Genomic DNA, 72089 nt, shown 5'->3' with positions numbered 1-72089 from the left:
GTTGTACTCAAATTGAGGACGACGCAACGAGCTATGGAAAGAAGAATGATAGGTGTAACGTTAAGGGATAAGAAAAGAGCAGATAGGGTGAGGGAACAAACGCGAGTTAATGACATCTTAGTTGAAATCAAGAAAAAGAAATGGGCATGGGCAGGACATGTAATGAGGAGGGAAGATAACCGATGGTCATTAAGGGTTACGGACTGGATTCCAAGGGAAGGGAAGCGTAGCATGGGACGGCAGAAAGTTAGGTGGGCGGATGAGATTAAGAAATTCGCAGGGACGGCATGGCCACAATTAGTAAATGACCGGGGTTTTTGGAGAAATATGGGTGAGGCCTTTGCCCTGCAGTGGGCGTAACCAGGCTGATGATGATGATGAAGGAAACGAGAGTGACCAACTTGACTTGTCAGAATCTGAATTCATTATTCAAAGTTGTGATGTTACAGGTATTTAGTATACAGGAGGAGGTCCCATAGTGAACAATGTAGCGGGACCTTCTGTGCAAAAACAATTGTGATACATTATCTCTTAATTCGAGTTTGCGGATAATACTAACTGCTTTGTTGGTCCCAGCAAGGTCCTGTGTGATTGAATGGAGAAAAAACCCCTGCGTTTGGTCTCCTAAAACAGCACAATGGTTGTTCCGAAAAAGATTTCTCGCTCTCGTGGACTGATTTTCGGATAAGCATGAGGCAAAGGAGAAGGTCCAATGCGTCGATGCCCCTCCCCCCCCCCTGTTTTTTAGAGCACGCTTGATCACATTACCAGTCATCTCAAACGCTGGGCATATGGGATGACTGCGCACATCAAGCTACCGTCCTTCTCAACTCACCTTTGTGCGTTTCCCTCTCGCCTACAGCAGATGACGAAGGAGGCGCGATCTTAACACATTCAAACTTTATATAGAACCTAGGCTTCTTCCAGCTCCTGCTGTGACGTGCTGATGGAAGAAATGTATTTTTTTCAGTGTTAGTCCAGGATGATTTTGGTTTGGCACCCTGTACCACACAATTGGTCGGGTGCTATACTTAAAGGGGCTCTCCGTAGTTTGAACTCCGTTTTGTTCGAACGAACTTCCGGTCCTCTTGGAGTTCAAATGAACGTTCTACTATAGTACGTAGTACGCAAATCACAGCGTAACAGAAAAAAATTAGATATGAAAGGTGTCTTCTTACATAGAAAGTTAGTCTGAAAGCTCTTAACATTTAGCTTGAGCAAAAGTGAGTGTTAGGTTCAGCATTCCATCTGCACGTTGTGTCACTGCACCTTACGTTAATGTAATTATGAGGTCACTTCTGGTCAGGTCACTGACAAGTGTTCAAACTGCAAATTGGAGCTTTCGAACTACGGATCTTTGCAGGTTCTGAGAAATCAGTGTGTTTGACAGGAGTCTGCCTGTAACTGGCAGAGCTAACAGCAGATACTTATTTAAATTGAAGAAATAGTCGCAACAGCATGTTGCAAAATGTGCCGAAAATATGATCCACCATGTGTTCAGGGCATGCTCTGCCTTAGGCTGGGCGTAATGTGTTGTCATATTCATCTTTTACAGCCTCTCCCGTCTCAACGCGTGCAAGGCGAAGACTGTTGGTTGTGAAATGAAGTTAAATTTACGGTTTCTTAGTGATGTTTTATAGCGTTGTAAATAAACACTCACATTCACTGTTTCAGACTCGAGACAGATTGCAGTTCTGTCTCTTCATTATTGGAACTGCATGACCGGTTTTTACTTGCGATATTATGTACGAGTGACAAACTTGTGGAGTGTAGCTTCTAAGTCTCCCCATGTCCAGGCAAACTGTTCCCCATAGAGAACAAGTTATCTAATATTCTTGCAAGCAATTATAATGCTTTTGGGTAGGCATGGGCAAATATTGAAAATTTTGAATATCGTATCTCGCATTTGAAAACCATGTCATTGTAGAGGGCATTCCTGAGGATCAGCCTTTGCCGTTTTTCATAGCAGCAGCTCCAGCAGGTACAGTTTTTGCGTTTCTCTCTGACAGCGGCCTGTCACTAGTATGAAAAGGCGTGAGAAAAGTAAGTTTCGCTGTGGGAAAGACGCGAAAACATGTGAGGAAACAAACACACAGGAAGTAAGGTCACTCGTTCAAGCATCTTTTCCCACCACAAGACGTACTAATTCTAACCGCATGCCCTGTTTTGTTCCGCTTCATGCACTGTTGTCATGACGGGTGACAGTGGTTACAATAGTGTAATTAGGGTGAGCTGTCGGCAAGCACGTTCACAGGACAAGTATAGTCGTGAGTGAAAAAAGGGTCACTTGACAGCGAGCGTGCATTCACACGGCAGGGTGCAATCGCAGACGCCAGAACAGACGAACCAGGCTGCTCCCGGCATCACCGCACTTGACAGCCACATCAAAGACCACACGCGCCAAACCCAGCCTAGTCCTTCAAAGCCCCCCGATAGAAGAGGGCACGAGGGCGGACAATGTTAAATCGGAGACTGAGAATTCTCTTGCTCTTTCCGAAACTGCCGTGGGAGTGGATAATGTTAAATTGGAGACTGAAAAGCCTGAAACTACTGAAAGAACAAGCGCAAGACGTCTCCAGAATGACGGGTGAGGACCAGCCAAAGTCCACAGTACGACGAAGACGGCAGCACAGCAAGCGCGTTCACGACCGAAGAAGGTCACGCTCACACCCGAGCGCCTCTTCCGATAACCCGGTCAACAACGAGCCAGCCCGACACATCACAGTGAATGAAGGTGAAGGAAGGGCTAACCCTTCCATAGGGGTCCAGCATGCACCTGACGGAAAGCGCAATAAAGTTAAAAGAAAAACCGCTAAGCGTTCCTGCTGCGCCCGCGATGCCTTTTCAGGTGATGGTGACGGCGATGCGCCTTCCACCGCCTGGTTTTGGTCGCTCAGTTACTGTCATCTTTACAGTAGTGTCTGCAGTTCACGGCCTGTCAATGACAAGCGGGTCACATGACAATTGAGTGCACTGACTAATGCCTCCTATGCAAGAACATTTGCTGCAGTAGAACAGTCAGTGTGTTACTAGGCCCAAACAGGGTGTGTGAACTTGTTCAGTGTTGTTAAACACTTTCCTGCCCTTGGGGAAAAACAGCAGTATTTGACTAGTCTAGTAAACACTTTTTTTGCATTGCAGAGTATGCTTGATACTTAACCCTTCGAGGGTCGATTTTTTTCGCCACGTGCGACAGCCCAGGGTAAATTTTTTTTTTATTGTAGATTCCAATTCTTCTCAGGGACTTATTTCGAAAAAACTTTACCGTAATTTTTCTAAGGTGAACGTAAAGTGAGAAAAAAATGTTTTGCATTGGTATATATGTACTCTTCATTCATGAATAACAATAAAAAAGGAAATAAACTTATAAGAATTACAAATTTGATGCATTGTTATACACATAGTTCAAGGCTTTGAAAATGCACACACGAGAATTCGCAAGACTCAAAAGTTCCTGCTCTTACACTAATATGTACGTCCATAGCATAATCGAACTGAATAGGTGCACGCACTCAAGAAAACTGTGTGGTTGTGTGCCCGTCAAAAAAGCAAAGCATGTGACAAACTGCCCCTAATCTTCATCTCATCACCAACCAGAGGCAATTAGTTTTTGTGAGTCCTAAAAAAAAGAAAAAAGAAGAGTAACGGAAAGCATGCGTGGCGGTATCCTTCCCATGCGCACCCTGTGAGTACTAAACAAGCGAGAAACAAGTGGTCGCCCTCTGAGCGACTAGTAACGAGATAGCCATCAGTTTTGCAAGCGCAAGAAGCCGAAACCACCCCTGAAACAAAACCCACACCGCAGCCCGGCCGCGTGCACGCCGATACGTGAGCTGGAGCAAACTACTAGCTCTAAAACAGACCATGCAATGAAAACCGAGAGAGGGAGGCACGCGACAAAATATTCCCTGTATTCCCGCATAGTGTTGGCAGATGACAGAAAAGAAAAAGTTAGGAAATTGGCGCGCTTGTTAAACGTACAGACGGCGCCGTAAATACACGGCATCGACCATTTTAAACTTGTTCGCGGCATCGTATATTTAAGTCATTGACCCTGAAAGGGTTAATGTGTATATAAAGAGGAAATTTTCTTTCCCACGGTAATATGTTTAAACATGTCGAAAAGAATTTGAAGAAAAAAAAGATATCTTAACAAAAATATAGTTATACTGTATAAAAATGTCATTGTTGTGTCGCACGGAAGAACCTTTAAAAGATTTTGAGAATATCAATTTCCTAATATAAAAGGCATATGCAACATTCCAGCTAATGAGATCTTTTTTTGTAAAACTTTTCTTGAGATAAAAAGAAAATGTTAACACTAGTAACTAGGCCTAGCATGATGCCAAGGTCGACTCCTGGCTCTCTTTTTGCGCGATACTTGACTCGCTGCTGACAAACTATCCTGACCGAAGATTGTTAACACCGTAAGAACTGGGACCTGTATAACGCACAGGGCACCTTTATATCGGCACACGACAGCTTTGAAATGGTTTGGTGGAAAAAGTGAAACTGCGTTCGAAAATGTGACGAATCAAAGTTGTCTTGCATATCAGTGCAGCTTCCAAGGTCCAAGAACTTGTGCCCAGATGCATTAAATTGGTACAAATGCGACATTACCATGCATAAGCAGCACGCGGCGTCTATGGCATCTTGGTAACTACAAGCGTTCATCGTGCTGGCCACGCCCCTTCTCTGGAAGCACTTTAAAAATCCGGGTGCAACGGAAGAAAAACGAAAACCAAAACCGACTGAACAGCTGCTAAGTAACTTAAGAAAGAAGAAAGTAACTTGTCCTGCAGTGAACATAAAAATAGGCTGATAATCATGACTTAAATCTCTTGGGCAAATTTAAAGAAGGATGAAAATGAGTTGTCGCACATAGGGCAGACATTATCAAGTTGTGAAGGGGAAAACAAAACTATGCAGCCATTGTATCGTCATTCTATCAGTACCAGCATATGGAGCAGAACCTTGCATGTTAACAAAGAAGCTTCCGAAGAAGTTAGTTACCATGCAATAAATGATGGAACGAAAAATGATAGACTGATGTTCAGAGGCATGGATTAGACAGCAAACAGGGATAGTTGATATTGTAGTTATTAATTATAAAGAAGATATGGAGCTGGCTGGGCAGGTCCTGAATGCATAAGGCGGATAACCTGGTGGTCTTATCAGTGACAGATTGGGTGCCATGAGAAGGGAAGGGTGGTGAAGGACAGCAGAGAATTAAGTGGTGTGATGAAATTGGGGAAACTTGCAGGCATATGATGGGGTAAGCTGGCACTAGATGGGGAGGGAGGGATGGATGTGGGGGGGGGGAAGGGGGGCTTGTTGGAGATGACTGAGACAGGCCTTCGTCCTGCAGTGAACACAAATATGATGGTTGCAATAATGATGATAAATGCCTGGCAAGCATCTGTTGTCATGGTTGAATGACACAAGTGCCACGGAGAACTTGGAAAGGCCATGAAGAAGTCTAAATTGGTGGTTAGTTTAATATTCATGCCTCCCCTAATTATGCATTCAATAAATTCACTTTCAACAAACTTTGTATTTACACGCTATTAACCCTTTCAGGCGCTGTGTATGCAGTTATGTGCATGAAGAGAAGGCATAAACGGCAAAAGCAATGATAATAGTAGTGGCATTTAAAAGGTGTCCCCTACATCTTGAAACACTTCTGATTACAATGGTGCTACAACTTCGAATAAAATGTACAAAATGTTTTAGCAAATTCACTGGGAAAGAACACAGTTGGGTGTTTTTACTCGGTGTCAGTGTGGGTATGTAGTGGGTTCACTTCTTTTTTTGTTTTTCATAATGTCAAGCGCCAGGCATAATTTTCAAGTGGCTGAAAAAGTGCTTTTCAAGCTGCTTTTCAGTAAGTGTTTTTTAAGAAATGTGGTGAAAGCAAGTTTTCAATCAACAGGATGAAGTAGCGTCTGAGAGGGTTAATTGTAACTGCTGGGCATGCACCTGTCATTGTGGTTAAGTGCTTGGAGACATAGGTTGTACATGTAACTTATAAGTACTGTGTAGAAGTCCAAATCGGTGGCTTAGTAGCTGAGAATAAGGAAAATGGAAGAATGCTCATGTAGTCAGTGTTGTGCGCATATTACAAGCGCCCTTGGGTTGTTAAAAGCAGTTTGGAGCCCTATCTTAATGGCATCCCTCAAGGCCTACTGTGCCGCTTTAGGAAAGCTCCAATTGGTTACAATAGTGGGATGCATGCTGAATACTTATTTGTGCAACTCTCAATGTTGCTGGTATGTGAGCACAAGCATACTACAACTTTCAGATGCCAAGACATCTTTTTGACTTCTCTGTTTGCGTTGTAAACATTAGCAACTCTTTTTTTAAGCCTTGTGTATGTGAGTTGTGCATGCCTTTCTTACGTTTGTTGTACCAAACAGAAAGGTGATGCAGTAGTGCAGAGAAGCCTAAACAGCAGGCATCAACTTCACAAAATTGTAGTCCGCATTGGCCAAGCTTTGATGACTTGCTGCTGTCGAAATGTTCCGAAAGGTTGCATGGCGTAATTGGCAGTAGCACATTTTTCTTGCACTGTTATGTTTAGTTTTTTCGTAGGGTTAACTTTACTCCGGAGGGTGTGTCCAACAATAGCCAGGAGGGCGCAGTGAGTTGTATGAAGTACAGGTGCAGCTTGACCGATGTTCTCAAATGATCACTCTCTGGCGATGCTCTCACATTAGCTTGGCACCACATTTAGCGCAATGTCTCAGTCTGTCGATACTTGACCGCTATGCAACCTCGAGGTGGCACTTTGTGTAAACAAAAACACTCTGTAAGCAAAAAAGTTTACACTTAAAGGGTGTAAACTTTTTTTATATATAGTAAGGCTATATTGATGTTGAGTCAAATGGCCCTTAAGGCCTGCCCATGCAAAGTAATGAAAAGTGAATCGCATGCAGGCCCGTGGCCCCTGCATGTGGTAACAGATGCTCGGAATTAGCAACATAACCACTCACTAATGAATAGACAGTGCGTCGAAAGGCATCGTTACACGCTTGAGTTCGGAGCGTTTTGCAATATGCGCTGTGCGTGCTACTCCACAATTTAGACAGAGCACCTCATCACCCTGCACTGACTTTCATACATCGTTGCTTCTGAATGGAGTGTTGCTTTGTGGGCACACGATGACCAAATTTCAGGGGAAGGTGTTGAAATCCTTCATGCACTGAAATTTTCGGAACAGGTTCAAGAATCCTGACTGATAAAGAATGAATGGGCACTTCAGTCCAATGCAAGCAAGCATTCAATTATGTGGTTGCGCCATGACATATTCTTCCGTTTCTTTTTTTTTTTTTGTAAACCATGTCCCTCCCTCCTTTCTTTCTTTTTTCATGCACAGGTCCCCCAGTGAACAAGGACAAGTTAATAGAACACATTCAGCTCCATGAGATGGCGACGGTGACTCCCACAATAACCAGGCCCAAGAGTGACAAATATACTCCAAAGAATGTGAGCGCATAAGGAAGCTCTAGCTACATATTTAAAATGTAAGTGCCCTGTGCTGCTTCTTCTATTTCACTTTCTTTTTCTTGCTTTTTTTTACTTTTGCTTGAATAAAACAGTTTTTGCCCTAGGCACCATGTTGCTGTTCATCCCTTTGTGGAACCTCGAGTGCCAGATATTTGGCAATTGTGCATGCTAATAACGCACATTTTGTGCTCTAAGGCAGTAAGTACCATGCTTTATATGAAATGGTGATTGGCATAGGACATCCTTCTTGTGGCATGATTTACTTACTTGCCTTGCTTGCTTGGGAGGTGATCGTCCTAAGTGTTGTTTTCAGAGACCTGGAGTTGTACGTTTGGTCAATTGAATCACTTTTGAGGACACAATCACTTTAGTGAGATTTTGCATGCTGCCAAATCGGCACTGTACACATCAGCGTCTAAAAGCGACAGTGTTCCATGCGCAGGGAGTGCAAAGTTCAGTCTTGACACAGTGCCAGGAACGGCACTGTGTCAAGCACCGTGAACTTTGCACTCCCTGCGCATGGAACACTGTGTCGGCCAATGCTTCAAGATTGTGTCGTGATGCTTCCTCCAAATTTTTCCGTCCTCCACGTTTCCTACACACTCAAGTGTCGAGTGCAGCAGGATGATCATCAGTCCTTATGTCAAGGCGACTGTTGCTACAGCAATGCAGTTTTAACAGTTGCTTCTTGTACAATGCCCATTGTCATAGATAAATGAAAGGATATGTGCTAGTGACGAAGCCCACCTCGGCCATTTTTGCTTATTTGAGGGCCTGAATATGCTCACATGTGCCAGGAGTTTGTTACGTTGAAACTTCAATGGAAAATTACTTGACTAAAGTGTAGTAAGAAATACCTGATCTTCAGGGCAGCCGAGATCTAGAAAAAAAAAAAAGGTAAAATTGTATGCTTCATTACACAAGGTCTGCTCTATAAGAGGTTCAACTGTGTGATTATGCATCAGGTTTGAGTTTTCATGTCATCAGATAATGCTGGACATCTTGACACTTAGTTACGTTTTGCGTTGCCTTTCACTCTTCTCTTTTGTCTGATGTATGTATTTACTGCCCCACTGCCATATTAATTTTTATGCATTGCTCACTGCCTGCATGTCACTATTTACTTTTCTTGTTCTAAAACAAGCCACTGATCATGTGTGTAGGACTAACATGTGAAACTAGACTAATGCCTAGAAATATATTGCTCAGAACTATTATTTAGAACTGTGCAATGGGAGCCTGAACAAGTTCCACGTCAAGGACAATTAAAACTTGGTCACTTTTTTTCTGACCATAAAGGGTATGTTTCTACCAAAAAACATCAGTGAAATACTATTTGAGGTGAAACTTAATTAGTATAGTAAATAACTGGAAATTGCTTTTGCTGAACTGTCCACGATTCGAAACTCCCTCCAGCATTTAAAAATTGCTGCTATAGGATATGTGTTAAGTCTCCCGGGCCGGATCAGAATTTCAACTTATACAACTTGGCATAGCATATGATGATGTGATGTGAATGTATACAGGGTTAGAGGTAAGCATTAGGGGCTCAGCATCATTTATTGCCTGTTGCAGCAAACATTAACTGTTTCAGGGACCAATCGTCATATTGAAAGGATTTCCTTTGAAGGAATGTCATAGGTCAGTCCTTCAATGAACAACATAAAGCGTTCATTCAAAGGACATCCCTTCAATAAAATAGTCAGACCATGAAGTGGCTAAAGTTTTCTGCAGTGTATAATGAATGATGCTGACCTCCTGTACGCTTGCCTTTAACTTTCTGATGCCTCAAAGGGTCTCTTGAATGACATCATTGTCTTCAAGAAGCAGTGGCTTGTTCTCATGGGGAGTATTTTGCATTGCAGTGTGCAGACCTACATCGCAAAGAGAAATGGGGAAGGAGACGACTGCCAGCAGCAGCCCTGACCAACCACTGGTTAACCACTCTTGGCTGCGAAGTGCGTCGTCCTTCCAAGTTTACTTCTCACGTTTCCTCATGGCACGACCGCAGCACTTCCAAATATGGCTGTTACATGGCTAGCATGTGGCTCCTTTTCTCTCTCTTTTTTTTTATACCCCACCCATCTTCTTTTTGTTACTTTTTTTTTCCCCTGTAACATGTACATGTGATACAGTCCCCCTGTGGGGACGGCCTCATCGCTACCGTCTCTCGTGCTCCCTCTACAAGATTAGGTGCGCAGTTGCCTCTGGTGATGCAAAACTTGCATAAACGTCTGCTTGTCTCTCCGTGTGTGTCTGTTTGCGTGTGTGTTTTTGTGTGTGAGAACTGTGTAGTGATGGTGAAAATGCAGGAAAGCATCAAAGATGCACTCTTAAGTATGGCGAGAGCACTGCTCTAGGGCGTTTCTTTTTCCGTGGGTATGCCTGTTTAAAGGTTGTGCTGCTATAGCTACCCTGTACATTGCAGCCAAGCTTGCAGTGCTGATGACTGCATCATTGTCGGGGGATGGCCAGCCTTCGGTGTGATTGTTCGACAAGCATCGCTACTTTCGTCGCGCGTGCAAGCTCTTTGTGTTCTTGCTTTGCTCGTCCTAACAGTTTTGCATCACTGGCAGAGTGCACTCTGCAGTGGGGATTTTGCAGTGTGGTGCGAATCAACAGCAGTCTTGCAGCGAGTATCTCCGAGCGAAGCACATTGTGCATGTGTATACATTTACTGAATCAATCTTGACATTACTTTAATGAGAGGTGGCTGTCTATTACTTTTATTTTTTTTTTCCTTTGTATTCATTGACATCTTTAAGCGTGGCAACATTTTGGAGCAGCCACCCTTGTTCGTAGTTTGTTTCTTGTACAGACTTTTTAAATGAATGTTTCAAATCAAGATTGCAAGTAAAGAGTGTACTTTCACTAGAGCAAGAAAGTGCTGATATGATAGTGCACAGGGAACAGGGTTTGTAGCATCATCTACTCACGTCCAACCACGCTGAAGCCTTGCTTAGTTAATTGTTGCAAGGGGAGACTTGCTCCGTGGTGTGCGGCGTGTTTCAAGCCAGCCTGTCCTGGCAGCACTGCGATCTTTGTTCTCATGCAGGATCAGTAAATTGGTTTTAAGTGAACACCATTGTTATTTTGTGTAGCTGTATTTAAAGAAGCATTGGAGGTTCACAATTGTGCATTGACTGTCAATACCTTGTTCTTTTTCTGAGTCGGCACAACCTCCATGCGCCTTTCTCTTTTTTTTTTTTCCCCTTTTATACATTCCACATTGGCTTTGCATGTTTTCCTCGCATGTGTGAAATGCGAGGCTCGATGACTTAAGTGCGCACTTATGTGTCATGAGATGGGCTGCGCATCCGAAACTATTGATGTTGTTAAGGCTCAGCCATTTCTCTTTTTTTTTTTTTTTACTTGAGTATGTGTGCTATGTTTGGTGGAAGAGAGTTCAGCCCCCCAAATTCAGGAACCTGCTCAATTCTCTGCTCTTGTTTTTCTCTGCTAAGTGTGATAACAAGCCCCTTTTTGACTAGGCTTGCTCACTGGTCTTGAATAACACTCCTAGGTGGACCTCAGCATTCTTTGAAAACCTCGGTGTGCTCTCTGAAATCTAGCGAAGAGTTGCTTGGGTGACGTATTTTCCACTCCGGCACTCCCGAGTAGATACTGGAACTGGTTGGTTGCGAAATTTCAGTGGCAGAGTTTCCGAGGTGTGTTACCAAAGTGCGGTGACCACGTAAACCAACAGGTGGCATTGGCCTCCATTTGGTATCCATTCGGTGGAGTCTAGCGGAGAGCTTGGAGTTGAGGTGCGCTCGTGAGTGTTCGGGGGTCGAGTGTCTGGAGTGAATTTGCAACACAATGGTGCCCTGTCCTAGCCCATTCTTTTTCCTTGGATTTGCACTATTTCTCGTTTTCTTTCCCATGAGCAAAAAGGCAGTGCCTCATCGGCCCCTTTCTCACTTTTCTTGTATGAACAAAAAACAGAACGTTCCATGGTGACCAGACCCACAGATGTGTGTATTGTCTGAGCATTGTCGTCAGCCAAGTGGTGTTGTCTGCAGTGTGTGAAGCAATTCTAGTCTTTCTTCCTCTTCCTTTTTTTTTTAATTACTAAGGGGTGTGAAAAATGAAGCAGTTGCATCTTATTTATTTTTAAATTGTAGTAGGGAATTTAGCAGAAATTGGCACATACTTCCCGTAAGCGTGCAGATTTATGCGTCAAGCGTGTCTGGCTTTCCCATCAGTATATGGTGCTTGAAATGTGGTGTTTCACCTACATTTTATGTGGAGAGATGCTGACTCTTCTTCTTTCCCGTGCCTTTTGGTGGTTGCAGAAGGGAAGTTGTTTCACTCATATTTATAAAACCAAGTTTCCAAACCCTTTGTTTTATTAACAATGCTCACCAGCTGAAGTAGTGAAGGTTCACATGGCCCCTGTTCTTACTGTCTTAATGCTTCACAATTATTTTTTTTCGAAGTTCTTGTTAATATTGTGGGCATTAAGGCTTTGTCTTCTCTTTTAACGTGGCTGCCTTCCACGAAACTCAGTCTGTGGCAAACATGCATTTCTGTAGAAATGAGAGAGAACATTGAAAAAAAATAAAGAGGAAACAGTTAGATCTTGTGATCCTATTGAACATTCATGTGAATGTGTGATAGTGTGTTGTTACCACTAGGAAGGATTAGTACACATGTTGTGTGTGGAGACATGGAACATTCACACCCACATAACTGCTCTGGAACAACAAGTTGTACAGTAAGACCAATAAAAATGAAATGTGTTGTCTTGTGGTACATCCGATTGTCGCGTGTGTTATTTCGTGCTAGGAAAAGAAGATAGTGGTCTACCTTGTTTCTGCTGCAAATTCAGAAGAGAAAAAGAGCTTGTGCGTGAAATGACCTTTTAGTGATGCAGGACTTCTAGTGTAAGTACACGACATCACGTTGTGCCGCTGCCTTCACATAGCTTGTCTTAGTATATCCAGCACTTGCTTTTAGAGATTGGAGCATTGTTTACTACAACACCTACTAGAGGAAGCTATAGCAGTAGTATCTGAGGGAGCTGCGAGAGGGGCCAGTGTGGGATTATTTTTAGTTCAAGGATTTGTCTATATGTAGTCCAGTCTTCAAACTACTTTGAAAGTTGGAAAAAAATTAATTTTCGACTAGTCTTCCTTCATCAGCGCATAAAGTCCCGTCGATTATGAATCTGCAGACTAATTTCTTTTCTGCTGTGTCTCGGAAACTGGAAGTGCTTTGAAATTTAGAAAGGTAAGGTAACTAAGAACTTGACAAAAATGTTCGAAGCCAGAAGCATGCAGATTAGGCCAATTCATGCGCTAGCCATCATTCCTATAGTATCTGAATTATTTCTGTACCACAGTTCCCTCTGGTAATTTTTGTATGAAACTATAGAGGGGAATGCTGTACAAAATTTATTTGATCCTTGCCACCGCCACATTCCCTGGCGAACATGCATGGTGGTGCTGGTAGTGGTACGTATCTGCGCAGGGACGAGAACCACACAAGACTAAGACTTTAAAAGGTTCCAGTCAATGTATACTGATCAGGGGTGCTGTAGCGTAAAGCTATTTCAAATGCTTCTATTCCATTTCTGCATTCGGCCATCCACAATTTGTCTAAAAAATTTTCGGGGCACCCCAACTTAGCCTGCTTGTCACGCGACGTTTCGAAATCCACGAGAACTCCCCATCTACTATGATGTGTACACACCGATTATGCATGATTAGATCGAACAAAAGAAAAAAAATTACCGACGATTACGTTACTTCCTAATGCGAAATTTGAGCGCAGCAAATAAGCTGTTTCACTTTTTCGATAGATTGAGGCAAAGAAATCGAGCAACACATGTATGGAATTAAGTTCGAGCCGGCGCTTTGACAACCGGAGACTCGCAGGAAGAGGGGGGAGGGGGGGCGGCGTGTACACCCAGCGGCAAACGATGGGGGCAGAAGCGCGCGCAGCAAGCGGACAACACGATAAAGGGAGGAGGGAAGAGATTGCAGCGACTGACTGATGCCGCTGACGCCGATAGTGAGTCAACCCCAGCTGCGGAGTTGGTTTCAGGGACAACGCCGCCGATGCCGACACAAACAATATGATACCCTCGCTTCCGCAGCGCTAAGAACCAGGTCTAGCCGTGGGAAGGTGGTCACGTATTCGTCGACGTGCCGGGGCCTACGTGAAATAACCGGCGCGTCGGCAACTGAAGAGCACCCTATCCGCCACACAAGAACAGGGGGGGGGGGGACCCTTTCCTCCTCTTTCTGCATGGCGGCGACGGTGTTCTATGCAGTCACGTTATCTTGACTCTCTAGCGGCGTCAGCGGCATCCAGCGGTATCAGTCGGTCGCTGCTAGCGCTGGGGGGATGAAAGGGGGGCGGAGCTGGTTACGAGGCCGACGGCGACGCGAAACCCAGGAACGGACGCCAAAGAGCTGCGCTCTAAAAAATCTTGTTCTGAGCCTTTAACGGGAGCACCAAAGCTATTAGAACCCGGACTGGTCCGTAGGTTGGGGCTCGCTGAGGGCTGCGCATGCTAGGGGTGTAGAAGACCGGCTGTCGGCTATCGCGGACGGCCAAGTTCTTATGCGAACACCCCCTGGCACGCTTCGGCCTCCGCGGCCCCAACCCACGAGCCGCCCTGCTTCAAGCTTTGATCACCTCCCCCCCCCCCCCCCCCTCCTCGCTGCCTCTTGGGTGCCCTGGAGATCCTGCGCCGCCTGCTTTATATAACCTCAGGTGCTCTCCTGAGGCCTCTGTTTGCCGGCTACATGTGTCGCCCTGGAGCAGTGCTTATAAAAAATCAAATGTATCGTCGCGAGGAAAAAATGGCCAGGCTTAGCTTGGTTAAGCCAAAAATGCGTGGCATATTGCGCGAGTTGGGGCCCAGCTTTTCCTCCGGCTGTCGTGACGTCACGTGGTTGCGCTAAAGTACAATGGTGGCTGCCCGGCCGCGCCCAAGGGCTGAACTGAGTGATTGCAATATGCAAAGCATAAAAAGCGACCCGCGACTTATGCAACACCAGTCAGAACCTAGCTCCTTCAGACACAGCGATCACCAAATGGGACGTCCGTGCCCACTGCCTCACCACGCGGGTAGCCAGCGGCGGAGCGTAAACAAACTCGACCGCACTCGTCTAGGGGACAAACGCATACAACACGCGCTAAGAAACCTCCTCCGTAGTGCCTAGGCAGAGTCATATATTCAAGGAGGAAAAGCATCCTCCCCCCCATTTTCTCTCTCGCGCCTGCTCTTACTCGCGCCTGTCCACAAACGGCTGGCGATCCCTCAAATGAACGTCTCTTTTGCGTCTTGAGGGTCTATGTTAGGCTACGTTAGGCGTCATTTTTATGCGAAGCAAACTAGCCGCACAACCACGCTCTTCCTTGCTGCGCCGCGCGCGGCCGCGTAGCTACCATATGACGTCATAGCAGCTGCAAAGCGGACGCCTTCAAGAGTGGAACGCGACCGCGTTCCCGTCGACCCGCCAAGGGGTGTAAGACAATGGGCTACGGCGCAGCGACTACGCGCCCCGCATCGGACGCGGTGAGCGTCGAGCAACGCAGCGTTCGGCGCGACAACGAAATGTGCGCCTGAGCAAGCGACGCACACCTGAACCGACGACACCGGCTTTTCTGCGACACGAGCTCCTTAACGCTGTCGCGTTAAAATAAAGGCTAGTATGCTTCGCATCCTGGGCTTAACCTTAGCTAAGCCACAGCCATTTTTTTATCCTTCGGTTGCACGCTGCCGCAATTTTCAACAAGCCGCCGCATGTATGGGGAAGCGGGCCAATCGCAGACACTGGCACCACTCTCCGCATCCGGTTATCTACTGAGCTAGCTCGGCCCCACCGGAACCCTCTTCATTTATGCATGTGCCTCGCCTATTTGTCAGCCAGTTAGATAAGAAGAACCTGTACAGGTAGGCAATGCTATTCGCTTTGAAATTACAAACAAAAGTGACCTCTTATGGACGAAGATAGCGTTTTATTTGTCTGTTCAAACTGCGCTGCGGGTCACCGCACTATGCTTGCGTCGGCGGTTACGTAAATGTGGTGTGAGGAGATTAAAATGAAAACACATTGGAATAATTTTAGACTACACACGTGTTGGCTTGTGCATGAGAAAGCTAAAGGGAGGAGAAGGGGGCACCGCAGCGGCAGTGAAACGGTAGAGTCCTCCCCGCATGCGAGAGGTACCGAGCTCCAATGGGGCTGCCGCCGGAACTCCACCGGCTTTTCGCTACTGGGTAGAGATGCACCACGTCTTGGTAGTCGGTTTACGTAGGTTGTCATCACGAAAAGGTGCCCGAGAAATTTGAGAGTGTCTCTGGGTGCACCCTTGTCCACACCGCAGCTTTGGTAAAAGATACGAGCATCCGCCGCTGCTGTACGTGCACGGGAGGCAGGCGAGCGCTGCCAGGTACTTACCGGTAAAACAAGTACAAGCGTGCGCCCGGCCTGTTGCTCGGCAACTATGGGAATTAAAGACGCTTGAAAGGATACCCGCTTATTGGGAACTAAGTCGGCAGGCTTGGGACCGCTACAGCTCTTGTTCTCCTTAATGCATTATCATTCTTTCGGGTACTTAAAGCACTTTTCGGTTGCTACCTATGTACATGTTTCGAAATCAACCATGGGACCAACTTGGGTCACTGAGTAGGTGGCAATGCGAATTTCTCGAACGCTGACGAGTGTCCTTCCAAGCATATCTGGAACTGCCGTATAGTTGCCGCTCACCAGGCCGAGAACGCGCTTGTACATATTTTGTCGGTAGGCGCCCGGCGACAGAGCTCGCGTATGCCTCCTACAGCAGCATCACCTATTTCACCAAAGTTGTGGAGGGGACAAGGGGCATCCAGAAACTCTCGCAAATATCTATAAGGTCATTTTTCTTGAAGAGAACCTATACAAACAACCGAGCCCCAAGACGAGATATATACATATATATATATATATATATATATGTGTGTGTGTGTGTGTGTGTGTGTGTGTGTGTGTGTGTGTGTGTGTGTGTGTGTGTGTGTAAACTGGTGGGTGTTCGGCGACACCGAGATTCGAACTCAGTACTTCCCGCATACGAGGCGGACGCTCTGCCATTTCAACGCCGCTGCGGTGTGCAAAACAAAAAGGGTTTATTGAAGAGCACTTTGTAAAAAAGCATGTTCGTATAAATAGTAAATACCTGACCTGCATTGTGTTTCACTTAACTTGGGCCAAACTTTAAATATACGCAAATGCTACGTTGCTGCAGACAGAACCAAGGTAATGCTGTCTTCCGCCGCTTGGAGATAGATTATCTTGTCATTCCGCGTAATTAGATAATTAGTCTTAATTAATTAATTACCTTTTCAAATAACATTATTTGAGAAGTCTCAATGAGAAAATAGTAGAGCAACATGACAAACTCCCGCAGCAGATTCCTTTTGCTCTACACGTGCTACATAAAAGTGTTTTTTTTTTTTTTTTCAGATCGTGAAAGATGTCAGCAAATACACCCAAGAATGTCGCACGACTGGCAGCTCGAGGCACTTCGGGTGTATTCGCGGGCTTCAGGCACGCTCGAAAAAAAAAAAACCGCTTTTATGATGCACGTGTAGAGCGAGACGAAGCTGTACCGGGAGTTTTTCACGTTGCTCTACCACACTGTGACCACCACTCTGTGGCGGTCACATCGCGGAGAAAGTACTTGCGCTTTACAGTTGAGCGGACGCGTTGGCTGCAACAAAATTTCGCTGTGATGGGGATCCCGCGTGCTCCGAAAACTTATGCGGCGAAAATGCACTCCTTCCGTGTCACATGTTCAATCGCGAGCGAAAGTTTGGAGACCAATGGGGCCGTGGGAAAATGTTCTGCACCGCCTGGGCATGCCGGATGAAATATATCGGCACAACCTATACGTGCGGCGCGCTTACCACAAAAAAATCCTCATTTCAATGCTGCGCAATGAAACTCTCTCTCTCTCTCTCTCTCTCTCTCTCTCTCTATATATATATATATATATATATATATATATATATATATATTGGAGCCCGTGGTCTCCAAAATTTTGCTCGCGGCAGTACTTGTGAATTATAGCTATTACTCTGTGCGCGAGACGAGTACGCAATAAATCACTGACACTAACTAGCCTTTCGTGTCACCGCGTGCTGCACGGACTGTGCTCGGCCGGGAGTCAAATGGATCAACAAGAAGGTTTGGAGTATAGCTGCTCACCGCTCCGATAGTCATATTTTTTTTTACCTTGGTTGTCTGGGTGTTGTTGTTTCGCACTCCCCCCTAAAAAAAATAAATAAAGGCAGATACAGTGCGTGAAGGATAATTGCTGTTTTAATATGTTTAGGGTGTACGATTACAATTAAATTATGGGGTTTTATATACGTGGCAAAACCACAATGCGATTACGAGGCACGCCGTCAGATTAATTATGACCACCTGACAGGCACGTACCCAGGATTTTTTTTCGGGGGGGGGGGGGCAACCCAAGGTAACGTTTCTATGCAAAACAGGGGGGGGGGGCGGGGTAGCTTTGCTAGTAGAAATATGAATAACACCCACCATTCGCCATAAAGACGCGTAAACCCGCAAAAGAGAAACGAAATAAGGTGCATCTCGCAGGTAGGCCTGTGAGATACGTCTCTCCTTTACCTGGAAAACAAGGAACTACGTCAAATGGACTCGCGCAGGAAAGAAGCGCAGGAAGAACCCTGCCAGGAACAAGTAAACAAGCGAAAGTGTAAAATAAAGATTTCAGTAGTAAAATACAACTTAAAAAAAATCAGCAGTTAGCAACCAAGGCACACGGACCGCGCGGGGTTGTGTTACTCCGCCAGCCAATCACAGAAGCAAAAAAATCACCGTCATGCGGCCTTTTTAAAATGACGTCGAACTTGATAACTCCGGAGAGTCCGCTGTTCTTCAAGAGCCTTTTCATTGGCAGAGGCAGTGAGGTGCGCACCGGACATGGACAAAGTGCATGGAGTTTCACTCTACACTCTTCAAAGTCAGCGGTACAGTTCATTTCACATCTGAGCCCATTTTACTCATGAAACTTCAGTGCCAACTGAAGTGAAAATTGACAATAAATAGTTGCAGCGAAGCAAGCATTTTATTTCAGTTCAATAAAGAATTAGGCTTTCACCATTCCACTACAATAGGCGAGAAGAAACGTATAAAAAAGCACTAATAACTATTTTTAGGGTTTGCGCCTCACTTGGGTAACAGGAAAAGTTCGAAGTACGAATTATTTGCAGCCTCGCGAAGGAACAGTAACTGGTGGTTATGAGGGCGTGGGCGGGGCTTCACTGGAGACTTAAGTTGTATCCGACTGTAGTAGCGTTTTTTTTTATATTAGCTCTGAAAGAATTATAGATAAATATATATTTCCGGAACAGTCACAGCTCTTTTGGATCCCTCGTTTACTGCTCTATCAAGCGCCAAAATCGACTCGTATTCGGGAAGTTTCGCAACGATGGGTCGCCGCCAGTCTCGTACAGCGGCTGCAGAGCGCAGGACTCTGCGGCTCTATAGAGGTACTGCGCCCACCGCGGAAGGTTAGTAAAACACCCACATAAGCACAGGCAGAGAAGTGGCTTTGTCAGGCGGTTTGAGTGGTAACTGTAGAAGCGTCATTCAAACCACACGGAATTGTGTGTGGCAGGCACGTACCCCTGGGTACGTGCCTGCCAACCCGGGGATTTAATCCGTATTTGCACCAGCAAAATGCGGGCGCGCCGCCGTCTGGATCGAACTCGGATCGAAAGCTACGCAGCGCAACGCCATGTAGTGTTAGATATGGAGCTGGTTCCTGAGGCTACTTCGAGTTCCCCAAACCGCTTCGAGTGGCAGCACAGCTAATTGAGGAATGCAAAAGCAGGAAAGCGCATTCCAGAGAAGCGGCCGAGGCAACAAGTTTACGTGCCAACAAGTTCCTGCGCCGCCGGGATTAGCAGGTGGGCATCCGACAATGAAGCAGGTGCACGAGCGCCCTCCCCGCTCCTTCTCCAGCCTACAAGTGGATTACCAGTCTGCGTGGCAAGACCGCAGAGAGCCCCGACAGGTGTGCAACGCGACACGGGCGCCTACCATTGGCTGCAAGTGGCGTCATCGGAGTGGACTCTCCCATTGGTCAAACATGACGTGACTTGCAGTGCTCGAAGGGCTTATAAGAAGCCTTCCAGAGAGACCTGAGGATTCTGGGACATGCCCTGATTCCCTGATTCACCTCTCTCGAACTTCTTGCCGCGGGCCGCAGCGTCCGAGTTGCTGCCGGCCCGTAATGACAGTACGACTGGTACTTGACGCTCACGTCCCCTGTACAGAATGTAGAATAAATCCCTCCCAAGTTTGTGGGTTTCCATCCTCGAAGTCCCGTCCTCCAACCCCTACATCTGGTTGGCAGCGGTAGGATCGCCTCCGAACGCATCAGCTGGTGGCAGCGCTACGAATCAACCTTCGTCGAGAGAGATCGTAAGGAACCGGGAAGAGCGAAGAAGAGTGAGCCTTCGTCGAAAGAGGTCCGAAGAGACTGGGAGTATCGAAGAAGGAGCGAGCCTTCGACCCAGGGAGTCCGGAAGGAACCGGGAACAGCGGACAAATGAACCGGATGGCAGAGTGCTGCAACCGTAAGTGAGCGCGTGGTTTTTTTCCTTATGATTCGCCAGACTCAAAGGTTGTGTGTTCAATTTTGATAGTTCTGGGAATCGGGAGTTTGTTGCATTGTGTGTTTGCACAAATTAATTAAGGAAAACAGTTTTAACCACCTGTCGGGGCAGCTGCCATGGATCTTAGAAGGTTGACGAGGTTGGACTTGTTGTTGGTGTGCGACGATTTGGGAGTTGAGGCGGACGAACGGATGGAAACGCCAGCTATCATAAAGGCGATTAACGATAGTGGCAATGACGACAAAAGCATTGAGCTTGCTTGGGAGGTGATACAGGAGCCACGGGAGCGAGAGCGTCGTGTACGTTTGCGAGAGCGTCGTGAGCTTAGGAGTGAGCGTCAGCGTGAAGAACGCGAGAATGAACGGAAGCAGGAGCTTCAAGAACTTACTCTGAGGTGTCAGCGTCACGTACGTGAGAATGAACGCGAACGGGAGTATCAGCAACGTAAGCTTGAGCGAGAGGAAAAGTATGAAAGAGAGAAGGCAGCACTGATCAAAGAGATACAGTATTGTGATCAGGTATTGGCACAGAGACAACGGCTGTCTGAGAATTCTGTAGGTAGTACAGAGCGAAAGAATGAGGCAGCATCTAGCAGATTTTCGCCAGAAGCCGACGAAAAGAGTAGTGCCTGTGAGATTGGCTGCCGATTCATAAGTAAAGGGAGAAGGCTAGCTGCTAACGATGCCTTAGTGGCAATAGAGGCCGTTAAAGGCCAGAGTGAGAGCGACGAGGTGCTGTGCCAACAGATGACTGTGGAGACAGCTAGGCCAGCTGCGAACAAATTGGCACAGTTACCGCGTGTGTGCGTCGCTGGTAAGGTTAGCGAGGTTGCTAGCGAGGAAAAGGGTACTGTTGACGCGACAGACGCGAGCACCCATGTAGAGCCAGATGTGCGTGCAGAAGTGAAGTGCGAGCTGAGCGATGCAGTTGAGAGTAGTTCTCGGGGTGGCGAGCTCCGTAGCTCACGAGAGAACAACTGCATTGTTCAGGGATCGGTGCGGCTCTCCGCCAGTCTAGATAGCCTAGATAGGGATGATTCCGTTATTAATCATTCGGACTGTGCGCGTGAGACAGCGATCGATACCGACGGGCTGTGTGCCGATTCACAGCGTGAGCTGGGCAATGTAGTAGAGGGCGGTTCGCAAGAGTGCGAGTTGTCTTACTCGAGTAAAGCCTGCTGCATTGTGCCAGAGTCGGTTGAGCTGTCCGCCAGTCGAGGCAGAGAGAGAGTAGATTTAAATGTAAATCACTCAGACTGTGCGGGTAAGAGACCGATCCGGGCCGACGAAATGTGTACCGGCCAGCACGAGGCACGAGGCGACATGAAAACGAGTGCAAAGAGAAAGCGCCGTAAAAAGAAGCGCGGTAAAGACCGAGAGACGGTAATTAATGTAGCGCCGCCAAAGATGGCGAGAAACCCAAATGGGCAGGGCGCGAGGAAAAAGATGCGGTCGTCTCGGACGATGTTGACGCATCGAAAACGTTCAAGCCACCGGTCAAAGGGGGACCGCGAAGAATGTTCTGCACGGACGCGGACAAAGGGCACGAGGCTGCTAAGCTCCTCGTCGTTCCGTAGTTCTTTTCACAGCTCAGCGTGCAGTTCGAAGAAACGCAAGGTGGCAGGACGAGACCAGGTGGGGAGTAGCGACGCGGTCAATCGAGTTCGTGTTGAAAGCGGGGCGCGGGGACGCAAATTGGCAGTAGACCGTAACGTCTTGGGGGAGCTGATAGTGAATCAGCCCTTTTGTTGTCTCTCGGCAGCCAGAGTAGCTTTCAGACCACGTCCACCCCGGGTTAGACTCAAAGTATGAGTCAGACGTAAGCGTTTGGAATGAGAGGCCAAGAGAGCTTCCGTAGTAGGAAAACGTGTTGTTTTGTATTTTATTTTGAGCATCGGTAAGTTTTCGCGATTTGAGACTAGGCTTTCTTTCAAGGTGTAAGGTATGAGCTTTGCTTATGATTTGTTTGAGAAGCTCCGAGATTTGAAAGATGCGTTTTAAGTAAACATGTAGTCTCGCGAGATGCTCATTAATAAGTAGATAGGCTATTTTTTTGTGTGTATGTGTGTGAGTAACCTGAGGGTCAAGGTTATTGTTAAGAGGCCTATCGTAACGCGCGTGTGTGTTATTTAACCTTCTTTCTTTTTTAAGTGTTCTTGAATTTTGTAAGGTTAAGCGCGTAGTTTTCAGTGAGTGCATAAGTTGCACGGAGAAGCGTTCGTAGTTCCATTAGCGCGTGTCCTGTGTGGACGGAAGGAAGCAGACTTTATGACTGGGTTGCTAGTGTGTGCGTGAGGGCAGCCGTGTATTCTGACTTCTTTAGTGAACGTGCGTGGAAAGAGTTAGTAGAAGACGCATCATTTTAAGAGTTCCGCGGAGTGTGTAAGTCCCGCAAGTTTAATTGTTCGTTTATGTCACGTGTCCTGTAGGACTTTCAGGGAAAAAACGTGAGTAAGCGTAAGTGAAAAGTTTGCCTACAATGCAAGTACGCGTTTTGTTTAGTGACCACAAGGCTAGTGCGCTTGTGATTACGTACTTGTGAGGTTGACCAGATTGTTCAGTGGCACCAATACGTGTGATAAGTACGCCACTGCGATAGATTGGAAACATGCTGTTCGTGTAGTTAGGCCACTTATGTTATGTTCGGCTGTTTTCATTTGTTGTTTGCATCATCAACGACCCTTTTGTTTTGCAACAACAATAGTGCTCTGGTCTTGTCGGCAATCGAGGAGAAATGGATAGCTGTTTGGAAGGGTGGTTGGAACTGTTGTCAAAATTGGGGAACTAAAAGATCAGGGTTGATTTTGACTCAGTAATAGTCTGGCGAGTCAGGGGTGAAGAGCCTGCGCTTACGCGTGGTGCAGCGCTGTGCTGTTTTGTTTGTTTGACGTTTGTTCTCCAGGGCCTAGGATCCCGAAGTTCGTCAAACGAGGCTCGACCCCAGTACCCTGCAGCTTCTTTCAGCGTTCCTCCTGGCCAGCGAATTGAGTTCACCGGCCATTCAGAACAACCGGGGCGAGGACGAGCTGTTAGATATGGAGCTGGTTCCTGAGGCTACTTCGAGTTCCCCAAACCGCTTCGAGTGGCAGCACAGCTAATTGAGGAATGCAAAAGCAGGAAAGCGCATTCCAGAGAAGCGGCCGAGGCAACAAGTTTACGTGCCAACAAGTTCCTGCGCCGCCGGGATTAGCAGGTGGGCATCCGACAATGAAGCAGGTGCACGAGCGCCCTCCCCGCTCCTTCTCCAGCCTACAAGTGGATTACCAGTCTGCGTGGCAAGACCGCAGAGAGCCCCGACAGGTGTGCAACGCGACACGGGCGCCTACCATTGGCTGCAAGTGGCGTCATCGGAGTGGACTCTCCCATTGGTCAAACATGACGTGACTTGCAGTGCTCGAAGGGCTTATAAGAAGCCTTCCAGAGAGACCTGAGGATTCTGGGACATGCCCTGATTCCCTGATTCACCTCTCTCGAACTTCTTGCCGCGGGCCGCAGCGTCCGAGTTGCTGCCGGCCCGTAATGACAGTACGACTGGTACTTGACGCTCACCTCTCTTGTAAATAATGTAGAATAAACCATCTCAAGTTTTGTGGTTTTCATCCCGAAGTCCCGGCCTCCAAACCCTACAGTAGCCACTAAGCTACGTCGCGGCGGGTTGGGTACAATGTTTTCTTCTGAGAATGTGGCTACATAGTAACTAAGGTTTAATCGAGCAGGCATATGAACGTATGCGCATACGTTCTCTCTGTAGTTAGTGCAAATATTGCGTGGATATCAAAGTGGTTACTTCCTGCGTCAGTTTGGCTAAGCAATTTATTAATGAACATTGATTTCCACTGGTCGGTCCGGGCATTTCTCCCTTTTTCTGCTCTGCACGGCGTATTGGCGGTTATTCGCTTCCCGCTCGTCATTTAGAGTCAACTTATTTCGTTGCACCCACGTATAGTATACGGAGATTAACTGCCGGATGGAAATTCCACGCTACTACATATCTGCGTGAGCTGAATTAAGCTAACTAAATAAAGGAACGAAATAAATGACGTCAAGAAAGGAATTAAGGCTGCTAGCTTGCGATGAGATATACGCTTAACAATGCGAGGTAATTGAACTGACTTGTGGGGTTTTACGTGCCAAAAGTACGATCTATTGGTAGGGCATGCCGTAGTGGCTCACTGCGGATTAATTTTGACCTTCTGTGTTTTTTTTTCACGCGCACCCAATGCAAGGTAGACGAGCGTATTGTATTGGTTGAAGGCCTTATGTCCTGGATGACATCTGTACCGTTTACTAACGACGGTCCCTACACTAACCTACTCATCTGCTTAAATATTTCAAGAAAACTATTATAGTACTTAAACTAATTTTTTTTTCATTCGTTAGGCTTATTCCTGAACATAGGCAGGTAATTTTGGTGCAGTGACCAGCGCTACCTGTCTGCTCTGTAATGTTTCAGGGCTAATTCAAAAGCTCCGTTTTTCGGATTTTTCTTCAGCCACAAATAATTAGGTTCCCCAGCTGGCTTGAAAAATAATTTTCCCATCTCCCGAGTGGAGCCGACTATCGAGTCGGCTCCACTTGCTCTTAAAGGCCATCTGCAACAAAATTTAGACATTTCGCAACGGCAGCAATATACTAACGTTGATACCGAAACTGGCAAAAACGCCGCCATTACCGCTCGCCAGAAATGGCGCAAAAGCCAGAACAATTCTGAACCATAGAGCTTGGTGCTCCGGCATGACCTCCGAGAACGCGCAGTGCCCGGGCGTGCTGAATATTCTCGGAGGTCATATGGTCTATAGAATGGCGCCACATCCGCTAATCACCAAATGCTTGCGTCGCCTGCTTTGATGCTATATTTAAAGGTTGCTGCTGAGAAAACTAGACAGTTACTAGCCCTACAGCTTTGTCAAGATTGCTTCACTAGTGTGTGCTATTCACTTATAAGTAATTTAGCCAAATTGAAATTTCAGTTGTTTGAACAGGAAGGCGGTTGCTTAATGTCGAGCGTGTATTGAATGCTTCCTCAATTTCAGATGTCCTTCGGCCAGCTTTTCCAACATAACGGATTGGGGCAAATTTCAATTTCAAAGACAGAAAGCTTAGCTAGTTGGTAAGGATTCATTATGCAGAAAGGTAAGTCGTGCAGACAGGACACAAGAGAAGGCGTTCGTGTTCACGGCGTTCGTGTTGTCCACTTCTCTTGTGTCCTGTCTGCACGCGTCACCTTTTCTTGCATAATGAATCCGTTCAAGGTGCAACATTTCCGCCCAGGCAGCGGTGCCAGTACGAGGGCCCCGCATAGAAAAGTGTAGTCGAAATCGAATGAAGGGACTCCGACTACTACGCGTGAAAAGAGGGCACAAGCTGCGCGTTTAGTCGAGTGGGTGTAGCGCCAAATCTTTGTTTTTCTTTCTTTCTTACGTCCTTATCCTTTTTACGCTGCATATTTTAACTCCGAAATCAGGAAGTTGGCGCAACGTCTACATGAGAGTAGTAAGTTATACACATCTTTTTCCAAGACATAGTGTATGGACAAGCTGCTTTTTCGTGACTTGCGTGGCACTGCGCCAAAGACACGAAGGATAGCAAACATAAGCCGAACACAGACGACTTTATTCGTTTTATCTGTATCGGTAATTGTGTATGTGCATGCGCGTGCATGCTATGTGTGTGTGTGCGTGCATGCGTGCGTGCTTGCGGTGAGTGCACGTGTGGTGAATGGGCAGAAAAGTATGGAGATCTGAGAGAGGGTGAAGAAAAGTCTTGGAGAGTATTTCGGGGCTGTGCTATAAAACACTGTGGCACACTTTGTTCCAAGAATTCCTTCGGCACGCCAATATAAGTGTTGCGGCGTGAGCAGCAGGTGATAAGGACAAGTGGGGGCTCTTCTTTCGAGATTACGTCACGTGAAAGAAGCGAATCCTCGAAGCAGGACATATATTGCTCCATGTGCTTCTCGGCCATCGCCTATAGTGCAAGATAACGGGTATAATAACGTTTGCAAAGCAAGATTATTGTTTTATTTATTTTTTGTGGTCACCAGGCTTAATGGAAGCAGAACACTGTGGGCATAATTTCGAGGACCCAAAACTTCTTAGCAGTTTGGTACATGAATATAACATTCTCTATTCATCTGACTATGTAGCGCAATGCTTTATGGCAAACTTATACAGAGCGTCACAATACAGAGCGTCGCAGTTGCAGACAAAAAAGAACAAAAAGAAAGGCGAAGAAAGAAGTTCGTGATCTAGCCGGGAACAGCAACTTTCCTATTGACCTAAATCATGGTGGATGACAACATTTCACTGATCCACTCTCACCTGAACAAGAATAATTAGTATTGTTTAGAAATCAGTGAGACGACTGCGGACGAAATTCTACATAAACCAGAAAAAAAAATACTACAGTACAAAATTCATGGTTTTCATTATAGATGTGATATCAGAACGCAAGTTTAATTACAAGTGGAGTTACTGAAAAGTCTGGAATAATTAGAATTAATTAGAAATCAGTGAGACGACCGGGGACAAAATTCAACATAAATAAGAAAAAATAGAATAGTACCGGGAAAATTCATTGGCCTTATTACAAATATGATATCAGAGCATAAGTTTAGTCACGAGTTCAGTTACTGAAGTGTCTACGTAGCGAATTAGAATTAATTAACAACAATCAATTGATAATTAGCGTGAATTAGTAATCACTGATTACCACATACCAAAGCACATAACCGCAGACTTTAGAGACCTGCTACGTGAGCATGAATTTGACGAAATCCCTGGAAAACCGGAAGTGCAAAGCGGTAGTAATGACGTCACACACAAGAAGGTTGCGTGATAATAAACTGGCTAATTAATGGAAAGCAGTTGCCTCCGACTTCTGTTCGTGCGTTGCGTTCGTATAAAGTTAACCTAAAGAACGCTAACGCCATGATGCGAGTGCCACTAAGAGACACCTAAGCCAAAGTTTAGGGCCGCCTACATCTTTTTCTTTTTTTCGCCGGGACTGCTCTTTTCTGGTTTGAAAATCGTGACAACTCACTGACCACTTGGGAGAGCTTCGTCGAAGAGTTTATAACTCTAAAAAGGAAAGGGCTGACCATGACGCTATACCGCATTCGCGAAGAGCTTACCTGCCCGGCGAAACGTGTTGCGACAGGGGCTGAAGAAGCGTTGAAGCTTCGCGGAATCGCACACGCGAATGTCCGACGAGGACAAGGTCGAGCATCTCTCAAAGGGAATCGCTGAAGACGTCTACAATTTTCTTACTACGAGCGAACACCTCAAAACTTCCCCCGATGTCGCGCGTTTGGGACTCCAAAAGGCCCGGAGAATTCCGGCGAAGTTCGGACGCTTGGACGTCAAGCCGGGACGCTTTTGCCCGCGAAAACATTGCCTCGATTGCGCGCGGTTGGTTCAAGAGGAAGCATGCGCATTTCGAAGGCACGGACAACCGCCAACCGTTTTTGCCAGTACTCGCTCGTCGAGTGCTCTCCCGATCCGCGGTCACCGCCAAGCTGGTCACGCGAGAAAATTTTCATCGAGCGAAGCGCGCTATGCGATGATGCGTCCATCAGCGGCACAAATTTCGGGTGTCCCCAGAGAAATATCAGTCGACGCCAGAACTCACCAACTCGACGCGTTCCGGCGGGCTACCAACAACATCTAAGTGTACACGCTCAACACAAGCCGCGTGCCTGCCCCTCTGCTCGAAGAACTGTGGTCTCCCAAGGCGCCGCTTATCTCCCTCAGAAAGGAAAGCGATGGCAGGCAGCACAAGTCAACGACATGCTGCAAGAGGGCGTTATACAGGAGTTCTGCATTCCGTGGACAGCTACTGTCAAGAAAGGGACAACACGTGGAGATTTTGTGTCGACTGTCGCGTGCTCAATGGCGTCACAAAGGAAGACGTGCACCTTTTGCCACGCATCGGTGAGGCCGTTGACTGTTTTTATTTCACCTCGTACTCGTGTTTGGTTGACCTCCGGTCCGGGTACTGGCCGATATCGATGCACCCGTCCGACAAGGAGAAGACCGCATTGTTTACGCTCAGCGGACTGCTTGGGTTTAACGTCATGTCGTTTTGGGTTACATAATGCTCCAGTCCACTTTTGAAAGGTTTATGGACGCCATCTTCCGCGCTCTCTAACGGGAGAGTTGTATTTGCTATTTAGATGATGCAATTATTTGCGGTCGGTCTTTTCACGAGCACAACCAGCAGCTCGACGTTGTTCTGGACTGTATCTAACAAGCTGACCTCGTATTAAACTCCAAGAAGTGTCATTTCGGTGAGCGTCAAGCGCTTGTGCTCGAATTCCTCGTCGACAAGGACACATACGACCAGATCCTCGGAAGGTGCTACCGTTCGCAGTTTTGTGCAACCGAAAATGGCGAAAAAGGTTCGAAGTATTCTTGGCCATTGTTCCTATATTTGCAGGTTTATTACAGACTTGACCCAAGTTGATTATTCGCTCACAGACCTACTACGTGAACACGCGTGCTATGCATGGTTTGCACACTGCGATTCCGCGCTCGAGTGGTTGAAGTTATTGCTTCACAACTCGACGGAACTGCTCACTGACGCATGTGGAGTGGGCGTTGATGTAGTGCTCGTCCAGCTTCACGATGGATGGCTAACACGCCGTTGTTCACGCAAGTAGTACTCTGACGAAGACAGAAAAGAACTATACAGTCACAGAATTGAAGTGCCCTGCAGTTGTATTCCCCATCCACAAGTTTCAACCTGATTCGTACGGCCGCCATTTAGAAGTCATGACTGACCATCACTCCCTGTGCTGAATATAGTCGGATTGCATGATCCATCTGGCCGGTTGGCTCGATGGACCTTGAGGCTCCAAGAATGCGACTTCTCTCAAGCTCGCAAGAGCGATAACGGCCACACGGATGCTCGACTGGCTATCTCGGCTTCCCTTTGCGAATGCGCGCGCGCCGACGGTGACGATTTCGACGGCTACTTGACTCTAATCTCCTCGGGCTTTCCTGACTTCGGCGTCTTCAAGTACGATCGACCCTTCACTATAGGACGCCGTTTGATGCTGCCCGCAAATAAGCACGGGCGGCAGCACATTTCTATTCGTGATTTGCTGTGCCATAGGAAATATTTAGGCTGCGTGGCTCCGCTGCTTCTCGTTGGCCCGACATGCACACGCACTATACGATACTCCGATGCTACGGTGTTCTTATAGTACAGCACTTGTTACACGTGAACCTGTTCCGCCACTCTCACGCACACTAACCGTGGAGCGATTTAAATGAATGCTAAATATACCACGCCTGATTCCATTAGCTGTCGGTATAATCGTCTTAGTGCGAAAGCATGGCAAGCTAGCGACAACTGTGTCTACTCGTGACTCACGTTGAAAGGCAAAATGAATATATATGTATATATATATATATATATATATATATATATATATATATATATATATATATATATATATATATATATATATATATATATATATATATATATATATATATATATATATATATATATATATATAACCTGAGCGATGTAGTCGATTGTAAGCATCTCTTAAGAACCTTAGCTGCAAATTAATTTGGCTAAAGCGCTTTGGCCTCGAGGAAGCACAAGAAATGACGCAAGTTCTCCTACCTGCCAAGAAGCAGTTATCGGGTTGAAAATTCTGTCAGCATAAAACCACTGTCGTCGTTACGGGCTTGCTCGTCCGTATTTTCTGAGCGCGTAGCAGCCTCCTCTTCGTCTCGCTAGCATTAGGGAAACGAAGGAATGGCACATCACGACTCTTCCATCTTTTGGATATCCCTTTCATGCCGAAAACTTTAGCAGTTGAGAAAAATAAATGCAAATACTGGGTTTGGCTTAGAGCACATAGAAGATTAAAAAGCCGGTTTCGGGAAGGATTCATCTTTACTAGGAAAGAGATAACAAGGTGTTGATCCAATTTCTTGCAGGTAAATTACGCATAAACGGAACCTTGTGAGCGTGCATGGCGGCCAAATACAGGGCGATAATTTCTAAGTCTCGTGCAACTTTTAAAGTCGCCTGTGGCAGACTGCAAAATTCTTGTCCTTGAGCTGGATTATTCGAAGAGGTAGACATTACTAGCACGAGAAATCGAAACACATATTCAACGAATTAACAAAAACGTACTAATTAACTTCATAATTATTCACTTTACGTCACACTTCGCAATTTACCAATCGTAGCCGGTGAGCCTGCAAGACGTAGCCACTTGCAATGAATTTCCAGGATAGCACCAGTTTCGAGCTGTTATTTCCCTAAGTGTGGAACGAAATACGTGGGAGCTCCAGTTACTTTTATGCTTCAATGTAAAAAGAAAGAGCGTTTTGTTAAAAACGTAAGTGGAACAACATTGTTCTTTTACAGCGAGTTTGATGGCGCATATCTCCAAACTGGCGTCATTCTGTAAATTAATTCGAAGTGAATACACTTTGCAAACTCACCGGCTACAATTTATAAATTGAAATATGTACCGTAAAGTAAATAATTAGGAAGTAATTAGTGTACTATCGCTAATTTGTTGAATGTGTGTTAAGGTTTATCGTGCAAGTAATGTCCGTTTCTCCGAATAATCGAGCTCAAGGACCAATATTATGTTATCTGAAATAGCATATATTTAAAAATTCCATAGAAGTTGGAACAATAAAGTTTTACCATACCATACCATAAAAGTTGGGAATCACCAGTCTGTAAATCACCGGTAATGATATCTGGAGCAGGCAAAAGTAAAAATTAATTCATAAAGAACCCTTTTTATTGCTTGACAGCAAAAGTTTGCTAGCTTCCTTTCCGCACGTACTGCAACCGACTCGAACTTTTGCCCGTCCTTTGTTCTTCAACAACCATTACAACACCAGTGCGCTGGTAGTGTCCTCCTTTTTTCCCTTCACCATCACCCTCGTCAAGTGGCGCTAGGTATGTGAATTCATATTGGAGGACGAGCAACGAAAAAAATATTGTTTGAGCCATGGCCCCTGAGCAACACACTGGGCATCAAAGAGATAACACAGTACGGAACGCAACCATACCCTCGAGATTTTTTTCCACAGCGACACTGCGACGACATCAAAAGAAGGCTCGTGAAGCGAACGGTCTGCGCAGCAGACGCTGCGATCACAAAACGCATACAACTGCGTGGTTTCGGAATTCGCTCGCACGGGTCCCAGAAAGACTGCATCGAGATTTCGTGAACATCGTGAGTAACTCATACTTGCAATATTTCAGAGGTGGGTTCCAGATGTTTAGAGGGCTACAGATTAGGATATTTTGAAACTTTAGAGGTCACATGGATGGCGGCAATAACATCAAAGCATATCGAAACGCGAATTTCGACTGCATAGTCATGCTACTATGTTCTCGGGAAAGCCTTACGCCGTACAGTAAACTCTCGAAGAGAGTCACAAAGGAGAGTCACAAATCTCTTATTTATAGTTGCTGTCTGAGTTTTCTCCAAGCTTTGGTATCTATCCGACCTTCAAGAGATAATCTACTAAGAAAAGTACAAATTCAATATACAGACTCCCATAGCAGGAGCTTAACTGCTGCTTTCTGTTGGTTTCTAGTTGTAGAGTTATCCCTGGAAAAGAGAGAGTAGATTTTTTGGCAGCTGGCAGAAAAGATCGCGAGCTATGCGATTTCGGCTTAGCTTGACAAGATTACAGGTGAGCTTTAAAAAACCTAATTTAAAACACTGACAGAAGTTGTATGACTAGTAAAAAAGGCAACAAGAAATACATTGCCACACCGTGGCGGCTTGAACTAGCCGCTACATACTCTACAGGGAAACAGTGCGAAAAGACGAAGGACAAGAAGGACAAGAAGCGCTGGTGTGTGTTCCCCTTCTTGTCCTTCGTCTTTCCGCACTCTTCCCCTGTAAGGCAACAAGCTTCATCGTGTAAAACCTGTTCTGCGAGAATGGTGCAGTTGTCGCCACAGAGGTCATTGGGTCACTTTGAGGTTATCCTGTGTCACCGCGGCTAACCCACAGTTACCTCTTAAGGCCAACGCTGTGGCGACTTTTTATCGGGATTGCACATTTTAATATCATCATCATCATCAGCCTGGTTACGCCCACTGCAGGGCAAAGGACTCTCCCATATTTCTCCAACAACCCCGGTCATGTACTAATTGTGGCCATGCCGTCCCTGCAAACTTCTTAATCTCATCCGCCCACCTAACTTTCTGCCGTCCCCTGCTACGCTTCCCTTCCCTTGGAATCCAGTCCGTAACCCTTAATGACCATCGGTTATCTTCCCTCCTCATTACATGTCCTGCCCATGCCCATTTCTTTTTCTTGATTTCAACTAAGATGTCATTAACTCGCCTTTGTTCCCTCACCCAATCTGCCCTTTTCTTATCCGTTGACGTTACACCTATCATTCTTCTTTCCATAGCTCGTTGCGTCGTCCTCAGTTTGAGTAGAACCCTTTTCGTAAGCCTCCAGGTTTCTGCCCCGTAGGTGAGTACTGGTAAGACACAGTTATTATACACTTTTCTCTTGAGGGATAATGGCAACCTGCTGTTCATGCTCTGAGAATGCCTGCAAAACGCACCCCAGCCTATTCTTATTCTTCTGATTATTTCTGTCTCATGATCCGGATCCGCAGTCACTACCTGCCCTAAGTAGATGTATTCCCTTACGACTTCCAGTGCCTCGCTGCCTATTGTAAACTGCTGTTCTCGTCCGAGACTGTTAAACATTACTTTAGTTTTCTGCAGATTAATTTTTAGACCCACTCTTCTGCTTTGCCTCTCCAAGTCAGTGAGCATGCATTGCAGTTGGTCCCCTGAGTTACTAAGCAAGGCAATATCATCAGCGAATCGCAAGTTACTAAGGTATTCTCCATTAACTTTTATCCCCATTTCTTCCCTATCCAGGTCTCTGAATACCTCCTGTAAACACGCTGTGAATAGCATTGGAGAGATGGTATCTCCCTGCCTGACGCCTTTCTTTAGTGGGATTTTGTTGCTTTCTTTATGGAGGACTATGGTGGCTGTGGAGCCGCTATAGATATTTCTCAGTATTTTTACATATGGCTCGTCTACACCCTGATTCCGTAATACCTCCATGACTGCTGAGGTTTCGACAGAATCAAATGCTTTCTCGTAATCAATGAAAGCTATATATAAGGGTTGGTTATATTCCGCACATTTCTCTATCACCTGATTGATAGTGTGAATATGATCTATTGTTGAGTAGCCTTTACGGAATCCTGCCTGGTCCTTTGCTTGACAGAAGTCTAAGGTGTTCCTGATTCTATTTGCGATTACCTTAGTAAATAGTTTGTAGGCAACGGACAGTAAGCTGATTGGTGTATAATTTTTCAAGTCTTTGGCGTCCCCTTTCTTATGGATTAGGATTATGTTAGCATTTTTCCAAGATTCCGGTACGCTCGACGTTATGAGGCATTGCGTATACATGGTGGCCAGTTTCTCTAGAACAATCTGCCCACCATCCTTCAACAAATCTGCTGTTACCTGATCCTCCCCCGCTGCCTTCCCCCTTTGCATATCTCTCAAGAGTTTCTTTACTTCTTCCGGCGTTACGTGTGGGATTTCTAATTCCTCTAGACTATTTTCTCTTCCATTATCGTCGTGGGTGGCACTGGTACTGTACAAATCTCTATATAACTCCTCAGCCACTTGTACTATCTCATCCATATTAGTAATGATATTGCCGGCTTTGTCTCTTAACGCATACATCTGATTCTTGCCAATTCCTAGTTTCTTCTTCACTGTTTTTAGGCTTCCTCCGTTCCTGAGAGCCTGTTCAATTCTATCCATATTATACTTCCTTATGTCAGCTGTCTTACGCTTGTTGATTAACTTCGAAAGTTCTGCCAGTTCTATTCTAGCTGTAGGGTTAGAGGTTTTCATACATTGGCGTTTCTTGATTAGATCTTTCGTCTCTTGCGATAGTTTACTGGTATCCTGCCTAACGGAGTTACCACCGACTTCCACTGCACACTCCTTAATGATGTCCACAAGATTGTCGTTCATTGCTTCAACACTAAGGTCCTCTTCCTGAGTTAAAGCTGAATACCTGTTCTGTAGCTTGATCTGGAAATGCTCTATTTTCCCTCCTACCGCTAACTCATTGATCGGCTTCTTATGTACCAGTTTCTTCCATTCCCTTCTCAGGTCTAGGCTGATTCGAGTTCTTACCATCCTGTGGTCACTGCAGCGCACCTTGCCGAGCACGTCCACATCTTTTATGATGCCAGGGTTAGCTCAGAGTATGAAGTCTATTTCATTTGTAGTCTCGCCGTTCGGGCCCCTCCACGTCCACTTTCGGCTATCCCGCTTGCGGAAGAAGGTATTCATTATCCTCATATTATTCTGTTCCGCAAACTCTACTAATAACTCCCCCCTGATATTCCTAGTGCCTATGCCATATTCCCCCACTGCCTTGTCTCCAGCCTGCTTTTTGCCTACCTTGGCATTAAAGTCACCCATTAGTATAGTGTATTTAGTTTTCACTCTACCCATCGCCGATTCCACGTCTTCATAGAAGCTTTCGACTTCCTGGTCATCATGACTGGATGCAGGGGCATAGACCTGTACAATCTTCATTTTGTACCTCTTATTAAGTTTCACAACAAGACCTGCCACCCTCTCGTTAATGCTATAGAATTGCTGTATGTTACCAGCTATATTCTTATTAATCAGGAATCCGACGCCTAGTTCCCTTCTCTCTGCTAAGCCCCGGTAGCACAGGACGTGCCCGCTTTTTAGCACTGTATATGCTTCTTTTGGCCTCCTAACTTCGCTGAGCCCTATTATATCCCATTTACTGCCCTATAATTCCTCCAATAGCACTGCTAGATTCGCCTCACTAGATAACGTTCTAGCGTTAAACGTTGCCAGGTTCATACTCCAATGGCGGCCTGTCCGGAGCCAGTGATTCTTAGCACCCTCTGCAGCGTCGCAGGTCTGACCGCCGCCGTGGTCAGTTGCTTCGCAGCTGCTGGGGACTGAGGGCCGGGGTTTGATTGTGTTGTTCATATAGGAGGTTGTGGCCAAGTACTGCACCAGGGTGGCCAATCCTGCTCTGGTGAGGGAGTGCGTTACCGGTTCTGGTCACCGGGATCAGGCCACACTCCAGGCCTGGTTATGCAATTTTATCAACAAACAGATTTCTTTTTCTTTTTTTTTTAATCCGGTGGAAAATTGCCGGCACCGGGATTCGAACCACGGACCTCTTGCACGCGAGGCGGGTGTTCTACCTCTACGCCACCCTGCAACCATTTTAATAATGCGTCCAGTATTAGAAAAAATGGACAGCTACATTTTAAAGATTTTGTAAACGCAGGATTTCTTTTTATTGGTGGACGAGCCATTTCTGCCCCATGAGAGGGTTTTAAAATGCTTAAAGCCCACTGAAATTTTTTAAGAACTGTAGTTCGTCCACTTTTCCTGCTATATCTTTACTCGGTCATATACACCATTTTTACCGCGTTTCATTTAACTGAGCTGCTCCTACAAACGGCTCTGGCGTATCAGAACTTGCTCTGCCCTGCTGCGGCCAAAAAATTCAAAATCCATCCGTATCATGCACAGCTGAAACTCAGTATTGTGAAACGAACGTTGTTGCTTCTTATGCTTCTGGAGCTCATGCTCGCCAAAACAAACGGCCTTTTCATTTCTACCTCACGTCTGTCTCGCCGTGTCCGTCAACAGCGCGTCCGCACAGTGACCACACCCCTGGGCGAAACAACCCGAGGAGTCCCCGTCGAGCTCCCGCGTTCGTAACTGCACTGGCGCTCCGATCGACAAGGCTGTCGTCTGCTGGCCGTGTGTCTTATCTTGCAGCGAGCAAAATCCAATAACGTAAAACGGCAGCCCCACCACATGCAGTGTGCCAGTGCGAGTTCGCAAACAGGATGACAGAAAACGTGGGTGGGGCTCTGCCTCGTTACATTTCCTCACAAGAGTATTGCATGCGGTTGCGACTTGAACAATGAGTGTCTGAAAAAGGCAGGTACTTACCTATATTGCACAAGTTTAGCGAACCGTTGTTACGGGCGGGCATCGTTCTTCTTCGTAACCTAGCGGAGACAAGGGGCATACCCACAACTGGCGACGACAGATGAGATGTTCTTTTTTCTTGGGTCCAGACACTGGCTCGTATCCACTACGGGGGTTTGGCCAAGAATCAGGTGCTTTCACTTGTGTAAAATTTTTGAAAAACGAATGTAGGGCAAATGAGGAATATATATATAAAAGATATGTCGAACGCGTCCTTTGGGGATGATTATCTGCGTTATAATGGGATTAGCATTTAAGTGGTGATGCATATGTAAATTAGTGATAGGAAATTCAATAATGATATACATTTTATTGATCACGATCTGTAATTATGGATTGTCAGTTGGTTGTTTGGGCACGTACTCAGTCACCCATGTTGTCTCCTCGGCAAGACTACCTGCCAGAACATACCTAGTGGCTTCAGTCAGTTGACAACTTGGGTCACTGGCAAGAGCGGCGCAAGGAGAATAGATAGATAGAAAGACACAAAGTTGCTGAAGTAGGCTATGTGGCTAATCGCATTAAAAACAATGCCCCCTACGCACTGTGATCGAGCTATAGTTGCAACGGATCCTTAACTATAGTTAGCACGACAGGGACGGAAAAGGAGAGCGGTTGTTTATCGTGCTTGGATAACACCGTGGTGTTGTATCGCGGTTCGGACATGCGCGCGTGTCTGATAGCATAGGGTGCGCTGAGATGAACATTAGAACGCTTAGTGCGCCGTCCATTTCGCTGACAGAAAAGGAGCTATGGTTGCTAGAATATGCGCATGCCGCGGCTAAATGACGCATAAGATTTGCGATCATGCATGTGGGCATAACCTCTGGCAATTTCATGTCTATTTCTTAAATTTCTACTACGTACATTTCCATTTTTTGAGGGGCCAACACCCACACGGTCGGAGCACGCCAGGCAATAAACTTTAGTTCAGAGTAGCGCTTTTCCTGCATATTTCTTCGTGTTTCGTCCCTCTTGAGCTAACCAAAGTTATTTGTGTATGGCATTGTTTGCAATTGCGCAAGGTGTGTACCAGATGTCGCTTGTCCATTTATGAGGCGAACGTCTGCGTGTGTGTCAGAGAAGCGTGTGCGACGACAACGACAAGATGGCGGCACCGCCACCACGACGTCATGACAGCGACGTCGTTACCATGACGACCGCGGACACGACGATCGCACAACGACGACGGTGACGAAGGTAGTATGACGCTTCTTGGGGTAGGACTTCTGACTATTGTGCTGGTGGACTCTGGTTCAAATCCTCCCCGCCGGAAACAATAATTCCATCACCTGGACGAAGGTATTTTAAAGCGAACCTTTCCTTTCCTCTTCCCCCCACTTTGTACGTGGCCACCTGCTTGCACTTCTTCATATCTCGTCTGCTTCTTTCGTCTCTAAGCTGCGAAACAAGACGCGGCCTGACCTTTTCATGAGAGGACATGCCCCCACCGCCCCCACCGTTGCGATAAAAACAATGGCGTACGAATTCATCAGGACGGTACTGCACAATCATACATCTTTATTGCGCGTGGCGTCCAATAAGACGCGAACAGCTTTGCCAGGTAAGATAGAGGATTGATTGGAAACACGTTTCACTGCCCCTTTTGCGCACGCAAGTATGCTGCTGCGACAAAGGGCAGTGGAGGCGAATGAATTAAATTCTGGGGTATTACATGCCGAAACCACGATTTGATTATGGGGTACGTCGTAGTGAGGGACTCCGGATTAATTTTGACCACCAGAGGATCTTCAACGTGCCCGCAATGCGTGGGACATGGGCGTTTTTTTTGCGTTTTGCCCCCGTAGAAATGCGGCCGCCGCCGCCACCGGCATTTGATCCCGCGACCTCGTTTTGATCGCGACTCGCTTTGAAGGCGAGTTGGGAGTAAGGTGCAAAGGCAAATGAATGACCTTTGTTATGCGATTTCCACAAGGCCGGCCTTGAACTGTAGCAGCAGCTACCAAAGCGTTGCCGTGGGTGTTGCAGCTGTGGCTATCCCAGACTGTATAATGTGCATTGAAGTCACCGCAGAGCATCATCTCTTGTCCCAGACGGGCAGACAGCGGCAACGGGTAGCGAGCGTCCCATGGGTGGCATGGGCACACATAGATGCTCGCCACAGCAGTGACTGTAGATCCGAGTCACACGGTCACCGCATAGCACTCCATTGATTCGCTGGTCAGGTCAGCAACTGGGCTTTCGGTGTGAAGGATGAAACAGCGCACGTAGACAGCACAGCGTGGAGCAGCTTGCAGATGGCCGGCGTCCAGGCGGGCGGCCGCACAGCAGGAGTCCAGGGAGCACGTCGTGACACTGGAGTACTCGCTATTGGACGGAAGGGACGCCCTCGACTGCTGTTGGATGCTGAGGACAGGCAGCAGGCTTACCTTCCGGAGTACACGCATGCGCGGTTTGAACTGCAGACACCGATGCCTGAGACAGCTCAATGGAAGCCTTGCGATTGTGTCTCCTTCTTCTGGTAGCTCGGGTCACAGGACGGGGTGGAACCAGATCCATCGCTCCAGCGGTTGTTTTTTGCCTGGTGAAAGATTCTGATCCCAACGCCGATGACCCGGAAGTGACAGCGGCGTATACCTCCGTCCGTCACGCTTGGATAGCGCGTGAACGCCAACAGGGCCATTGATTGCCGTGATCCTGGAAGCCTCAGCCTGCACCATGGCTCGGGCTTCTTGTCGGTGGAGAATATACTGGGCGACTCCCAGTGGTCTCGGCGTCCCTGCTGCTGTTTCCCGGTCAGCACCGCGGCTCCGCCTTTAGGTATACCTTCTCACGTTCCTGGAGGACACGGGGCTGTCGTGTAAATTGTGAATACGCCGCCTGGCTGCCGCTGACTGCGGTACCTCACGGTGCCGGGCTCTGCAATAGCCTCGACCTTCTTTCTTTTCTTTCTTCTTTATGTCCCCCTTCCCTTTCCTCCAGGCGCTGAGTCGTGCTTCCTAATGGGCTGCAGAAAATAGCGCCTCTTCCTCTTTACAATCACACACACACTCTCTCTCATCTGTCCATCAGTTCAGGCACGCGCCGCCAGGCGAGCTCTTTACGCGAGGTCGGCACGTGCCTTGCCCCGGGGGGATTTCCGCAGTAAGCCGTTTATTGCTACGGTTTTCGAAGGCTGCTTACTTCCTCAGTGACCGGCCGCGGTTGCTTAGTGGCTGTGGCGATGCGCTGATAAGCACAAGGTCGCGGGATCAAATGCAGCCGCGGTGGTCGCATTAAGATGAAGCCGAAATGTAAAGAACCCCGTGCATTGTAGGGGCACGTTAAATAAATCCTGGTTGTCAAACTTTATCCGGACTTTCCCCACTACGGCGTGTCTCATAATGAGATCGTGGTTTTGGTACGTAAAAACCCATAATTTAATTTTTTAATTTGCTTAGCGACAAGGATGACAAATTTTAATTCTGAAGAACCGCATCGTGTGTTTTTTTTCTTCTTACCATTACGCCACAATCGCTTGCAAATAAATTTTCGTTTCCTGGAATGTTCATTTCATTTGCCCTCCTCTTTGCCGATCGAAAGAAAAAAAAGTAAGTCTCGCACATTAGATTTCGTTAAAGGCTTTGCTGCATCTGTCCAATGTCTTGCAATAACCTGACGCTTTAGCTGATCCCGGATTCATTGCCTGATCCACTGCAAAATTTTCCGTCTACAAGATGCGTTTTTGCTGATCAGCGCCTTTGTATTCGTTGTTATAACGCTCTGCTACAGTGTAGTGATATATGCACTTTTCATTCTATAATATTTCAGCTAGTACACACAAATTGACATTTTATATAAGACTGCTCACATATCCGCGCTAGGCTGTTTGACACCAGGCTATTTGGCCAGCGCAGACCTTTCCAAGAGAGGAGGCTCATAGAGAAAGAATGCTTAGAATGGAAAAATTTAAACAAAGTTGTCTAAACCTTGATTCTCAACTCTTTTTTAATATATAAGAAAAACGGCAACAGAAAAGGAAAGAAAAATGACATGTCTCATTTTCTCCGCCCATTAGGCATAGAGGGGAGGACGTCAGACCATCCCTGGACGACAGAAGTTTAAGACTGGTATCCGACAACGTAATCGGGTAAAAACTACTTCGGTTTTTCTATTGTGAAAGACATTTTTCTGGCAAAGGAATGGGAGGTGCCGATATTCTGAAAAAAATAGCTATAGCTGGGTTGAGAAAGTCTTGAATAATTGCATATCTCCTGAATTTATCGATAGTTAGGTAAGCTATTGTAGGAAGTAATGATAGTAAAGGGCCATTGAGGGCAGCTCTTGCGAGTCTGTCAGCCATTTTGTTCATAAATGACCCCTGATCTCCAGGTACTCAAAACAATCTAATTATATTTTCTTGGGCAGCTAGACACTAGAAAATCTAGAGCGTAGAATATCTCTTCCTGAAGCCAACCTGTTCTCTTCGCTGTCAAGCGTGGCCCTGATTTTATTGGAATGTATCATGGCAAATATTTCATAAAATACTGAAAGGAAGCTAACAGGCTTATAATTCTTCATTTCTTTAACTTCTCCCTTCTTATAGATTAGTACAATTGGCTGGAATTCTTCCAGCTCGCTGGTACACTTGATGTCGTGCGGTATTGCGTATAAACGGCAGCAAGCTTTTCAAGCATGATATTTCCTCCATCTTTGATTACATCTGCTACTATTACATCTCCTCCTGCCGCATTTATCCTGGCCATGTCTTGCAAGGCCCATCCAATTTCATCGCTAGCTATAGAAGGAGCCCTTGTTTCTTGTTCATCATTACTTCGAATGAAGGTAGCGTTGCTGCTCTGGGTACTGTACAGCTTAGTATAAAATTCTTCAGTGCCTTTTACTATAGCATCAAAATTGCTGATAACATTATCCTGTTTATCTTTCAGTGCGTACATGTTGCCTTGTCTTATGCCAAGTTTTCTTCTCACTGATTTCATGCTCCGGCCATTTCCTACAGCTTCCTCAATCTTTCCCACATTCTGATTTCGAATATCCCTGACTTTCTTCTTATTGACCAGTATCGACAGCTAACTGAATTCTTTCTGATCTCTTGAATTGGTCACTTTCATGCTTTGTCGTTTCTTTAGTAGGTCTCTTGTTACTTGGTAGTACTTATAGGTTACCTTGGTGCCTTACCTCGCAATTCAACTGCTGCTTCTGAAATCAGCCTAGTTACGGTTTCATTATTTACCTGTATGTTATCTGCATCTTCCTGCTTGAAAGCTGCATATATGTTTGCGAGTAATAGCCTCAATTCGTCTGCTTTTGCCTTTGCTGTGTCTAGCTTGGTCTGTTTCGCCTCCACTAATTTTACTTTATTTCTCTTCAAATTGAGAGAAATCCTAGACCTCAATAACCTATGGTCACTGCATTTTACCCTATCTAACACTTCTACATCTTGCACTACGCTGGGATTGGCAGAGAGCGTGAAATCTATTTAAGTTCTTGTTTCTCCATTAGTGCTTTTCCAGGTGCACTTCCTGTTACTGCGCTTCCTGAAGAAGTTGTTGATTATTCAGAGCCTATTCCTTTTCACGACTTCCGCCAGCACTTATTCTCAAGTGTTTCTAGAATCGTTGTGGTAGTTGGGAATTGCTTATTCCCCAGCCTGCTTTCCGCCTACTTTTGGACTAAAGTCGCCCATGACTACAGTATACCGAGTTTGCACCTTTCTCATTGCTAATTCAACTTCATAAAACTATTCTATTTCTGCATCATTATGACTGGAAGTTGGAGAGTTGGCTTATGGTACCTTTATTCTGTACCTCCTATTCAGATTTATTACGACTACTACGCTCTCATTAATGCTCTAGAAGGCATCAATGTTGCCCGCTAAGTCCTTACGGATTAGAAATCCTACCCCGTATTCTCTCTTATCTGGAAGACCTCTGTACACTACGACTATATATATATATATATATATATATATATATATATATATATATACACTATAATCTGCTATAGAACAGATCGTTATTGAATCCCGGCTTCATCGTGGTGCCAGAATCTGTTACCATAATGGTTAGATACGCTGGTAGTTAAAGGTTGGCTCTCGGATCCGATTTAGCTTTTATTATCAGTAAGACAAGGGTTTCCCATGTCGCCGCTTCTTTTCTGCTTGTAATTGTGGCCGATTTGCATGCGCATTATCAAAGAACAAAATTTCTAGTGATTCGCATTGCCATTAAATGAGATTCGTGGTCTTTCAAACGCTTCCAATGTGACCTTTTTCTGTATAAATAAAGAGAGTGTAAAGCGGCTCTCGCAATTATGTACGAATTTTGTACAGTTTCTGGTAGTTACGTTAACATTAAAAAAAGAAAAAGAAAGATCAGGCTTTTGGTTTGGACTCTGGGCTATTAATATTTCACAATAAGCACGTATTCAATAGAAAAAAAAGACGCGCTATGTGGAAGTATCTCTCGAAAAGTATCGGAACAGCAAACCTCATTGCTCAGGAAAAAGTGAACAAACACAACCTAAAGTGAATTCATGGAAGGGGTGCAATCTGCCTACATTCAGTCATTCTGATATTTTCAATGTGTTCTTCATTGCCCGTCTGATGTACGTACTGCATGTTTTGCACTGCGTAAGACTGCGTCTCAAATCACCGGATCACGCATTTGCAACATTTACTTGGAGCTCATGCCGTGAACAGGTGTGGCGGGATAATCTCTCTCTCTCTCCTCCTTGAACGAGGTAGACTGGAACTGGTGCATCTCTTCGACAGGCAGATTGTGTCTCGTCTGTTTTTTTTTCGAGACGTTGACAAACCGTTTTTGCGTGAAATGTTGCAGCTTCGATTAGATAATTATCTTCCTAACGTAGTAATGTCACCAGTTCTCAACGATGTTCGACAGCCTCCTTGGGACCATCTCAAAGAGGTTGTTGGCACAATAGTTTTATTAAAGAATAAAACCAGCCTTCATATTATCACTGCGAGTCGCAAAGCAATTTATTCTGCACTAGTGGACGTATTTTTTCTGCACACTTTGTATTGACCACTTTGTTTAGGTAGGCCATATCAGGATATACTTGGGCGGGAACGCAGAAAAGGTATACCTCGTGGAGGAAAAACGCTTTCGTTTAAAATGAACTCAGAAACACTTCCTGTTAAAACCTGCTGTTTCAAGGGGCTGATTTCTGGAGTGGTCAGCAAACTGCCGACTATGTCGGGCTTCCGAGGCCATAGGTTACTGTTTCATGGGCAGTTGAGATGCCGTATATTTCCGTGGAGGTTCTCCAACACACGGTTAAAAATGACACAGACATTACGCCCTACTTATATTTAGGTTTATACCATTTAGGAATAATGGGGGTACTTCATATGGCATGTTTATGCTGCTGGGATTACACGGTTTTCGGAGATCTAGACAATGTGATTCACATGCTGAAAATCTGCGACCTACTTGGTCCTACGTTTGCGAACCCGCATCTTAGGTAAGGAGTGTCTATGCTGCGCAGGAACTTCCTTTCACAGTCTGGGGACATTATCTGGTATGCTATAGCAACTCTATGGCAGATTTTTGATGAAACAAGCAAGACTGAACTACCGTCTCGGGATAGGCGATCCAATCGAAAACAGCGGAAATTTTTTAGATGAAAAGTCTGACCAGCAGCAAGGGCCAAGTTTCCTGTAAAATAATAATATCTGGAAAATATTTAGAAATAAGATATAATAAATCTGTTGCAGCGGAAAGTATGGAACGATCGTTCCACTGAATTACTGTTAAAGTTCCTATGGTGAATAAATCCGAGCAGCAGAGACTGCTTGGTCTGAAACGCTATCTCTTAAGAAGTTCTTCTTAGTCGGAATCTCTCTAACGTACTAGTTCGCCTTGGAGCAGATGGGAGAGCTAGATTTTTTCTCTGTCGGTGACCTTGTTCGTTTAAGAGATCAGGGGTCCATATCTACATCTTGATTTTCCATCCAATCTGTGTCGAAGATACAGATATGGTCGACTTTCTCAGAAGCTGATGGCTTTGATGAATCGTTATTCGTGAATGGCTGCGCGGTTGACATTTCAACAGGTGGACTCCGCGGTAGACTCGACATCGGGTCCTCAGTATTGGCTTTATTAGTTAGTTGAAGCCATGGAGCTAGTCGTGAGGACAACACCTGAACAAGGGAGTGGGTGAGATTTGTCACAATGCGCTCCATTGCTTTCTGGAAGCTGCTACGGAAGCTGATACAGCCTCAGAGATTGAGTTTTCCATACACGCTATTAGATCTTGCCGTTGGGTGCGGGAGTTGGCCGATGTTGAGGAGGATTTTGAGTACTGAAGGTTTATGTGCATTATTTTGAATTAATAACACATAGTAATGAACAATCATAAAGTCATCGATGGCAGGGAGCAAATCGGACGCTGCGGCCCGTGGCAAGAAGAACGCGAAAACAACCCTTCTCCCTGTCTCTCGCTTTTAACATCTTCGGTCTCTCGGGGTCACGTCATTTTCGGCCAATGGTAGGCGCCCGTGCAAGTGCCGTCACATTCGGCCATTGGGGACGCTCCAAGGTCTCCATAGTTCGAGGGGTCACTTGCCTCCGGCGTCGCCTCCTCGCTTGGAAGCGCTCAGCTGGAGGAGACGGGTTGTTCTCGAGCCGTAAAACAGCTTTGCTCGGGACCAAGATCAAATACCTGGAAACGCGCGAGCCTCCCGTTGCACTTTCGGGAAGAGTCCACCTCATGCACGTGCGGCGCGTGAGGTGGGGGTCGCCAGCCTGTCTGACGGGTCCGGTAACGTGGTAGACGCGCCCCGGCGCCCCACAATTGGAATGCGACGGCGATTGGATGTGGTCGCGGAACTTGAGTTATGCCAGGAAAAGGGTCCGTATCCAACAACAGTGTTTGACGGGCCGTTATACCAGCGAACCTTTGATTCCTGCTCTTAATTTCTCCAATGGCCTCACGACGAAAGCATCGACGTCTATCAATTATTTCGAGGATTTGCACTTAGTTTGACCTTGCAGGGCAATTAGGCTCATCTGCAGGGTGGGGACCACTGCGAAAGCAGCAGGACTCATTTCGGAAAGAACAGTCGTTTGAATTGTGACCTTCACAAATCCGACACGATGTGTTGGACCTGCAACCTTTTATGGAGTACCCAAACCGCTAGCATTTTAGACACTGACGGACACGGTGTGATAGAGGCTCAACTCCGCATATCAGTGGTCATACCTTGATTTTCGATGGCAAGTTGCCCTTATGAAAATGGATTTAGAGTTCCTTTAGAACTCCTAATGAGTTCCTATGGAGTCAAAAGGGACTCTATAGGAACTCGCGATCTATAGAGTCGTCTGCATAGAATCTCTATAAGAAGTCTATAGAAACCTTTCTATAGAAACAAGTCATTTCACACACAATAGATGTTCTATAGAGGGTGTATTGACGTCCTATGTACTGAATTCTATAAAGTAATTTTTATAGAATGTCTTTAAAACTTCTAACGCGACCTGTCTATAGAATGGCTCTCCATTCGTTCTCTATAAATGTTCTATAGAGATTGTATTGATATCATATGTACTAAATTCTATAAAATAATGTCTATAGAAAGTTTTTAACACTTCTAATGCGGCTTGTCTATAGACTGACTCTCCATTCACGCTCTATAAGCAGTCTATAGAGGGTTTATTGTCATCGTATGTACAATATTCTATAAAATAATGTCTATAGAAAGTTTTTAACACTTCTAATGCGACTTGTCTATAGACTGACTCTCCATTCACCCTCCATAAATGTTCTATAGAGGTCGTATTGACATTTTATGTACCAAATTCTATAGAAAAAAATTTATAGAACGTTTTCGGAAACGTTCTATAGAGGTCGTATTAACATCTTATGTGCCAAATCCTACAGAAAAATGTTAATAGAACCTTTTCAGAACTTCTAATGCGGCCTGTCTATAGAATGGCTCTACATCCTCCATAAAAGTTCTATAGAGGTCGTGTTGACATCTTATGTACCAAATTCTATAGAAAAATTTATAGAACGTTTTCAGAACTTCTAATGCGGCCTGTCTCTAGACTGGCTCTCCATTCCCGTTCTAAAAGTGTGCCATCATATGGCATACGTACTGAGTTCTGTAAAGGAACGTTTATAGGAAATTAAACAAGCTAAAGTGCGGCCTGTCTAAGAACGGCTCTATATTTTCACTCTATAAACAGTACCCAGTATCCAGTGCATCGCCTGATTATGGGTCCAGTGCCGCGCGCTGGATGCATGGGGCGCTGGGCAAGCGCGGCGTACTGGAAGGCGCTGGTTACTGGTGCGAAAAACAGCTCTAGCGCGTTAAATACGTGGTGCCTGGACACCGTATGTATTTTTTTTAATACAGAAAGCAACAGATAGCGTTTTAGTACAATATAAATCGAAAAAATGAACATGTAAAAACAGAAGTGCTCTGACCAGGATTCGATCGTCGTACCTGCAGATCCCAGCCCGGCTCATTACCGCTACGCCGCGTCAGCATAGGGACATGGGCGGATAATTTAGCTTATCAAAATCGAGAAGCAGTTTTAGTTTCACAGAGAGAAAGAAGTCTTGCACAGACGTGGTAGATGCGCTATCGGCCAGCAACTAAAACTCACGCCTGTACCTCAAAGAAACATTTCTCCATATTCAATAGTGTGCTCGGAAGTGCCATAACATCGACGGCGATTGGTATTTTAGCTTCGAAAAAAAGTCCTAAATGAACCACCGACTCGGGACGCTGCATGCATGAATGGGCTCTTACTGCCGATTTCGATAGCCGTTTCTTGTACTTCACGCGAGGGGTATGCAATGTTTTCTTAGTTCAGTGATGACTTTCAGTCTACACGTCTGTCTAGCCACATATATTCGTCAGAGAAACGCAGGCTAGTGCTGGGAGCCTTCGGCGACAGCACATATACCTGCGTTTATGATAAGTCACATCGGCGCTCCTCACTTCTTGTGCTGGCACTGTAGACATGAAAAAATTGTTTATTTAAAAGCACCGATGCGAAATCTGAAATATAAAGTAATTTATCCTTTTTAGACTTCTTGATTCTTGAGGTTAGACGCGCCGATAGCGTGCAGACGGACTCGGCGGATACGCTATGCCTAAGCTTCGATGGGGACTGATCTCGGCGCGGGTAGCTGGCGAAAGCTAAAATGTGTGTATTTGAGCCTCAGAACTCTTTTTAGTACAATAGGGAAAGTGGAAGCGCACGAATCGCCTCAGCCTTGTTATCGGTGCGATAATATCAAGCAGCGGTAGGCATCGAACTCGGGGTCCGTTCGAGCGCGTCTGAACGACTTCTGGATTTCATGTCCACTCCACAACACTGCGACAATGGCGATAACTCCCAGTCATACGTTACGTGCGAACTACTAAAAAAGCGGCGTCCTCCGTCTATGCGTGGTTTCGTTAAAGAATTTAGCTGTCCGCCCTGTCACAAGGCAAAATGCAAAAAACGAAAGTGATTTTCAGTGTCACATGTGCAGGAATAAACAAGGCAGCTCACGCACCTTTATTCCATGCTGCGACACGAAATAGTTCTATGACCCTAAGATATAGCGTTATTTAGGACAAGAGACTAGTATCAAGCCATGAAATTGTATAAAGCATTTAATATTCAGCAGCGCTCGTCCTTGCGTGCGGGAGCCAGCGCGGCACAAACACAACCAGCGCCGTTTCCAATGCGAGCGTCTCTTCCAGTGTGACCCAGCTCTTATCCAGCGTTCTCACTGGTCTCGAGTGAGTCCCAGCGAGCGCCAGCGTACCCAGTGCGATCCAGTGCTTTAAAACAAAGAAAGAAAAAGAAAAAAGAAAAACGCGCTGGTTTCACACTGGAAGGCACTGGAAGACGCTGGTTCTTGCAATCGGCATTTCAGAGGTTTTTTACTATCAAGTAAGAGCATCGTTAAAAAGACACTCATTGACCAAGGCAAACATCACACTAATCGAAATTAGGAAAACCAAAGAAATATAACGGAAGCGCGCATTGTGGTTTATATCGCATATGCAGGTAAATCACAAAGATGTATACCAAGAAACACTAAGCAAAACTGCGCCTTAGCAATCGCGTCATATCTATTTGCTGGCATGCAGTGACTGCAGCACTTGGGGCGGAAACAGATCGAACGCCGCCGCAAATTTCTGGCACATACCACTCAAATGCACGCTGCAGAAACGATTTTTTTTTTTTTTTCAAGGAATCTTGAACAGTCACAGACCACATGAGCGCGATCCGCGCATGATAAGCGCATCGCCACGAAAGCAAGATAGGGAACACATAAGCGTAACCTGTACCTCACGGGTAAAATTAAACATCATCGTATATACGTTGCTGTGCGACGGACACAAGCGCACGGAAACATCACACACTGCACACGTGTACCTCCGAGGTTGTGTCGACAATTTCTGGGCTACATTTAAACGACAGCAGGAAGTTACTTCAATGAGAAACGAAGTGAGGGCACCGGCACTGCAGGTAACGGCTGCGCATAAAGTCAGTTAGGGTTTTAAGGCCAGTGACCGAGGTTGAAATCGTTAAAATCACACCGCAGCGATAGCTTACACATGGTAAATTGTCGAGATCTTGAAGGCCATGCTTTTTGCTGACTACATGTGGCATAAGCGATTCAAAAGCAAGAATACTGCATGTAATTTATTTCTGCCCTAAACTATAGCACACAATATGAGCATGTCAATGTTTCTTCTTGTCTAGCAACATATGTATGTAGTTCGGCTCAAAGGCCGGCTCAAAACGGCACAAAACCTGCTGTAGTGGGTATTATTGTAGGAATCACGGAGGCCACAGCAGCCGCACTATTATACAGACGGCGCTGGCGGCGCCGGTATTTTCGTATTCAACGCGACAGGTAGAATACGAAGCTACGGCGTGTTGTTATTGCTCCGTCTTCAACGGTTGTCTTGCGAGCTGCGTCGATGTGTTTGTTTGACCGTGTGTTATTAGGTTTGCTGTAATGAAATGAGACGTAGTTCGCGAGCACGAAAGTGCCAGAAGATGGCTTGAGTCTCGCTGTAAGCACGCAGTATGCGTGGCGCGCCAGCTAAATGTGGACCAACGATTTTCATGCCATGGATTGCGTTCCCTTTGTCTCCGCTTGTGTTCGTGGAAAGTTTGGTGGACGGCGCAGAGAAGTAATGCGTATTGTTAGCGCGCCTCAGCTCGTCCACTACCCAGTGGCTTGTTTGCTGCAAGTAACATCGCAGACGCATCACTGGAAACTTGGAGAGTGCCTTTCGACCTCGTCGTACTGTTGAAACGGTAAGCAATCGTGCTCGCCAACTACACGTGCGTTCATCCGTGTTGTGTGTGCTTCCCGTGTGTGTATAGAGTGCCTTGCGAACGTAGTAAGTGGAACACCCACGACAACAGTGAACCCTGTGCTGATACTTGCTACGCGCTGGTTGTAAGAATTGTGTACGCAACTCTATTGCCACAGTGCGGAATTGATAATCCTGATAAGCGTTTGCTTCCCCTGAGAAAAGTTTCGGAAATCGTGTTCGCCTTGTGCAGTTGTGCGTGAGCTCCCGCCTGTCTGCTAAAGTTGCATAGTAACGACCCGTCTACCTCTTCATCGATTCTTTCTTCAATGACGTTTCCTCACTTATAAATGCTTCGACGTTGTGCACAATCTCTGCTTACGAGGTTTTTGGCTAACGAACAGTTCTAAGAAAAAAATGTAAGCCAATCACAGCTTGCTACTAGTACAGCTTTATTTCCAAGGCAAGATGTGTTGACATAACTGACTTAACTAAGCATGACAGGGGAACGTTGCCTATACTAAGTAATGGAAAAAAAAAACATTAAGTTTAGATTGTAATCTGCTGCTGCGGTGCGTCCAAAACTTTATTTGATGTAGAGGTCCGCATTGTCATGACATTCGATGATTTCGAGCATTTGCTCTCTTTCCACATTAGTGCAGACATTTTTTTCGTGACTCTTTTAGGTGCTGATTGCATGTTTTCACGATATCACAGCTTTATTGTGCCACTGCTTTAAGCTAACATAGAATTGATTTTGTAGTGGCGAGGCCGTGACCCACAACATTAACTACAAGATCGAGGAGCCCCAAGAAATGCCGACCCTGTGGATATATGGCTGCAGCAGCATGGCGTGTGATCTGGATCGTCATGACAGGTGTGTATGAAATGTACGTGTTCCAAAAAGGGGGCTTGGTGTCATTCATGGTGAAGTTTGTCGACACATTACTTAATGCAGCATACTAAAGAGACTAAATATTTATGCAACCTTATTGAACTTGCTACCTATTAGTGTGCATAGCCATTATGCCCACATGATTGTGTTCTGTATAAAACTATACCCAACCATTCCTGATGTTTAGTATTTCTTTTGCGTAAGTTGCTTACCTGCAAGTTACATATATTTTTTGCTTTGTACATAGTGTATTTATGACTTTTTATTGGGGTTTTATTCTTTGAAAACTATTTCCTATGCTGTACCCCTATTTGCATATTTTTTTTCTGTTTGTGCTAGAATCTCGTGCAGTTTTCTGTGCATGTAGGAATTCGAAGGGTAGTGTACTAAATATGTCACAGGTCTAAGCACGTAGTGTGCACATCTTTGTTTATCATTGATATCTTTACAGTTACTTCTCTGTTCCCATAGTAACAGCCACTGAAAAATACACATTTGGTGAGCTTTAATTTCTTGAAAATTAATATGAAGGTCAGTATTTACTAAGCTGCATTTACTTCTGTAGTACATAGGCACAGACTGATATGGATACCTTGTTGACCTACACAGGATGCCTTTTTTGTTTGTTGCATTAAATATGGGGGCTCACCCACATCTCTTACTATATATGTGGTATGCCTCATCGATTTCACTTGTCAGTTTTTACAGTGGATGAAAACAGATGAACGATTGTAATCCAACATGAAGCCCCGTTGTGGAAATGTACGGCCAAGTTGGATGACCATACTGGATCTCTTATACACATGAGAAGATACCGGCCAGTTTGCCGTATGTACGCTTGACCACATGTGAAAGGGATACAGTGCACTCACTGCCTGTGACACAGGACAAATTTGGTGGTATCTTTCACCGAGCAAGCCTCCCTTGCCTGCTTGCCTTTCTCAATTCTCTTGCACACTGCTGTGCATATGGCACCCTGACAAGAAAGGCTTGCTTAGATACCACTAAATTTGTCTTGTCTGTCAGGGGTAGTGTAGTCTATTCTTGTGATCGTGTGTATATTTGGTCAAATGTACATGCAACAGATTGGCCGGTGCCTCAACACGTACCTAAGACAGCACCATAATTCACTCCCCGGATCAGTATGTTCGTCCCACTTGACCATGCACCGATGGGACTGGGGCTGCGCACCTGATTTAGACTGTTCATCTGTTTTGTTCAGCTGCGGCAACCAATTGGCCAACAACATCGCTGAGGAATGCCACATAAAAAGACTGGGTCACAATCTGTTTACTGAATTGTCCGCAACCTTCGTAGTAACAAATTTGTTTGTTGCAACTAGTTTTAGGCACGTTATTTCTTGTTAAATTTTCTGCTTGACCTATAGAGCAGTTATGCAATCAGTTTTCAAAGTTACTTGATTAGTATAATTTTTGTTTTCTGTTTTTCACATGCCAGGTTGCAAGAAGGACCCTTTTTAATTAAAACTGAATTAACATTTCAATTGCAATTGGGCAGTCTTATCATTGCGTTTAGGTTACATATCAGTGTACATACCCGTACTAGGTTAGAAACTAATTGTTTCAATAACTCAAAAAGCACGAATATACTGTGTCCATTGTATCTGACAGTGACACCGCGACTCTGTTCCAAATACCACAAATTGGCAGTTATCCATCATAGTTTGCGAAAACAACTTAAAACATTATTGTTCCCCATACAATGCATACTTAGATGCCCAAGCTCCATGTGAGAAATTTATTATTCGCATAATAAGCATAGTACATACCAACTATGGCTAATAGCGGATGGAATATTAATTTTGTCTACCGCTCAGCAATAGAAGCCAGTAGGTCATTCCCTTTTCAAAAAAAAAATTTTCTATGCATAGTGTGACATCTGTATAGGACTCTTAGCTCATGGGTGTACCTGCTTGCTTATGTTATAAATGGGAATGTGTTGTCATTGCAAGATGAGATTAATGTGTGACTAGGCTGTTGTCGTTCGGAGACGCTTTTTGTCATCAGCAATGACATTCTACTGCCAGGCACATTGGCCCAGTGCTGATGTCACCGAATCTCGGGAAAGTAAAAATATTCTCAAAAGTGATTCTCAAAAGAACTGCCACTGTTTGGCAGAGTGGTGGGGAGGTGGGGCGTTCTGCCACCTTTCTGTTATAATTTTTTTCTGAAATACTGAAATGAAACTTAGCATAATGCTACAACTATATAGATATTTGTGGCATGTTTGTGCCTGCTAATACATTATGACTGAATGTTCATTACACCTTTTGAAAATTAATTTCAATTTTATTTTCCAGGCTCCACCGTCGCCGTTACTAGACGGACCAAATGAGGCCAAAAACTAGCCTTTCCTCGCTCCATTCCTGGGAAGTGAAATAGCAGGTGGTCATGTAAGAATGAACTTGCAACCATGTGGGCAGTAGCCAAAGCTCCCTACAGTTCATGCTGGTGGTGGAATGATAAGACAAACCGCAATATTTATTTGTTTACTTATTCACTTAATATTTATTTATTCATATCTCATGAATACTGTGCAGTTTTTTTAGCAAGGAGTCAGGTAAAATAAAGAAATATTGTTGCATCAAAGTAAACGTTATTTGAAAAAGCATAATTCACGTAGCACGAATTCATGGAAACTGTAAATTTTGAAGAAACAGAGCAGTAAGGTTAACAAATCTTATATAACAAAAAATGAGATCACATTTCTGTTGGACCTAATACCGTAATTTAATCTGTCAAATTAGAGATACCATATGCTGCTCTAATATACAATCACTAATTTATGAGTAGATGCGCGAAACTCTCAAACGTTGCAACAATTTCATGCTAGCTGTAAATTCATATATACAGTTTGTTGACTTTAGACATAGCAGATGGAGTCTGCAGAACTATGATATCTCTTTCTGGCACAGAGACGGGCATTAGTAAGCTTCGTGGTGTTATTTTTCTTAAATCTGCCAAATAGTCCTTCCTGCAACAGGTAGAATTCTCAAATGCCGCAAACTTAATTCAAATTAGTGCTGTGGTTGTCTCAAAAGTATTTCTGTATTTTGGATGTATTTGAGTAGGAAAATTTACAGAATTAACGAACTTGTGCTAGCTCTTTTTTTCATTTACAGTTGCAAACTAAGTCCTTTTCCTTCAAGTTTTGCTATTTTCAGCAAATTTTATTAAAAATTGATGGTGTTAATGTAAAAACTATAATTTAAACATTTTTAAATGTATCAAACCTCATCAAATTTGGTTGCATAGTTGCCGAGAAAAACGATTTTACTGTTCATGTGCATTACATAGGAGCTCCTGAGCTAGATCTCTTTTTTAGTCATTGCGTGTGTCGGTCTGGTTTGTATTTCTCACCCTAATTAGAATATTGGCTCTGATCTCAAAATTGTTTCCCTTACAACGAAATACAAGCTTTTAAACTTTTTACGATATATGCTGTACTGCTCTATGATAACCCCTGTTTGCCACATTTTTGCAGGGCCTACCAGTGCTAATTTTACACATAAACATAGACTAAAATGCTGTGTGGTTTCGGTATATGGTGTACTTATCTGTGAAAGCCATTATTTGCCACATTTTTGCAGCGACTGCCAGTGTTATTTTTGCTCAGACTAAAATGCTGTGTCGTTTCGTCAGGCTGACACAACATTGCAGTGCACATTCATATCAGTCTATTTTCAGGCTTTAGTATCCAAACATTTAATGTGCACTGCTGGAACAGGCACTCCTTTTTCAGTTTTAATGGTATGGTTTCTTGTCCTAGTCAAGCCTGTTATTGCGAGGTGTCAGCTGCAATCAAGTCTGCCACTGATTCTTTTACCTCATGTTTCGTGTGTTTGCACCACCAGCTTGACCTGAGAAGCATGTTGGCAGCTACAGTTTGTGTGTTGCAAGTTCTAGTCTGAAGTGTGTATGTCACATATATGAAGCATGTATCTAGTCTGAAGTGCAATAAACATTTCAAACTGAATACTTTGTGGTTGTAGCACCAATTATTTTGCCACTGCATTTACTGTAGTCCTTATTGCCTACAGTAGAACTTTGGTAAATTGCAAGTACTTTACACACATCGGCCTAGCTTTTATAGGCATTTGCTTGTAGGGACTCGAAAGCAACTCGATAGAAATATTCTATAGAAATTTGCCTTTAGCATCTCTAAAGAAACTCGATAGAAATATTCTATAGAAATTTGTCTTTAGCACATCTAAAGGAACTCGATAGAAATATTCTACAGAAATTTGCCTTTAGCATCTCTAAAGAAACTCGATAGAAATATTCTATAGAAATTTGTCTTTAGCACATCTAAAGGAACTCGATAGAAATATTCTATAGAAATTTGTCTTTAGCATCTCTAAAGCAACTCGATAGAAATATTCTATAGAAATTTGTCTTTAGCATCTCTAAAGCAACTCGATAGAAATGTTCTATAGAAATTTGTCTTTAGCATCTCTAAAGGAACTCGATAGAAATATTCTATAGAAATTTGTCTTTAGCATCTCTAAAGCAACTCGATAGAAATGTTCTATAGAAATGTGTCTTTAGAGTTCCTATAAGAATGCGGTGGCCAAATAACTTTTGAAACTCTATAGGAAAATTCTATAGGCAATCAAAATAAACACAATAAAGTTCTATAGAGAAAGTTCAAAAGACTTTCTAAAAAAACACATTAAAAATTTTTGTAAGGGTGAATTTAGCAAATGTAGCACAGGTATTTACATTGTTTGACTATGGGTATGACTTGCTGCTGAATTAACACCATGCCATTACTCGTCTTTTCATTAAAAACGTAATTTCTGATTTTTCTGTGCTTAAGGCCTAGATTTGTCACTGCGTTGCGAGAAATATTCGCAAGTGTCTGTACATCTCTTGCACTGTACGCTAGTAGTAGAATGTCGTCCGCATACGTCATTCCGGGGGCCTCATTTTTCGCCATTTGTCCATTACGCATGTCAGATTGATCAATCCTTAATTCACTGTTTCCCAGTCGCTCAGCACCCCCGACGACCATGCCACTGCATAGGGATCGCGCATCCCGATAAGCTATGGAAAGCCGGTTTTCACACTTCTCAGTTCTATCCAACCTAACGCAGTGAATTTGGCATTGCACTGCTAAGTTAGAGGGCACGGGATTGAATGCCGAATCGAATTTCGATGGGGGAGAAATAGGAGAGCGCTCGGGCGCCATACATTATGTGAATCTTCAAAGAACGCACATGTGAGCAAAATTAATCGTAATTAAGCAATCGCAATTAATTAATTAGTTAGTTAGTTAATGATTGATTAATTAATTAATTAATTAATTATTCAACTGTAAGAAGAGGTGGCCGAAGAAGGCAGATGCACTTCACGTCGGCTCCGTCTTCGTTCAATGATTTCGCAGGGAAGTCACCGAAAATCACCGAGTTTTTACTACCATCTCACGCAGCAAGTTACCAAGATTCTGCCGATACCAACTTCCAGGTGGGAATCCCATTTTTCGAACTTCTACGCCAAATACTCCTAATAATAGCATGGAAAAGGGCGACAACCCTCTGCCACCTAAGAGAAAGGCTCCAGCCGTTAGCAGCCAAACCGGATCACAACTGGCTGACCTAGGGCAGAAATTAACAGAAATGCAAAATGTACTCAAAGAACAAGCGGAAGCCGTCGGCAACCTCCCTCTGGCGGTTTCGACCATAATGTCGAGACTTGACAAATTCGAAAGCCACGTGGCCAACCTAAGTCTTAGAGTAGCCAAGCTGCAGCCAGTTACCACCGCAGGGGCCCCCATAACTGGGGTCGCATCTAATCAATTCCACTACACCCCTGTAAACAACGCAGGAGCATCTGGGGTCGATCAGACCTCCGGCCCTCGACCAGACCAAAATAGGCAAGCACGGTAAAAGAGGCGCGCTGACGATATGGCAGTGGAATTGCAGGAGTTACGCCGCAAAAAAAGCGGTCCTGCAACAACACCTTAAAAACAAATCGAAACCCGATGTAATAATGCTACAAGAGACACACGAATTAGCAAAACTACCCGGTTACCAAGCCATCGGTCCCCCATCCGGGGAGAACCAAGCAGTAACTACTTTGGTCAGGAAAGGCTTAGTGGTCGTTCGTCACGACCTTAAGGTAGCGCAGATTGATCAAGTATTCGTAGAAATTATACCTAAAAGCAAGAGCCAAAGCAGCACATTTATCCTCAATCTATACAGCAAGCCAGCGCACATACGACAGCGCTTTCTAACCCTTTTTAGGAGGGCCACCGACATCGCGGGCTCCCATCCCCTACTAATCGGGGGAGATTTTAACGCCCCGCACGGAGCGTGGGGCTATGCCTATACGAGAGCCAAAGGCAAGGCTTTATGGCAGGATATACAGGAAACAGGCCTGACCCTCATCACCGACCCCAGCTCCCCCACCAGAATGGGAACAGGGCTGACAAGAGACACCACGCCCGATCTAACATTAGTGAAGAACGCAAGAGGAGCGAGTTGGAATAACACGTTCGAAGACCTTGGTAGTGACCACAGAGTTCTCGAAACGAAATTATTGGAGAATTTAACGGTCGAACCCAACAAAACCTTCAAATGGATGGACTGGGACCAGTACCGCAAGAATCGAGCCGGAATGACGCACGCGCCCATCACAGACATTCAACAATGGGCCGAACAAGTGATGGCTGACGTCAATTAAGTTACAAAGACCGTGACGCCAGAACTTCCCGTCGAGAAGATCGACAGCCGCCTGGTGCACATGTGGGAGGCCAAACGATCGCTTCAAGCCAGGTGGCAGAAACAAAGACACAATAGGAAGTTGAGGAAACGCATAGCGTTACTCAACAAACAAATAGAAGAACACTGCAAAACTCTTAGTAAACAACAATGGGATGAGATCTGCAACGAGATGGAGGGGCGGATTGGCACCGGTCACACATGGCGCCTGCTCCGACACCTGCTAGACCCGACCAAGACCAAGGCAACACATCGGCAAACCATGCGCAAGCTAATACACACACACACCAAGGACGAGGAAGAAATCCTTTCCGAACTCTGCGACAGATACGCCCCGCACAGCCCGACTATTCAACACGGCGAATACACGGGAAATCCCAATTTCTCTGTGGACAGAGACTTTGGCGAGGCGGAAATTCGGGCCGCTTTGCAAAAGCTCAACAGCAAGTCGGCCCCGGGACCGGACGGCGTAACTAATAAGACCCTTCGTAACTTGGACAACGAGACCATCTCCGAACTGACCAAGTACATCAACGATTGCTGGACCCGAGGATGCATCCCTGACCAGTGGAAAAGAGCAAAAATGGTGCTCATCCCCAAAACAGGGAAACCCCCAGATCTGGCCAACCTTCGACCAATATCCCTTACGTCGTGCGTCGGCAAGTTGATGGAGCACGCCTTCCTCACCCGTATCAACGCACACTTGGACGACGTGGAAGCGTATCCAGACACCATGCTCGGATTTCGAGCTCATCTCTCCACGCAGGATGCAATGTTGCAAATCAAGCACCAGATACTCGACAACAAGACAAGAGGTACCAGGGCCACTCTAGGATTAGACCTCAAGAAAGCCTTCGATAATGCAGCTCACGCAGCCATACTACGCAGCATTGCCGCACTCAATCTAGGAAACCGAGCGTACAGCTATGTTAAGGATTTCCTCACAAACAGGAAAGTCTCCTTAACGCTGGGCAAACTCGCATCCGAAGACAGGAACATAGGCAGCGTCGGCACCCCGCAAGGCTCGGTCATCTCGCCGATGCTCTTTTGTCAGAGTAAAAAGCGGGACCTATCTGTCCCGTTATCCCACAAAGGGTTAATCTCATTATGATCGGCCTCCCCGAGCGCCTCAACGCCATCGAGGGAGTGCATCACACAATATACGCGGACGACGTTACGAACTGGGTGTCCGAGGGAAGCGACGGAGAAATCGAACAGCGATTACAGACTGCGGTCGAGGTGGTGGAGGGGTACCTCGTCGGAACCGGTCTCGTCTGCTCGCCAGAAAAATCGGAACTCCTCCTCTACCGCCCGACGCTTAGGGGAAGACCCCCCAAGGCTTACATCCCGCATGCTGCATACGAAGAAATTTGCATACGCACCAAAGACGGACAAGAAATACCCAGGGTGAAGCAGATTAAGGTGCTCGGATTCATCATAGAATCGAACGGCAACAACGGAGAAACTGTCAGGAATTTGGAGACTAAGATCACGAACACGATGAGGCTCATCAGAAGAATCACCAACAGACATCAGGGTATGAGGGAGGCCAACGTCGTCAGACTCATACACTCCTTCGTTATTAGCCACATTACCTATGTGGCCGCCTACCACAACTGGTACGCGGCCGAATATGCCAAACTGAACACCCTCATTAGAAGAGCATACAAGGTGGCACTGGGCCTTCCAGACAGCACCAGCACGGAACTGCTGCTACAGCTGGGTGTCCACAACACGCTTGATGAGTTAATTGAAGCACACCAAATCTCGCAACTCGAAAGACTAGCGAAGACACGAACGGGCAGGAGTATCCTGGACAAACTCGGGATAAGTTATCACAAGCAGCACGGCGACAAGACATCCCTTCCAAGCGCGATCAGGGAAAAGCTGCAGGTGGCTAATATACCCAAGAACATGAGCGCCGAATTCAATCAGGGTCGAAGAGAGAGTAGAGCCAAGGCTTTACTCAAAGCCTTCGGTAGGGACAAGGAAGCGCTGTACGTAGACGCGGCAGAATACGAGGATCGACGCGCTTTTGCAGTGGCCGTCCTCAATACCGAGAAACAATTGGTCAGTTGTTGTAGCATACGTGTAAAAAACCCCGAGGTAGCGGAAGAGGTGGCGATAGCCCTAGCCATCGTTAACCCCAGTTGTAGATACGTAATCAGTGACTCGCAGACGGCGGTCAGAAACTATGCACAAGGCAGAATTTCACCGAAGGCTGAGGCTATACTCAAAGCCAACGCGAACTATGTCACCTCCGAGGAGACGGAGGAACGACACATTATATAGTTCCCGGCTCACACGTCCCCCGACACCCCCGTACCCAACCTCAACGAGGAGGTCCACCGCGTAGCGCGAGGTCTCACGTTCCGCACCCGCGAAGAAGGATCCTCTATTGGGGTTGGAAATCCAACGGAGGCATGGACAGAGAGGGACAGAATGACCAGATACTGTGATATTACAAAATTTTATCAAAACTCAAGGCGGGTTTATCCGCCCCCTAACCCCAAACTCGACAGGGCCCAAGCGGTAGACTGGCGGCAGCTACAAACAAAGACCTTCCCCAACCCCGTCCATCTCAGTAGGATATATCCGGACGTCTACTCAGATGATAACTGCAAGCAATGCAGAAGGGCTCACGCACCTCTCAGACACATTCTCTGGGAATGTGACGTCATATGCGAAGAAAATGCAGTTTCCCCAGATGAAGCTGCGGCGCGATGGACGGCCGCGTTGCGCAGCTCAAACCTCGAAAATCAACAATGGGCCATCCAGCAAGCCCGTGAGGCGGCGAGGAGACAGGATCTCCGGACCTCCTCGGGGGCGGCCTAGGCCCAGGCCACGAATTTGCCGGATTGTTAATAAAGTTGTTACCACCACCACCACCAACTATATGATGCCTCATAATGATATTGTAGTTTTAGCTCGTGAAACCGAAAAAGTTATAATTCACCTTAATCTATCGATCTCTTTGGCGCAAAGCGCTCACCCTAAAATTTCGGTATTTTCCGTCCCGACCCAAATTCTATTGCGCCTAATAATGTTCTCGGAAAGAGTAATCGATAATCAATCACGTGATCGTTTCCAATGGCCGCCTTCTCGCTTTCCAGTTCAATGTATATACATGCAAAATGCAGGAGGCCAAGAGGCTTACTTGCGCATCGAAAATATACGTAGCACCAACGTTACAAGCACATTAATGGCGGTACGTTGCCTCTATTCCTTAGTGATGATCCTCTAGAGCTGTCGTATTCATTAGGGGCCTCCTGGTGACTGCCGCGGCAAAGACCGCGAATGGTACTCCCTGCAGCGACGCCTGAAGAAAGCACAAGGGACATGATGGTACCAATGGGCGAGTTATTGGCGAAGAAATTTTCGATGCCAACACATGGAGATGGTGTGAAAGTGCAGTTTCTTCCTCCTGCAGTCGCAGACATTTCTCATGCGGTATATTTACTGCCTTACTGTGCATTTGACATTTTACGAATTCAAGCCAGTGAGTTCTTATTCATTTTGGACGAATTTGCATGAGAATACCATTTTCGAGATGTTCACTGCCAAAGCTTCCGACGAAATAAGTGGGCACTTCTCTAACTTTTGAGCTTCGATCCATAAAACGGTGGCTTGTCGAATATGCAATTTGAACAATAGTGCATTTTTGTGGCCAGTTTGAAGGCGCATATGTAATAACCCGTGCCATCCTTTAAATTTGCTCCAAGTTTATGCGTCTTGAATATTCACCGACTAGAATTCGTTAATTGCAATATGTGCTGTAATGTAAGTAATGAAAGTTTAATAATTATTTTTTTGCTAATTAGTTAATCATGCTTTTCGATTCTTCGAGCCAGTATATTGCGCCGCTTGACACAGCTCAAGGATTTCGATTACGCTTTCTACCACAGTGATCTAAAAAAATATGTTCCAAACAAAAGAACACCCCCAATGCAAAACACCAAAATTATAGATGTTCGAACAGTGAACATTTAAAATGGGACTAAATGCGAGTAATGGTGAAAGACGACCGCCGAATAATGGACCGAAGGTCAAACATTTTCTTTTTTTTAACAAAGTCAAACATAAAGGTTACGGGGGGTTGGTTCATTAAAAATGGGCCCTGTTTATATTATTACATACACAGATCTAATGAGATTATTCGCAGTTAGAGGTTCGGTGAACTTTTATGAAAACGTGGCAAGATAAAGAAAACTAGCGTGCAAACTTTTCGATTTGTGTAGGTTTCTGGCGGCTATTGAGGCCGCGGAACTTGTTTCTATATGAAGTACAGAGACCTGACCGAGTTACGTGAAAGCTGTGTTATATAGGAGAAAATATTACAAATCACGAACTAACGAAAGCGTCCGCTTCTCCTCAGCCTTGAGATGTTATACGGGCTACGGCAGGAATGGGCGAGTGGCCTAATGGTCGCTATGGCTTCGCTTGGAGCAATCTTCGAATGCATGCAATTTCAATAATTTGACGCATTTGATACCTCTGTCCATACCTATGCCGACTACGACAAATGTTACAAATGCGTATTGCTACTGACAGCTCCATGGCTGCAGAGATGTTGGAACGGGGAGATACCGCATCCCTGACGCAATCAGTAAATGTGCACGAACGTCGCTGTAAACGTCAGTAAAAAGGCACCGATTGCTCTCCTTTCCCATTATATTTGAGAAAGCGAGGACTGCTCGTGGTATTCGTAGACGTGTAGCTCTTCGAAATTTCTTGAAAGGTTTTGCAGGAAAACTCAGACCAGTTGTCACTAAGCAGAGTGTAGGGAATGCATATGTCTGGCGAAGATGCTCTTGAGCGCCAATCTTACTTCTTCGGTTGACGCGGACCGGAGGGTGATTACTTCTCTGTACCGATAACGGTATTCCACCACATACGGAAACTTCTGACCATTCGGATGAAGCTTGTCTGCGGAAACCGCTCCCAGGCTGCTGCAGGTGTTTCTGTTGCCATCATCGTTTGGGCACGTTGGAAACGTTTGCCACTGAAGTCTTCATTTGGCTCCTAGGATCTGATCACCGCACAGACTCTTTGGCTAGGGCCAAACATCGGTTCGGGCCTTGGTGATTGTCCTTGAGCAGGCAAAGGTCCACCGTGTCTAGACGTAGTAGAGCTGGTACCACAAGGCGTTCTTTGATGAGTAGAAGACCATCGGAGATGGAGAAGTTGCCATGGTGTTGCCATTAGCGAGTAACTTTCAATGGGAATCAGTCAAGTCTAGGTGAACTTTCGGAGCAGTAGTCCTTTATTGCTGCACGTTCCTCTTCTGATTGCTGACGAGCTCTGATGTATTCAAGCCAGACCGCTAACGTTGATGGAAGAGCCTTCACAAATTTAGACACAACTAGATCAATGCTGTCCACAGAGACAGGAGAATCGGAGCGCTCTTGACCCCTTGACAGAGTGTCAGCGATGACAAACAGCTTGCGCGGAACAACCTTGACCGTGAACTGGTAGCGAAAAAGCCTGATGCAAAGCCGTTGTACTCAAGCAGGCTTGAGGTCTTGGTGAGCCAACCACAGAAAGCTATTGAGTGGCTGTTGGTCAGTTTCAATGGTAAAGCTGAGGTCCCTCAGGAACACACCGAACCTCGAATTGCCCATGAGACGGCCAGCGCCTCCTTTTTGATTTGGCTGTACCGCTGTTGGGCGAAAGTCAAGGCTGTTGATAGGCAGGCTGTAGCTAGGCTTTCTGGTTGGTTAATCTTGAAGAAGGATTTAGCCCATTCTATAGAACCTCGCATCGGCAGATACTGATTATTGACGTTTTTTGTTATGCCGAGCCAATCAACAAGCTTGATGCAACTGTATATTCAGGGAGTGAAAGTTTGTTGCTTGAGCAGTATCCATGTCGAGGCAGTGACTTGAGGTGTACCAACGTTTAACCGAGCTGCGCCATGAATGCAATGAGTATTTGCCGCTCTTCAGTGAACCCCTCGCCTGTTTTGATCACTGTGTATGAGCCTCTGGGTGTGCGGGAAGCGTGGAAACAATTCTCAGCATTGGCGGACACCGGCACCCCACGCTTGGCCCCTCGGAGGCCACGTGCAGGCTTTTCGGCACAGCCACTAGATGGCACTGCGGGTCTTCCAGAAAGAACCGCGAGAGAGGAATCTGGTTGCCGCATGACGCATTTCTACCGTTTCTGTGGGCATCACACGCACCTGCGCGCCATGCATTTTTGAAACCGCGCGCAGGCTTCTGGTCGGGCGCGCTAGGTGTCGACGAGTGCACTTAGGAATGCGCGGTAGAAGAATCCCGCTGCAATACACGTCTCATACCGAACCCGTTTTGGCGGTGGCGACACGTTGTGTGTCTATATTGATTGAACGCGAAACGCATTACCATCGAAAGTCATCGTAGGTTAGTGTATGCCATCTTTTCTTCTCGTTTTCTCCGTCTTCGCTTTGTCTATCTTGAGTGCGTGCGTAATAGAGTCTCGGTTTTCAACAAAGCTGATTCCTCAAACAAGTGTCGAGCATGCGCACTATCAGCCCGTCATATACGAGGCATTCCTCGTCTGTTTCTGATGGGCATTTGCACTTTTTCACCATGTTTTCGAGCGTTGTGTAGAAGATGTCCACCGTTTAGGCGGGCACCGGTGCACGTCGGTGTAACCGGCTGGATTCGTATACCTCTTTGACGGGATGCAAGTGAGCGCTTCTTAAATGGTTTCAAAGAAGTCATAGGCCTAGGCGTTCGTCATGAGCGAAGCAAGTATGTCCTTTGCTTGAATAACCATTCACGACAGGAACGTGCAGGCCTTGGCTTGTTCGGGAGTGGCGGTCAGACCAGACGGGAACACATAATCCTTGAAATGGAGTTGTCATACAGGCCACTGAATTAGGCCACCGAATGAGAAGGATGGCGGAGAGCGGTTAGTGATGCTGGTGACTACCGAGGGAATTACGGGCAGCTTGGTGTTCAGTATTCGGACAACATAAAGAGGCGTTGTTTGAAGCGTGGTGGTGCTACTCCATTTTCCCGAAGAAGAAACGCTGGGTCGCACCGTTGCCGTGGTTGTGAGAGCCCTGACTTTATTTTCACTACGCAATGTGTAGACTGCGAGGGCACCGCCGACAGTCACTTGGGGCATCTTTTCTTGCGCCTTCTACACCTGTCAGGTCAGTAATATGCATGTAGCGTAGCGTGATCCATGCATGCATGCATGGATCAGAAACGTTAATGAAGAAGGGGCAGTTCAACTGCCCAAACAAGGCTGCTGGATTAGCGACATTAACCTCCAGGTGGCCGTAGAGGCTTGGTATGTCCGCTGGTATAAAAATGCTGCAATTGTTATCCCCTAATCGCCGTCCAATAACCTTGCGCAGGGATGCCATTAAAGCCCGGATAAATCTTTCGTATAATCACGCACCAAGGGGCCTTCTCTGATTTACGCACTTCCATTTGACATTCTGGCAGGTAACAGTTACTATGGTGGGATCAGTCGAGATGTATTTGACGGCTTTGTGTTTCTTGGGGGCTCTCTTACAGGTAGGTGTGTTGTTACTGTAAATTGTCTGGCATATTCGTCCCTTTTCTACGAACCATCGAAAGGGTTGTAAGAAGATTTGGTTATGACGTACGTTATAATTTCCAAATTTACAGCTTGCGTCTCCGCGTAAGTACAAATAACTATGTATATCGTCACAGTCTTATACTGCTTCGGTCTCTTGCTCGCAGTGGGTACGTAAAATGCACTCCGATTACTTCATATGATTGTGCTTGAGTTACGCTGTCAGCTGCTATGGGTGTGGTCATGCTTCTTTTCTATGAGGCCTGGAATTGAAGCACCTGCCGACGACACACTCTTTTGTGATTCGCTTGACGGCTTGTCATCCTTTTATCAGCCAAAACTTTGTCATCAGCTCCATCAGCGTGTTCATGATTCCATTATATGTGTAACGTCTCACGATGAATGTGTCTTACTAGCAGTCTTGTGAAGCCGTTTCAACATGGTATCACAATCGAATGTTTTTCAACAACTGTCGTTACCGCTGCTTGTTGCTTTCCCCAATGTCTCAGCAGTCTATCCTGATCTTCAAAGACTTCACAACCTCTAAAACCTAAAATACTAGTGTATTTTTGGGTTCCTCGGATCTCCGCGTTGATCTCTCATTCTATCCCTGCCGAATGAGTTATGATTCTGCGTTTATTGCTTATTTGGATTTCAGTGGACCGCTCATTCTGCATTGACTTGACGTTGTTTACACATCTGGTGCAACTGTAATAAATGTCGGTGCGACCCAAACTGGCGTTGGGGAGGGTATCACTTGTTACGTGGTAAATTGTGTTGTAGCAAGACTGCGAGTCGGCCTAGTTGGAACAAATTCATCTTAAAACTTATTGTGCGCAGCAAACAGGGACGAAGAATAGAAGAAACACGAGGACGAGCTGTTGTTAGAAAGCGCTCGTCCTTGTGTTTCTTCTATTCTTCGTCCCTGTTTGTTGCGTACAATAAGTTTTAAGATGAAATTGTGTTGTGTTCTGTGCAATAGCGATGCCTTATTATCGCGATAGCAATTATATGGACACTCCAGGCGCATTTCTGCCGTCGACGTCGCCGTCGCCGGGAGGTTCCGTACGAGTGAAAGCGTGGGAGGGTGAGCCGGCGAACGCGGTCGAATCTCGCGTGCGCTAGCGAGGAACGCGGTCCGGATGCGTGCCCTCTCTTGTGGAGCAAGCGGCAGGAGGGTGAAGCAAAGGAGGAGGGGCGTTCTTCTCCGGTGGCTGCTACGGTGCCTCGTTGTCCTCCTCGCCCGCCCCTCCGTACAGAGTGAAGACAACCGCGGCGCCCACTACGGCGTTGGCCACGCGAATCGCGGGCGCCGTAGTAGTCGACGCTTTGGCGGGCGCCGTAGGGCCGCATTGCCGGCACTCGTGTGTCTTCAAAGCGATCTCCGGCGCGGCTAAGGTGCGCGCCCACGCGGGCCTCATATTCGAAGCGGTCTGCGATGTTTGCTTAGTGCGCGTAGTGCCGGTGGCTTCGTATGCGTTGAGCTTTCGACGTTTCGCTCGCGTTGAAGCGAAACATGCATGGAGGTCAATTCGCTTGCTCTAGATTCCTCACTCCAGAATTTTCACAGCGAGTTTCTGCGCTCGTCGAGCGAGATGTGTTCATGCTTACCTGTGTGCGCGTGACACCGTGCTGGTTAATATAGTTCAAACACATTGGCGGGCTAGTACGTATGAATCCACGATAGAATGTGTAAGCGCAACTGAACAAGGACGTAGAAAAAAGCAGACGCACAAAGACAGCACTGTCTCTGTGTGTCTCTTTCTTTGTACGTCCTCGTTGTTTCAAGTTTGCACCTTCTGCCATTGTTAATTTATTTAGTAAGCGAATGTTTACATGTTTATACGGCCGATAAAACTACTATCCTTACTCCGTACAGCTAGGTGGTGGCGAAAATTTATCTGCTTAGCAAAAAAAATTAGACATACTGTAAACATGATTGGCAATGCGTAGATTTGATACTAAACCCAGTGCATGTGTCACAGCGGCAGAGGGAACTGCCCCGTAAGCTTACTTTACGGCCCGGCTCGTTTGTATATGTAGTTTTTGGAAGTGGACAATATTTCATTGTAAATGCTGGGTAGATGGTGAGAAGTTCAGTTTGCAGTTTCTCATAAAAAGATTTTTAAATGCTGAATAAAAACAAATTCATTTCGCTTTGGGTTCTTTTTGCGGTAACGCCAATCACTACATTTCAAAATTATATGTAGCGAAACATCCGACAGCGCTGCACAACTTCGCGGCAAAATTGCTCAATGTTCACGGCGAAGATGCGCGAGAGTCATGACGAAGCAAATTACTTAACTGCGATTGGTAGTTTCATGTATGAACCATGCGGCGTATAGCAGGATATGGAAATCGCACAGAAAAGGCCCTACTAACTTTTATTGTGATTGAAACTTGTTAGAATAATTTTAAGCGATTTCGACCAAGGTGCAGCAACCTACTTCACTCGTCACCAATGCGCTCAAATGAAAGCAGCATTGTGAACTACTTCATAGTTTTCGTGAATCGCACAACACTAATGAAATATTCGGAGTTACGGGCCAAAAATTCAATCCTTGTACAATGTTTTTTCTTGACAAAGATAGGCGTATGTGCCAAACTTGCTGTTATTACAGCGAAGCTCGATATGGATAGCCGATTAATCTATCCGTCAGTCTGTCGGGGGCCTGTACGCCGAAAGCTCTTCCGGCGCAGCCCCATGCACATGGGCGAAAAATGAGAGAAAGAGAGGCGCACAATTAGTCAACACAACCTAGAGAGCACAAGGCATGTTTATGACCGTCACGCTACCTGGTCCGAAATTTCCTCTGACAATTAAAGCTGGCGAGATGAAAGCGCTGACGTCAAAATCAGTGCTGCTAACTCGGTACCATCCCCATGAGATTCTATGGCAGTTGGGCTAGGTAACATGACGTCCTGAATCGGAATGAAGGACCTTGTGGTATGTAGGTGGTATTGTATTAGCTGTGCCAGTAGTGACGTTGTTGCTCTCCGTCGCAGCCGAGCACGCTCGCAGGAGTTTCTCTCCGGCTCCGAAATGGGCAGGCCACGCGTCTTACGTACTCCTTAGAAGCAGGCAGCTTTCGATCAGCAACGCCGCGAGCAGAACCGGAAATGAGCTCATCTAAGCCGTGCCGATGCTGCAGCTCGGGCACGAGAACGGGCTTGTGCAGCCGAGAGTAAGCAGCAACTGCGTACCGAGGATCCGGCACCCTATCGAGCCATCGCTTAATTAACTGTTGAGATTAATCCAGTGATTAACACCGGCGCCGCACGTTTCAGCTTCGCCGGTTAACCACTTGTACGTAGTGCTTGGGCGGAGATCTTTTTTTTTTTTGGTATTCAGAAGTAAGAATTCATGTACCGCCCAAACTGCGAGCAACCAACCGGCGAGCACCAGAAACCACAAACCACAAAGTGTGTATGCGGTTCCCTTATCAGACCACTGAGGCAGCAGAAGAGATGTAAACACCTTTTGTTTAAGGAAGTCACGGTAGATTTTACTGCTTACTACTTTTACTGTCCTACAACACGGCATCCTGTAAACGAAGTTTTAAACGATGGAGACGATATGGTAACGCGCTGTTAGCGTCTGTGCGAAAGGGCGGTCGCTCGGTGACATCGTCACTGAATGCGTTATTTCTTTTGGCTTTCCTCCATGCAGATAGAAATGTAGATGCTTGTGGGCATGGATACTGATGCTGTTGTTGTTGCCTCAGGTACGTATGCCATGAGGAGCTTCAAGAAAGAAGGTGAGCGTTGTTCTCTTTCTGTCCTATTCGCACGGCGCCTACGCCGCTAACGGGCCGTGAGCGCCGGGTCAGACCTGCTCACTCGAGGTACAGTGTTTAACCAAAGCGCACTATAGGGGGGGTGGGGGGAGCACTGTTGAATTGTGTCAACTTCTAATTTGATTAACGAATTTCTAGGATTTTGTATGCTCCTCTGGTGAGGTTTGTTGAGGACAAAGAGGCATTCAGCTCTCTCCAAATTGGATTTAGATCTGTTGGATTTAGAACTGCTTTTACCGCCCTCGTGGATCTGCAAATACGTTTTAAAGTAGCACAATGTCAGAGACCAATCGCTGCTGTAGTAACTTTGGATATAATAATAGCTTTTGATAAACTTAAACATGACATTTTATTGAATCAATTATAGACACAAGGGTTCAAAAAATAAATTGTTATAGATGGGATGGGTTTATTTACAAGTTGATAGATCTTTAGCGTAGAGCAAGGCTAACAGGCAGCGGCCAGCTCCTCGCGCACACCTCTAGTTTCTCGTCCTTCGGCTGTGTCGTGCAGCGTGACAGCTTCTCCGGGGGCAGACGAAGCTCTCCGAGCGAGTTATGTAGCCCGATGGCGGTACAGTTTGAGTCGGTACAGTTGAGTCACGTGCACGACTTGCGTTTTACGTCACCGATGGTTGTGCGAAGTCACTCTTGCGATTATTTATGCCACGTCACTCAAGCGTTTGACGTATGGGCCGCTTTATCGTGATTTCCTTATCGGTGTCCAAAGCCAAACAAAGTTCCCAGGAGCAAATGTGACATGTATATGTTGAGCGTCATCACCAGCCTTCGCACAATTTTGAGAGGAGTGAGTCCGGAGGTGGGCCAGTCGACAGGCCTCTTTGGCACGACATAAAGTCTGTCCTATGGAAGAACCATCACAAGGAAGGACAACAAGGAAGGATAGTGTCGATAAAGCTTTGGGGGTTGCGTGCATAACGAAGAAAGAAAAGCGCATGAGCTGTGATTTCATGCTTGGCAGTATTGTAAGCCTACGTAACAAACGGTAGAATAGAATCCATATTTTTGTGATTTGTGAAGACATACATGGCAAGCATGTTCATCAGGGTACGATTCGTGCGCTCAGTGGGGTCGTTTGTTTGCGGCTGGTAAGGGGTCGAGTGCCGGTAACCACATCTAAAAAGACGTATTAGTTCTTCTACAACGTCCACAGTAAACGGCCGTCCACGACCACTAATCACAACGCGCGGAGCACCGTGACGGAGAATCACGCAGTACAGCAGGAAAGATGAAACGTCAGTTACTGCAGCCGCAGCAACTACTGCTGTCTCAGTATACCGGGTCAAATAGTAAACACACAAAATAATCCAGTGAAGTCCGGTAGTAGACTTGGGGAAGAGACCCAGCAAGTCGACAATACGATAGTTTGTTGGCCTCCTAAATAAAACAAAATTTTATCGCTTTGCAAAACGTTTTCTCAATTTAAGTCTAAAGCAACGTGGCGTTCCTCAAGGGACTGTCATTTCACTTTACGGTTTAATGTAAAATCAAGCTTTATGTATCTCTAGTATAACATTAAAGCTTGCGTCACTAACTATAAGCTCTATACCACCGGTCTGGCGAGTGAACGACCAAGCGACAAGTTGGTTGCAGTCGCAATTAACAGCGATTAGCATGCCAATCTGGTCCGAGAAAGCTCATAGAGGTGCCATTTCCCACAGGACACGCAGAATGACAACGTTGACCAGGGGAAAGCGTTTAGTTGGGGCTTGATCACGCTGATGTACGACATATCCGCAGCGTGAAACATGCCGAAACACACCTCCTTCTACATCAATCATCGTATACGTGTAACATGCCTGTAAAAAAAAATTTTAACGGATACCTCAGACGTAGCTTTACCACAGCCTATTAGCTAATTCGTGACGTCTACAAATATTTGACATCGCAAATTAACTAATAGGCTGTGGTTAAGGCGTGCGCGGGCTCCCCACGGCTTTCCTCCCCCTCCCTCCCTCTCTTTATCTTGTCTTTCTATTCGCTCTTTCTCGTCCCCTAGAGTAGAGCAGAGTAGCCAAGCAGACGCATTTCTGGCTAACATCCCTGCTCTCTCTCTTTATTTCTCCCTCCTCCTATAAATGTTTGTCCTGTTAGTATACCTCTGCTGCCTGTATCTGAACGCTCACCAACCGTCACAGTCGGCACCCTGACACCAGGAGAAATGGGGAGCTCGGTACGTTGTGAGAGACCTTAAGATGGAGGCCTACTGTTAGAACAGTCATTAGGGTAGAGGTGACAAAGTTCTTTCTTACCTTAGTCAATTTTTTCTATCTCTTACATTATCTTCTATAAAAATTCAACTGTCTTCTGTTGGTGCTCATATCATACTTCCAATTCCTTTTGTTGTTGCATCATTACTCAACAATCACATGTTTAACTTAATCATACAATGTGAATTAAAAATAAAAATTTTGTTTATTCGGCGCTTAAGTACATAACAATTAGACATGTACATGTAAGTGGCAGCAACTTTATTGGCAATGAAGGTGAGGTCTGGTTACAGGGAGAAGACACGCAATGTACGTGCTTAACGTACCGTGACAAAGAACACGAAAGACGTAGCAGCAAGTGGAATACAATTCCAGAACTGTGTATGCAAAGTGACAGAAACACGAGCAGTTGTGTAGCCGAAGCTCTCATTTAAGCTAACTCAAGCTGTGAATCACATAAAGGAAGTTCGCAAACTCTCAGACCACTGATTTTGGACCGGGACGTGAACTGGAATAGCAAGCTTGTTTGTTATTCTACTGAATCTAATGAAGGTATTATTTGAGTGCATGGCAAAGGAGGCAGTGAGAAATGACCGACAAAAAACTTCATCATGGTCACATAAGACGGCTTACGTGTGGGAATGCGAAAGCGCTGTAGTCTCCTTGGCGAAATGTTTTTGCTTAGGTATTCATCCGCATGTCCTCGTGCACGTTGTAAACTTGCACGGCGTTCCTTTTCGTGTTCCTTTGCTTCGTCTTCTGCGGCATGCTTCTGCGGGCGACCACGTTTCAAGGATGCCGCTGAGGTAGACGCTTCGGAGTGCATCCAATCAGACCCAGCACGGATGAAGTCCGAAGAGCAATTTACGCGCAGGAAGCAGCGATGTGACGTGTGTAGTGACGCACGAACAAAGCACAACGTTAGTCGAACGTAACCGTGGAGCCACCGTGGCTACAGGCAAGCACGCTCGTCGCGCACTTCGGAGACCCAGGCTCGATCTCCATGCATACCGCAATGCAGTAAATTTCCTTTTCAATTCCATTAATTGACTTTGTTTAGAGAAACCTACCTGCCAAATCTGATGTCAATTCGAGGTCTTTTGATGTGTTTTTACACTTCACTCCGGCGGCCGTTTGTGGGACCACCTTTCGGTCACGCAGCCGACGGCAACACCAGATTTTTGAGTAATGAAGAATATAATGCTTTCTCAATATTATGACACACCTCTCTTGTTTTAAAGACAGACACATACGGGTACAATTGTGACGGGCACTATAAATAGGTGAAAAGATTTTAAATTCCTTATAAGTCTGTCAGCACGCGACATGTAGTGCGGATCGACTTCGAAGTGAGAAATGTCAGTCCTAACACTCAAGCCAAGCCTTCTCTAGCGACGTTCAAGGGACGCCTTGCAATGACCAACTCC

General features: G+C 45.8%; 1 protein-coding gene and 1 long non-coding RNA gene across 5 annotated transcripts in view; both read left to right on the top strand.

The window, feature by feature from the left end:
- Positions 1–9757, top strand: part of LOC135915595 (NPC intracellular cholesterol transporter 1-like) — a 135038-nt gene extending 125281 nt beyond the window's left edge. The window contains exons 26-27 of one of the 4 annotated variants that reach the window (XM_065448711.2): positions 7376–7523; positions 9372–9757. In XM_065448711.2, coding sequence (XP_065304783.2) covers positions 7376–7497 — 122 coding nt within the window. In that variant the 3' untranslated portion in view covers positions 7498–7523; positions 9372–9757. Of the gene's footprint in view, positions 1–1555; positions 1681–2316; positions 2721–7375; positions 7524–9371 lie in introns of those variants that run through there. The other 3 variants (XM_065448709.2, XM_065448712.2, XM_065448713.2) reach the window with 3 other exon arrangements.
- A 39329-nt stretch (positions 9758–49086) lies between these two features.
- On the top strand, positions 49087–54358 carry LOC139057551 (uncharacterized). Its single transcript, XR_011512873.1, has 3 exons — positions 49087–49466; positions 50229–50342; positions 52681–54358. It is a non-coding gene; the product is annotated as an uncharacterized lncRNA (long non-coding RNA).
- The last annotated feature ends 17731 nt before the right edge of the window (positions 54359–72089 follow it).

This window comes from Dermacentor albipictus, chromosome 3, assembly GCF_038994185.2.
Source record: "Dermacentor albipictus isolate Rhodes 1998 colony chromosome 3, USDA_Dalb.pri_finalv2, whole genome shotgun sequence".
Taxonomy (NCBI): domain Eukaryota; kingdom Metazoa; phylum Arthropoda; class Arachnida; order Ixodida; family Ixodidae; genus Dermacentor; species Dermacentor albipictus.
Note: the sequence above shows the minus strand (reverse complement) of the source record. Positions and strands in the feature narration are given on the sequence as shown.